The 71,816-nt window shown below is 35.3% G+C and overlaps 5 protein-coding genes and 1 long non-coding RNA gene across 11 annotated transcripts; 1 reads left to right on the top strand and 5 right to left on the bottom strand.

Moving 5' to 3' along the window:
- Positions 1–6,466: 6,466 nt before the first annotated feature.
- Positions 6,467–7,254, bottom strand: LOC104106596 (uncharacterized). The gene has a single exon (XM_009615174.4). The coding sequence runs from the start codon at positions 7,097–7,099 to the stop codon at positions 6,626–6,628; it is 474 nt and encodes a 157-aa protein (XP_009613469.1). The 5' UTR covers positions 7,100–7,254; the 3' UTR covers positions 6,467–6,625.
- Positions 7,255–12,969: 5,715 nt separating this feature from the next.
- LOC138904817 (uncharacterized) lies at positions 12,970–14,911 on the bottom strand. The gene is made up of 2 exons (XR_011413477.1): positions 14,062–14,911; positions 12,970–13,207 (listed from the first exon to the last, which is right to left on the bottom strand). It is a non-coding gene; the product is annotated as an uncharacterized lncRNA (long non-coding RNA).
- A 1,420-nt stretch (positions 14,912–16,331) lies between these two features.
- On the bottom strand, positions 16,332–23,250 carry LOC104106594 (uncharacterized). Of its 4 annotated transcripts, none has more exons than XM_009615169.4 (9): positions 22,971–23,247; positions 21,918–22,045; positions 20,940–20,975; positions 20,744–20,857; positions 20,145–20,213; positions 19,999–20,055; positions 19,710–19,865; positions 19,092–19,172; positions 16,332–17,942 (listed from the first exon to the last, which is right to left on the bottom strand). In XM_009615169.4, exons 1-9 carry the CDS (start codon positions 23,140–23,142, stop codon positions 17,265–17,267), a joined length of 1,491 nt encoding a protein of 496 aa, XP_009613464.1. In that variant the 5' UTR covers positions 23,143–23,247; the 3' UTR covers positions 16,332–17,264. The 4 variants fall into 4 exon arrangements, with proteins under 4 accessions (XP_009613464.1, XP_009613466.1, XP_009613465.1 ...); XM_009615171.4 differs by having other exon boundaries at positions 23,012–23,151; XM_009615172.4 differs by lacking the exon at positions 16,332–17,942 and adding an exon at positions 18,462–18,986 and having other exon boundaries at positions 22,971–23,235.
- An 11,677-nt stretch (positions 23,251–34,927) lies between these two features.
- On the bottom strand, positions 34,928–49,691 carry LOC104106593 (uncharacterized). Its single transcript, XM_009615168.4, has 22 exons — positions 48,860–49,691; positions 48,516–48,630; positions 48,219–48,319; positions 47,501–47,592; positions 46,919–47,054; positions 46,689–46,757; positions 46,491–46,592; positions 45,986–46,084; positions 45,359–45,469; positions 43,659–43,865; positions 43,105–43,212; positions 42,379–42,474; positions 40,978–41,034; positions 39,401–39,547; positions 39,252–39,311; positions 39,058–39,162; positions 38,104–38,265; positions 37,426–37,499; positions 36,992–37,115; positions 36,751–36,842; positions 35,427–35,547; positions 34,928–35,349 (listed from the first exon to the last, which is right to left on the bottom strand). Exons 1-22 carry the CDS (start codon positions 49,532–49,534, stop codon positions 35,197–35,199), a joined length of 3,006 nt encoding a protein of 1,001 aa, XP_009613463.1. The 5' UTR covers positions 49,535–49,691; the 3' UTR covers positions 34,928–35,196.
- Positions 49,692–52,366: 2,675 nt separating this feature from the next.
- LOC104106592 (uncharacterized) lies at positions 52,367–54,998 on the top strand. The gene is made up of 3 exons (XM_009615167.4): positions 52,367–52,667; positions 53,159–53,580; positions 54,341–54,998. The coding sequence occupies exons 1-3, from the start codon at positions 52,503–52,505 to the stop codon at positions 54,777–54,779; spliced, it is 1,026 nt and encodes a 341-aa protein (XP_009613462.1). The 5' UTR covers positions 52,367–52,502; the 3' UTR covers positions 54,780–54,998.
- A 1,020-nt stretch (positions 54,999–56,018) lies between these two features.
- Positions 56,019–68,820, bottom strand: LOC104106591 (homeobox-DDT domain protein RLT1). 3 transcript variants are annotated; one of them, XM_018774288.3, is made up of 19 exons: positions 68,416–68,820; positions 67,334–67,786; positions 66,353–66,459; positions 65,590–65,874; positions 65,380–65,472; positions 65,102–65,266; positions 64,774–64,996; positions 64,326–64,426; positions 63,466–63,552; positions 63,163–63,315; positions 62,831–62,983; positions 61,302–61,511; positions 60,786–61,197; positions 60,478–60,662; positions 59,878–60,402; positions 58,726–59,355; positions 58,421–58,525; positions 57,372–57,662; positions 56,019–57,136 (listed from the first exon to the last, which is right to left on the bottom strand). In XM_018774288.3, exons 1-19 carry the CDS (start codon positions 68,540–68,542, stop codon positions 56,375–56,377), a joined length of 5,067 nt encoding a protein of 1,688 aa, XP_018629804.1. In that variant the 5' UTR covers positions 68,543–68,820; the 3' UTR covers positions 56,019–56,374. The 3 variants fall into 3 exon arrangements, with proteins under 3 accessions (XP_018629804.1, XP_018629803.1, XP_009613460.1); XM_018774287.3 differs by having other exon boundaries at positions 60,478–61,197; XM_009615165.4 differs by having other exon boundaries at positions 57,399–57,662; positions 60,478–61,197.
- Between the last annotated feature and the right edge of the window lie 2,996 nt (positions 68,821–71,816).

Genomic DNA, 71,816 nt, shown 5'->3' with positions numbered 1-71,816 from the left:
GAAGGGCAGTAATATCCTGAAGACTCGAATATAGAATATTGGTCAAAAGGTAAAACAATAAATGAAGGAGGTGAGTATTTATAGAGGCTTCGCGCTATTTCATATCTAGGGATGACCTGTCGATGGATGACACGCGTTTGAAGTCATAAAAAGACACGGTTGACGGGACGTTTTAGATTCTTTGTCGTTTCTGTCACAGCGTATTGAAGAAGGAATCGAAGTGCACATGTCATTTCTCGCCGTTTCGGTAAACTTACTCTCCGAGAAACGAGGGGACTATCTATATAAGGGTGAAATCGAGCCCGTGGGACGCCTCGATTTTTGATGAAGTAAACGGAGCAAGAGACGTGACTGCAAGGAACCAGAATCAAGGCAAGGAGCCGTCGAGTCGGGGTCCGGGCAAAACACCTGCTCTCGGAAGCATCGGGGCACGACCCCCGGGTTCGATTCGAATCCCTAAAACCTCATAGAGCATTACTAGATAATCGAGCGTAACCAACAAAGGGCCGTGATATCTGTGACTAGCCGGATGTCACGGCGTGAATCTCGGCACGTATCGACAGAAAATCGGTGATTAATAAAACGGAAGATTTTTACTTTTTATGGAATTGTACTTAGGGTAAAACTTCCCTACTATATAAAGGGGGTATGATTATTCATTTGGGATATTGTAACATGCATATCAAGGCAATATATTCTTATTTTCTTTGTTATTCAAAGTTCTTACTTTTGTTCATAAGTTCATCATTAATGTGATCCCGGGATCGAAGGCAGGCACTTCATTAAAGCTGTCACTGAGTCCGGGAACGCTTCCCAAATTGGTTCGATAATTTATTACGTCATTTATCTGTTTAATCTAACGTAATTTATTATTTGTTTTGAATTAGTCCGCCTATCTTTAAAACAACTTATAAATTTAATTATTTTCTTTATTTTTATGGTAAATAGTATATTAGTTAGATCCACGTGAAGGTACATATCACTTCATCATACTTGAGTGATAAAAGTATATACGCAAGACATGTATTTTATATTTGCTTGTTTGATATAAACATCGAATATTTATTATATTACTCTTAAGCTTTTGCCATTCCTTCGTTTTTTTTTTTTTTTGGGTGCTTTTACAGGGACAATCTAGTATTGAGAAAAATGTATACGCACTAAATGTATGCACCAAACGAACAAATATGATATTTGGCATTCGTTTTTTTACTTACGCTTTTGTCACTTAATTACATTTGTTTAGCATGTTTATTTACCCACGATGCTATATAAAAATCTTAATAAATTTCTCCAATATCTCGATGCGTGTATCGAATACAAATAATGATTTCCCCCTCAATTAATTGGTATTGCAAGTTTAAGCTCCAACGGCCCCTACCTAAAATAATTCGTACTTGAAACACAACTAATAAAGGAAGAAAAATGGGAAGAGTTAAAGATCAATAATTTGAAGAGGACGGGCTACTCAATTGCACTGAGAGCAATCCCAAATTTAGGAGGAGAGACTAACTAATAAGGTCGGTTTAAATAGAATTGCTCAACTTATTAGCAATTAGAAAGTTTTTTTTCTTTCTTTTTCTGAGAAAATGGTTTTAGTCTTTGATCTCATCTTTTAGCAGCGAATAATTTGCTTGGTTCTTATGTGTTTCTCCAAGAGCTTACAGAAAAAAAGAAAAGAAAAACATACATGGAAATTAGAAGAAAAAAGAAGGGGGGCTTCTTATTAGATTTGAATGGGAGGGGAAGTAATTGACAGTTGAGTTGGTTGAAAATAATGGCACATCCCACTCCATATTTTTTCCTCTTCTGGCTCATTTTCTGCTTTTTACTACTTTGTATTTATTGATATTTATTTCAAAATGTATTGATAGGTGCCTCCATTCTTTATTTGGATTTATGATCAAGGCGACTACAACCTACAAATTGTTGGCGTATATATTTATAGTTGTATTAGAAATAAATATTTCTAACTATTTGTGAACCTTGGCTGAAAAGTTGATGAACTATTTGAAGAATTATAATCAATGCATCAAAATAATATCGACCCAAAAAATTAAAAAGAACTTAAATTTTGATTCAATTTTTCAAAGAAAGAACTATTAGGAAGTGTGCAGTTCAACCACTCATATTAAGCAAGATTTATGAATTGGTGTAAAAAGTCCAGTAGAGTTAGTTAGCGTTCTTAAATTGATGCATGTGCATACTTTATGAGAAATTAAGAATCCAAAAGTCTATAGTTCTGTTCTTAAGAGGGAACATTGTCTTCTAGAGCATAGACTAATTAGTAATGACCAAAAGAAGAGTCTTTTTTTATAAGTCAACATGCGTGCATCTAAGCTATTTCATCGGATATTTGATATTACTAACTAGAGCAGTAACTCTAACCACACGGCTTAGATATATACATATAAAAAAATAGTTTACATTTTTTTGTATTTATTGAAATTTAATTTGTACCTTGATCTTTCATGATTTTCACTTATCTTATTCATCGCTAAGTCGCTACAAATACAAAATGCAATATGATATAAGGTTTGTCTTAGTCATGGATGGAGTAATATAAGAGGTGTAGCATGGTAGGGTTGGACCTTTGTTGCAGGCTATGTCCTATAATGTCTTAGACCTACAATCAATTATGGCTTGATTGACTGTGTACTCCATGAATTGCACTAAAATATGGTAGGGGTAGTGGTAAACTCTGTTTTAAAAGGTGCATGTTTCTGGGGCGAGCCCGGGGGCGAGGCGTACCAAAAATGCCCCGAGACGATGGTGTGGGGTGAAAGTCTCAAGAGGCGTACGCCCCGCAATTTGGGACGTATGCCCGGGCGTTCGGGACGTACGCCCAGGCGTTCGGGGCGTATTTTTTTAGTAAGAGTAAGCCCCAGAGATTTTTTTAAATTAAAATAAAATTTGTTGAATTAGTCCTTCATATAATACCCAAATTCTCAAAAGTCAGTTTGGTAATTACTCAAAAGGTTTAAAAAGGAACTCAAAAGTATTAAATTTAAAAGTAAAGACCTTTTGTATTGATTTAAGCCCTAATTCATGGTTTTCCCAATTTTTATCTTATCCGCTAGTCTGCTAATATCTCCCAAAAGTAACGAATATTTATTTTTTTTACAAATAGAAAGAGAACTACATTTTTCTTCATAACAACAAATTCAAAGTTCAAATTATAGGTTAATCATCATTTTTATTCCTCCATATAGAAAACTTTATTCTTTTAGACTCAAATTACTTGTGCTTGTAAGTAACGTATAATAAATTGTTTTGATTAGTTTTTTGTGGGGATGGAGTACACACATATCTAGTTTTTTCTTCAATTTTTATGCAATTTTACTTGTTTATAAATATTAACTGTCATTATATTATTTATAAAATATTAAAAATTAAATACCTATGGGGCTTACGTCCCGCTGAGGCATATGTAAAACGCCACGCCTTACGCCCACGCCTTTTAAAACACTGGTACCACAAGAAAAAACCTAGAGCCACAATTAAACATGAGTTGTTAAACTAACTACTCCCCAAATTAAAATTGATTTAAAGGACATGTATCATACAATAATTTTTAATTTTGTTTTACCTGTTAATAGTGCGTGTAAATTTATATAGGCGTTTAATTTTCTTGGATGTTCTTCAGAAGTGCGTCCCATAAAAGCTTGTTCATTTCTACTTATAATCTATCAAGCAACAAATTCGATTATATGCAACAGTGTATTCACATTAATTAGGTTAACGCACGAGATAAGTAGACGCCCTAAATGCTTCACATTATTTGTAAAATTAACATATGCTCATTTCTATTTGTTCTAACAACAAACTTTTATTGATACTTACACCGTAAACTGTAGAAACACGGAGTGATTGTATTTTGTGAACAATATTTTTCAAAGTCAATAAAATTAATAAAAAGACCTTAGGAAACTCTTAATGCATGTTTAGTTTGAATCATGTGCTACGTATTTTTTTTCTTCTGATTTTAGATAAACAATTCTTGAATAATTAATTTAAAAATATACCGATTGTTGGAATTTTTCTTTTAAGAGATACAATTACAAATTACTCATTGTGCTTAAAAAGAATAATATTATCGGTCCCTCCCCTTCCACCACCCTCCCCCACCAAAAAATTAAAAAGAAAAAAGATTTTCTGTAGTCCTTGCCAAATAAAATGATATTTGAAGTTCTTCTGTTGATTTCAAAGCAATGATCTTTGACTGATCAAAAGGAAGAATAATTAAAATTTCGCCCTACTCAAGCTCCACTGTATTTCTATTAAATGGACAAATTAAGTAAGAAGCATATTCAAATGATTTGATAGAAATTAACGGAGTAATTATGCCAGATCTCTTGGGATAGACGACAGAAAAGGGACAATTAGTTCACTTAAACTAAGTAAACTTTACTATAACATATTGTCAACCTTGTAATATTTGATCGAGCAATCCATTCACAAGAAGAAAATTAAAAAGAAAAAGCCAAACAAAAGGACTATGAGTTTGACCAATCAACTCTCTCTCTATCTTTCTTTTTCACACTCTTTTTTCTCCTTTTGTCTTGGGTTTAGTAATCTGGTGCGTGATTAGCGGCCATGGAAATTGGAAGTCCAGTAGGTCTCTTTTTTTCGTCCATTAGGTTTTTTAATTACTAAAAAATTGAAATTATTATATCTCTGCTAAAATTAGAAATGTTAAATTATTCGGACAAAAGATCAATGGAGTTTCTACAGTCTTGTGGTCTTTAAATAATTCTAGAAAGAGTCAATCGAGGAGATAATATCGGAGTACTTAGAATATTTTCATTTTCAGGTATTTATATAAGCTCCACCTTCATATTTGGTAATTCTTCCTAGAAATAAAGAGAGGAGATATTATAGACAAGGAAAAGAAACAATCTTTTGGTAAAATACTCTAGCAAATCGATAACATATTAACATGGTTATATCTCAATCAACCTATCTTAACAGATATAACCTCTTTCTAAATATGAACTTAGTCGGCTTCCAAATTCAAATTTTAAATTAACTAAATAAATACATAATTGTGAGCTGAAAATAATTAATCAATTTCGGATTACCTTTTAGGTAAGTACCAACCGCATATTTTGTTTCAGTAAAATATAAGACTAAAAGTGGCCGTAGGTTGCGCAAGGATTAGGGAAAGAAACAGGACAGGAATATCATATTCGAAAAATGGCCGAAGGCCTCAAATACAAAAAATAGGTGCGTCAAAATTAGCAGAAGTTCCCTTCATTTAATAAAATAAAGATAAGAGCAGATGACAAATTGACAATGAAATGGAGGATTCGGTGTAGTTGCTTGGCAGCAGGCATGTCTATTTCACAATTTAAGAGCATGTGCATTTCTGTCATAATTCAACAAAAATCACATGCTACGGTCACTATTAGAGGTTCACATTTCCTTAACTGAAATGGAAAGTATGATATCCATACAAATTAAACAAGTTGGATGTTTGTTGAATTGTTTGGTTACCTTCAACTAATGTTCAGTTGTTGCACTTATAGTTGTCTCTTGTCTGCTACAATAGCATAGGGAAGAAAGCATGTTACAATTAATTGGATATAAGGATATTACTAATCTTTTTTTCCAGTAACTGTTATATTGTGTTTTCTTTGCTGGTACTACTAACCTCCAAATCTCTAATATTGGATTAACATGTGCAAGACGGTGTTAAGTTATATAAAGTCTCATGTAAATTGTATAAGCGCATCCAAAAGTGTGTATAAAAATTTAAAAAGTGTTGGTTTATTTCACTAATTATGTAGAGGTTTTGATTTGAATGTTCAAACTTCATGTACTTATCCAATCTTATCTTGTCTCAGCATGGCCTTAATAGAGACATGATGCTTGCTTGAGAAAGATAATATAACAAAATTTAATCTAATAATCTAACAAACATAATATTTGTATAGCATAATGAGAAATTAATGTGCGAAGATATACTCCAAACTTTTTTGACAACATTACTATCTCCAGTGACTCCATCTCAACAATCAAGCCATAGTCGAAACACCACTCTATTCCATGCAACAACCCAAAGCTTTAATCTTCATTGTTAGTTTGCTGTCCAAACCACACAAATTGCATTATATAACCTACCTCTCCAGTTTCATTCCTAAGTATAATCCCTCCACCACTTTCACCCAAGCTACCCAAATATGATCTATCCATTTTAGCTTCAACAGTGCATTGGGGCATTCTCCAGCATATTTTCTTGGCACTTCAAGTTCAAGGCGTGCTATAGTTCGCCAAAGTTCGACCCGAGTACACCCATGAGGTCCAAAATGCATTTTCAGTTTTGAAAATGAAATTTACATAGTCACAATTTGTTTTGTTATAAGTATTGTGTATCAACATTCATTACAATCCCAAACTTCATTTTACATAAAACAGCATTAATGATTACTTGGACATTTTCGCTGAAGTAAAAAAAGGATAAGCATTTAACAAATATATAAGGAATTCTTCTATGCAGATACTTCCAAATTTACTAACTTGATATAATTTGTTTACCAAATCTTTATCAGGAAAAAGAAAGCAATTAGGACTAAAGTAAATAAAACTGGGAACAACCAACCCTATCACAAACAAGCTCCAAAATTCAAGAATCTGACCCATCAATTGGAAATGGGTTCCAAAGCAGAAGAGAGAACAATAAGAGATTAGGCACAATAAATGGAATCAAAGGGTGAACATCACTTCCCAAATGTCTCCTTTTAAACCTTTTCCTTACATACAGTCTCCTCTGTTCATCTCCCCACTGAGCTTCCTCTAAACCCTTGGCCAGTATCAGTGGAGGGGGTTGTTGGTATGGGCATTTGGACCTCCAAGAAGTTTCAGGTGCCCCAAGTCTTGAAACCCTTTTCAGGAAAAGTGAGAAAGCCCATTTCAGATGCACAGAAGGGAAAGTGTTAGTGGAATATTTGGTGCACAGAATTGGTGGATAGTCCCAGTTAAGGTAACATGGAACTTGGCTAGAGATGAAGATTTGGGAATCCAAAGATGGTTTAGTTGTGGGATTGATTATGATGTGTGTTAATGCTTGGATTCTTTGATCCCATCTTGTGTCTTCCATCTTCTTGTTATCATTGTTTTCCTGTCGATGGTAAGTTCAGACTTCAGAGCAATTGGTTATCCTTAGCTGAGTTATCTGGCTAACTTGGATGAGAATTGGGAATGTGGGGAGAAGCTAGTGATGCTTTTGGCCAAATTTCAATTTGACCCCTGATAGGTTATGAATATTGCAATATTGGCCCTCCAGTCCTCAGTATCGAATGTGTAAAATTTGTTCCCTATAAAATACGGTAAAGGTCAAATATACTCCTATACTTTCGAAAATGGTCTAAGAATACCTCTCGTTATACTATTGGGATATATACATCCTTCTCGTCATACTTTGGAATAAATATACCCTTATTTTGGATGGAGTGCCACGTGTCAGCACCAGATGAAAACGACCTATTTCTTTTTTTTTACCCGATCCGTTTTAAAAAAATTACCCCCGACCCGTTTTAAAATTCAATTTTTTTTTTGTAAAAACTGGGAAGAAAAAAAAGGAATCTGCAAAATATATATTTTTAAGCCTTTTCAGTTTTTTTAAAGTATTTTTTTTTGTAAAAACTGGAAAAAAATATATATTTTTTTAAAATACTTTAAAAACTGAAAAATATATATTGTGTAAAAACTGGAAAAAAAAAAAAATTTGCAAAATATATATTTTTTAATTTTTTAAAGTATTTGTTTTTGTAAAGACTGGGAAAAAAAAAAGAGTTTGCAAAATATTTTCATTTTTTAAAAACTAATGCATATGTAGTCCACTGCTTTAGAAGTTTTTTTTTCAGTTTTTTAAAAAAAAAAAAATTTCTTCAGTTTTTACAAAAAAAAATATTTTAAAAAAACTAAATAGACTTAAAAATATATATTTTGCAAATTTCTTTTTTTTAGTTTTTACAAAATATATATTTTTCAGTTTTTATAGTTTTTTTTTTTCAGTTTTTACAAAAAAAATACTTTAAAAAAACTTAAAAGACTTAAAAATATATATTTTACAGATTTCTTTTCTTTCTTTTTTTAGTTTTTACAAAAATAAATTTCAGTTTTTACAAAATATATGCTTTAAAAACTGAATTTTAAAACGGGTCGGGTGGTGATTTTTTTAAAATGGATCGGGTAAAAAAAATGGGTCGTTTTCATCTGGTGCTGACACGTGGCACTCCATTCAAAATAAGGGTATATTTGTTCTTAAGTATGACGAGAAGGGTATATATATCCCAATAGTATAATGAGGGGTATTCTTAGACCATTTTCGAAAGTACAGGGTTATATTTGGCTCTTTACCGTTTAAAATAACATAGGGTCTTTAGGAATTTTAAATCAGGATTAGAACTAAACTAATCATATTAATCAAGATTTAAAATATAAGGAAAATAAAAAAGAAATACCATTAAAACGTTTCCTTAGAGGTGACTACATTTTTGTAAGAGAAAAAGCTAGGCTGTGGAAGAAAAAAAAGAAGAAGAAAGAAATAGGCTCCGAGCCTCTTAACAATTTTAGAGCGTGCGGTGTCATCTCCCATCAATAATTTTCGGCCAATATAAGATTCTTATACATTATTCGAAACCTTATTATGAAAAATATTTATGTATTGATATTTATCCGACCTAAATATATTTTAATTACAAAATATATACAATCCACCTTAAAAGGTCTCAATTCATTATTTGTGCTTTCAATCAAGAGATTTAGTTATACATTTTTTTCCCTTTTTTCTCTCCTCTTTCCCTTTTCTATCCGGATCTACCGTTATACCTTTTTCTCTCCTCAAGTTGAAGCTTCATCTGATTTCAATTAAACTCAAATGTTTGTGTTGAAAATCCTGACAAATTCAAATCCCTTCGAGTTCTTTTTGTGATGATAATTGAGAGATGTAGTCTATTTAATAATTATCAGTTTTTCAGTATGTTCATGTGTTTATGAAGTTATTCCGTTATTTATTCAATGGCACTCCTGCAATTTGAAAGCTTTGTGCGGTACAGTAGCTAATAGGGCTTCTAAATACGTAAACATGTAAATAATAGAGATAATAGCTGGAAAATATCCAACCATCCTTTAAATTAAGAATATTATATAAAAACGTGATTGAAAATTTAACTACATAATACCAATCTCTAATGTGATTTAGAGTTTAAAAATTACTATTCCTAACAATTAGAAAAACTGCACTTCTTAATCTAAGGAGGTTCTGTGTTTGTCCTATTGAAACAACTTTAGACTTCAGAGCATTAATTTGTGTAATCAAATCTTCTTTTAATGTAAACGGATGTGGCTTTACACTTTGGTCAGTTAAGTTATCCTTACATTTGGTAAATGCTTATATTTGCTCACGTAGTTAAGAGTATGCTTATACTTAAATACAATTTGTATACAAATTTTATACAATATGTATTTTGTATATTTTGTATCTGATTTATACATATTAAAAATAAATTTCATACAACTAATTATATATTATACAACTTATCTACAATTTATCTACAACTTATCTACAACTTTCATATATTATTTCTACTCAGTTATATACAACTACAATATCATACCACGTAAATATAATTTTTATACAAATTTTATACAATATGTCTTTTGTATATTTTGTATCTGATTTATACATAGTAAAAATAAATTTCATACAACTTATTATATATTATACAACGTATCTACGATTTTCATACATTATTTTTACTCGGTTATATACAACTACAATATCACACAACTTAAATACAATTTTTATACAATATTGTCCAACTTTCATACAATAGTTAAATAATATATATATATATATATATATATATATATATATATATATATATATATATATATATATATATATATATATATATATATATATATAAACAGAATACAATTTTACTACAATTTCGTAAGTATAATGTATGTCATGTCTTCTTCTTCTTCTTCTTCTTCTTCTTCTTCTTCTTCTTCTTCGAGTTTCAATCTGAAATTCAGCCAAAATCAAGTCTAATATTTACCAAAACACCCTCAAAATTGAGATATAAACTTCAAACCATATTCCCAATTGTTTGCAACAACACCCAATCCAAACAAATAATGATTTTTGAAAACCCAAATTCGAATTCAAAGCTTTTTAATGGCTGTCAATGGTGGAATTGATGCTCTCTTTTCCTTTGCTTTACATTACTGGAATTAGGGATTGAGAGATAGAGAGAGACGTAGAGAGAATTCTCAATTGTTTGCAACAACACCCAATTCAAACAAATAATATTTTTTGAAAACCCAAATTCGAATTCAAAGCTTCAAAACTTTTTAATGGCTGTCAATGGTGGAATTGCTGCTCTCTTTTCTTTTGTTCTACATTACTGGAATTAGGGATTGAGAGATAGAGATAGAGAGAGAGAGAGAGAGAGAGAGAGAGAGAGAGAGAGAGAGAGAGAGAGAGAGCATGAGGGAGAGAGAATAAGGATGGGAAATAATTGATTCCTAATATAAAGGGATACTCATTTAATTCCTAAAGTGTATATAATTGGTAAATTTATATATAGAATATAATTAAATTGAAACTTGAGTAGGGAGGGTAATAAAGTTTTCAATAGTGTATAGGTATGTAAAAATTCCTTTTCTAATTGTGTTCTCCAATTTAGGGAACAACAAAATTTAGAAAGTTTTCAGCTCACGTTATGGATAGTTATTCATAAGCAAAAAATTGAAATCTTTACACGGAAGAGCAAACGAAAAGAGCATCGGAAGATCTCTTGTAACAAACTAAGAGTAGACAACTCTCTTTTAATAGAACTGATCGATTGTATTGAATATTAAACTGTAATTATAAAGCCAAAACTAACTAGAGTAGGGAAGATTGCAACAGAACTAAGAAGAAAGTGATACGAACGCAGAAGCAAAAATAACAAGAACACAAATAAAAAGTATAGAAAGATAGAATTTAGCAAAGAACTAATTAGGGAATTGAAAGAACACTTGAAATCTATTTCAAACACCCATTCAATTAAAACCTAATTAACCCTAGACTATAGGATAACCCTCAAGAGGGAGAATCCCCATAAAAGCCACATTAACAAGTTTGTAATCAACTAAGGATTTCATCCTTACACTCACTCAAGGAGTTCAACATTTAATATCAAAATAAGCTAAGCTAAATTGAGAGCCTTAAGGGTTATTCATACTAGGGAGCTAAATATTACAATTATAGCCACCAAATATAATATTGTCTTTAATTGTTGGCGAAATTGCACATGTAGCCGTCCCATTATAGAAGTAGCCTCCAATTAGAATCCAAATTGCTCGATGGCTATCTAGATTGTATCAGAAAGAGGATGAGAAAGACTAATACAAAATTGGGGATGGGAAGATACCAGAAATGCCTTTGCACATAATTCACGATAGCCTACTGATAGTGTTACTATGCACTATTTAACAAATACGAAGTGCCTCAACCTGGATCCCAGAGTAACCTGTGTGAAGGCCTGGCCCAATTGCTTCTTCTCGGCCCAATATAAATTTGTGTGACATCTGTGTTGGTATCTATATTGGGCCAAACTAGATTCATAATAATACCCTCCTCCTCAATAAGAACCTTGTCCTCAAGGTTCGAGTACATCAACACTAATGAGGAAAGACAATTGACATATGTTTGGATTTCAAACAACAAAGAACATCTTGAGTTATCCCTCAAAAGAAATCCCAAGACTTTCATCAGGACTTCTAAAACTATCATAGGAATTGATGCAATCCTTTTGGAGATATCAACAAAGTCAAAAATAGGACTTGCATAATATGTAGTAGCAGTGGTCCATCCAAACCGATGAAATACCCTTAAGACCACTTCCACCACAAGATAACGTGCATATTTCATTTGGAATAATTCAAGTATCTTAGCCATGAAGAGTATTTGAGGGACTTCTCTGTATTTTATTATTGCAGCAACTTCCACACACATGTTGGCATTCTTCCCCCCGGAAGACGTTGGTATGAAAAATAGGCGCATAAGTTGCTTTATGAATGTATCATCTTTGTCTTCCTGGTCACTCCTTTGAAGGAAACATAGCAATACCTGCATGATAGTGGCAACATTGAACAAGGAATCCAAAGTGACATGAGAATTGCAGACAATCTCTTCCCTTGGTCTGCACGTAACGGGCTTGAATAAGTAGAAAACTTGCTGAAATTTCTGGTCTGCCACCAAGTAAACTCCCCCGCTAGCAAAAGGAACCAGAAAACCAATTGCAATATACACATCATTCCAACTTGCAGCTTCTAAAGCGTCAACAATAGTCACAACAGGTGCACGTAGCAGTTTGGATCGAGATAGTAACTCAAAATTATAGGTACAACCAGCACCACTACTCTGTAAGAAAAGCAAAACATTGACAGCAGTTTCATTCCTACATACAGGATAGTAGGCGGTAGGTAGCTGAACATGGGGTCCTGGATCGTAGGGGTAAAGGTCAAAGAATTGGCTTACAGCAACTTGCTTAAATAGTCATGTGCCCTTATACATTGCAAGAAAAAAAAGCAGAACATGATGTTGACTTCCCCTCACTATAAACTCAATCACCTCATAGTGTAGCTATTGGTTCATAAGTAGAAAAAACAACACTATTTGCAAACATATTCAGGTTGATAGCGATATCATGTATACCAGGATCAAAGGGAAGATTAGCAAACTTGACATAAACAACCAAGTCTGCTATGGAAGATGAGTAGCGTTGCAAAAAATATATGACGGTATGGAACCCTAGCTCGGCAAGCCCTCTAAATGGCTGTATGTTAACATCCAGTAAGTCCATATCTGTCACGACCCAATTTCACCTATAAGTCGTGATAGCGCCCAACACTACAACTAGGCAAGCCAACTAATAAATTAAACATATATCGATAAAATTTAAATCCAAGAAAAATAATAAGACACCAAATTCTACAAATGTGTGTGCCAAGACCTGGTGTCACAAGTGTATGAGCATTCTAGTAGATTATACAAAACCTCAAATACTGTCTGAAATAAAAATAGACAGAATGTAAATATAAGAAGAGACACTGGTAGCTGCAGAACGGCTCAGAAAGGCAGCTCACCACTATGCCTCTGGATAACGTGGGTGTAAGGAGATAGGTCCCCCACTAGTACTTGCCTCAGGTCCTGTACAAAAAGTGCAGCAAATATAGTATGAGTACGTAAACAACGTGTACCCAGTAAGTATCAAGCCTAATTTCGAAGTGGTAGAGACGAGATGGCCGACTTTGACACTCACTATGGGTCAATAATAATAATTGAAATAAAACTAGAATATCTAAATCAGCATGATTCACATAATATAACAATAATTTATTTAACCAGGAGAAATAATTAAATTCCTTCAATTCCAACAAATTTTTAAATTTATCAATTAGTCTCATTTACATGAATAACAATAATTCCTTAACAAGCACGAATAATAATTCTTTAAATTTCAAAGATTTTCAATTTATCAATTAGCTTCACAAGCTACAATAAACTATCAAAGTATCGTGTAATTATTATTATTAAGCACAATTTCTGCCGGGGTCGTACGGCCCGATCCAGAATATCGTGAACACTGCCGAGGGACGTGCGGCACGATCCATAGATGCATTTATCCTGCCGAGGCGTTCGGTCCGCTCCACAAGAAAGGAGGATATTTTCTTATGTACCTCCGGAAAGAGAGTATATTTATTATAAGATCAATTCGAGAATACGAATAATTTCTCTTAACAATTAATTAATTTAAACAGAAAATCAAGCATATGAGGTTTTCATCCTTTAATTTTTTATCTAACAATTCACAATATATATTAATTAAACAAAGAATACAATTATGTTTTGAATCCTAAACTACCCGGACTTTAGCATTAATAGTAGCTACGCACGGACTCTCGTCACCTCGTGCGTACGTAGCCCCCCACAATTAGCAACAATTATTACTTTAATTACCTATGGGATAATTTCTCCCTCACAAGATTAGACAAGAGACTTACCTCGTCTTACTCCAATTTAATCCACTAGTAGGCCTTTTCCTCGATTATCCAACTTCGATTGGCTCGAATCTAACAAAAAATAATTCGATACAATCACTAAAATTTATAGGAATCAATTCTATAAGAAAATACTACATTTTCAATAAAATTCCGAAATTAATTGAAAATTCATCTGTGGGGCCCACATCTCGGAATCCAACGAAAGTTATGAAATCCGACAACCCATTCAATTACGAGTCCAACCATATCAGTTTCACTCAAAATCCGACTCCGAATCGATACCGAAATCTCAAAAATTCATTTCTATGAGATTTCTAAAAAAATTCCAAATTCCAATCTCAAAACACTAATTAAATGGTGAAAATAATGATATATTTGTGTATATAGACTAAATCCGAGTTAGAATCACTTACCTCAATGTCTTTCCTTGAAAATCTATCCAAAATCGCCTCTGCTCAAGCTCCAATTTGTTAAAAATGGCGAATGGGACGAATGCCCTCTTTTTTTTATAAACTGCCCAAACAGCCTTCAAAACTGGGCCTCGATCGTGGCTTCGATCATGGCCCTCGATCCTAGGCCTCGATCGTGGCTTCGATCACAGGCTTGAGCTTGGACCTCGGTCATGGCCTCGATTATGGCATCGAGCCTGGTCCTACGATCATAGCCTCAACCATGGCATCGAGCCTGAGCCTTCGATTGTGACCCTCGATCTTGGGTTTCGATCCTGGCCCTCGAGCCTTGCCTTCGATCATGGCCCTTGAGCCTTACCTTCGATCATGGCCCTCGAGCTGGACCTTCGATCGTGGCTTCGATACTGAGCCTCGTTCCTGGGCTTGATATCTGGGCTCGATCTTGGGCTCGATCACAACCCAGAATATCTAGCACAAGGAAAAATTGCAGCAGCTTTTTAAGTCCAACTTTTAATCCGTTAGCCATCCGAAACTCACCCGAGCCCCTTGGGACCTCAACCAAATATCCCAACAAGTCCTAAAATATCATACGAACTTATTTGAAACCTCCAATCACATAAAACGACGCTAAAACCACGAATTATGTTCCAATTCAAGCTTAATGAAACTTAGAATTTCCAACTTCTACATTCGATGTCGAAACCTATCAAATCAAGTCCGATTGACCTCAAATTTTGCACACAAGTCATAAATGACATAACGAAGCTATGAAAATTTTTGAAACTGTATTCCGACTCCGGTATCAAAAAGTCAACTCCTTGGTCAAACTTCCAAACTTAAATTCTTGTTTTAGCCATTTCAAGCCTAATTGCACTACGGACTTTCAAATAAAATTTCGATCACGCTCCTAAGTCCAAAATCACCATACGGAGCTGTTGGAATCATCAAAATTCTATTCCGGGGTCGTTTGTATATAATTCGACATCCGGACACTATTTGAACTTAAACTTTTAATTTTTCATCAAAATTCCATATCTCGGGCTAGTGACCTTGGAATTTGATTCCGGGCATACGCCCAAGTCCCAAATCACGATACGGACCTACCGGAACTCTAAAAACACTGATCTGAATCCGTTTGCTCAAAATGTTGACCAAAGTCAACTCAGTTGAGTTTTAAACTTCTAATTCACATTTTAATCCATTTTTCACATAAAAACTTTCTGGAAAATTTTACGGACTGCGCACGCAAGTCGAGAAATGATAAATTGTGCTTTTCGAGGTCTTAGAATACAGAATTAATTATTAAATTCAAAGATGACATTTTGGGTCATCACATTCTCCACCTCTAAAATAAACGTTCGTCCTTGAACGGGTTTAGAATTATAACTGAAGTGCTGAATAAGTGTGGATATCTGCTCCGCATTGAGTTTTAAAGCTCTAATTCACATTTTAATCCATTTTTCACATAAAAACTTTTCAAAAAATTTTACGGACTGCGCACGCAAGTCGAGAAATAATAAATAGTGCTTTTCGAGGTCTTAGAACACAGAATTAATTATTAAATTTAAAGATGATATTTTGGATCATCACAATATCCATGAATTCTACTACTTCATATATATAGTTTCCACCATGAAATAATTGACTTGATCGACCAAGCATATCTACAATGATGACATATTGCACATTGTCATGTTCGAGCTTAAACTCTTCCATTAAGTTGACATAATGCAATCCTTTATCAAGCTTTAAGAAATTTGCTTGCATTATGCTCTTCCATCCTTCTTTATCAGCCAACATAGCCAAGACCTTACTAGGTTGATGCAAGTTTAGAACTGTAGAATTAGGAACTCTAACCCAGCAGGAAAACATCATTAAAATCTTATATACGGGGCTATAGCAAGTGATGTCTTCTTCATAATGAATGAGATCCATTAGTAGCCAATGCAACATAACAACTAGACACTCAATCTCACAGTGACACCACACCATACCACTTCTAAAATACCTCAACTGAGTAATCATGTATTACGCCTCAAGATGAGTTGGAGCACCATCAAAAGAATACAGAAATGAATGTGCTATCGACTCACCCAGTAGCTTGTATGATGCACACGAATTTCTAAAATTCCAACTACATTCAACACTCATTTCAACTCTACCTACATGCGCCCAGTCATACAACTTTACAAACAAACAACTCCCTTTTCTAACTTCTTCAAAAAGTGCACGTGCCTTCATGTTTTCTATCGAATCTATTAGAACCATGAACTCGGGACTAATTCCTGGATCCCATACACAAAGAACCGTTTCAGTTACGGGCATGGTGACATCAAGAAAATTAGAACCAAGATCAAATGGAAACCGGCTCAGTTTATGGTGATCATTGAATTCCACATTAGATTTCCCATGCTCATCACCATGCGTCATTTCATCTAGAAGAATTTCATTTGCTGGAATGCCATCCACATTCTCCATAAAATATTTATCGGGGCATAGTTCTGCAATAGTCTCAGGTTCCATGAAAAATTCAGCAACATATGTGTGTTCAAATGTCTTAAATTCAATTTGTTGTGTACTAGCGCCACAATCAAGAGAAAATTTAGTCATGCACCTATCTGGCCTATCTTTTGAGAACTTTCATCAAACAGTTGGACTTTGTTGCTTTCAGGACCCATAGCTTCTTCATCGGGCATGTTGATTGGATCATATGATTGCACCTATGCGAATACTTTGGCGCAGCCGCTATGTAACATTTCGTCGAACACCTTAGGTGAGTGATTATCATCCAAATCAACTGCAAAGTGAGAGACACATGTGTTTGCATTTGTGCTTTGGGTCACTGCTGTAACAGGAAAATTTTCCTCCATTGCTTTGGAAAGGACTAGTAGACATTTCATCGAACATTTGTTTGGCCTCTGAGTTTCTATGTTTAAATATGGCTTCAAACTCAAAGAAGTTGGAAACATGACTCATAGCAGTAAGAGGACTTCCCTGGGTCCTTGGTAGTTCTAAAGCTTCATAACAATTAGAACAAAATTGGAGATCAGCCGAACACCCTATCGAAGCAGGGGGGATCCATTTGTGATAATGTAGCTTCAGCTTCTCCGTAAAATGCTTCCGGTCGACGAATTTCTTGTTCCGATAAAGCCACTGGAACCAAGCTAAAGCCTCGCCATCCAAGTAAGATGATGCTAAAGAGAGCTTAATATTGTCAGCGATGGAGTAAAACTCAAAATACCTCTCCGCCTGTAAAATCCAAGACTCCGGATTTCCACCGCGTAACCGCTCTAATTCCACTGGACCTCGGGGTGGAATGGACGTTGTAGACTTTTTCCCCACTAGCTTCATTAACATCGAACAAATATCGGCGAAATCCTTAGAAAGCGAATCCTTCATTTCTTGTAGTGAATCACAAATTGAGTCATCAACGAAAGCCTTGAGTAACTTTTGGTCCTCCATTAGAGACCTCTGGATAAAAGCACCAATGTAACAAATTAAGAGCAGACGACTCTTTCAATAGAACTGATCGATTATATTAAACAATTAATTGGAATTACAAAGCAAACACTAACTAGAGTAGGGAAGATTGCAACAGAACTAAGAAGAAAGGGGATGAGAAAGACTGATACAGAATTGGGGATGGGAAGATACCAGAAATGCCTTTGCACATAATTCACGATAGCCTACTGCACATAATTCACGATAGCCTACTGATAGTGTTACTATGCACTATTTAACAATACGAAGTGCCTCAACCTGGATCCCAGAGTAACCTGTGTGAAGGCCTGGTCCAATTGTTTCTTCTCGGCCCAATATCAATTTGTGTGACATCTATGTTGGTATCTATATTAGGTTGGGCTAGATTCATAACATCTGTACTCTTACACTTATTATTTTTTGTTCATTAAGATTTTGTGATGGTTTTACTATATGAGCTAACAATTTAGTTTAAGGTTATGTTAATAAAGAAAATGACAAAGGGGTTAATTGGGGCCAAACAAGAAGAGGAGTAATGCATTTGATTGATAACAAAAGCAGCAGTGACATTCACAGTACCTGTCAGTAGCTGACAGTTAAGCTATGATCACTTTCCACATCCATAGTGTAACAACTACCAAGAACCATAAGGTGAATTTCCTCAAATAGAGAAATGGCATTTGTTGAGGAGAATATCTACAAAGTGTACAAGAGATCAACAATTTCACGTGGTCATGATTTGCTTCTTTTTGTGTAATAATTCTTGGTTGTCATGTGCTAATTGTTTGGTAAACCAATCATCGTCTTTGAGGCGAATCCTACCCAATCTCGTCCTACTTATAACTAAAACCTGACAAAACACTACCTCAACTTCATTCTTGGCGTAATACACCAGTATCTTTCCATCAATAAATATGCCTGTATCGCCTATACTGTTACCTTTCTCAAAAAAAGTATGTTTGTATCCGCCTAGCTAAGGTGTGAGAAGAGAAGCATGAATACACTTAAAATGGGAAAGACGATCAGAGCTGAGGCCTGCCAAAAGTCGAGAACTCCATTAACAAGCACATTAGTTGGGGGAAATTATTGACAGACGAAGATAAATAAAGTTCAGAAACTGAGTAGCATCAAAGTTCTTACCACTAAGAACACCACTTCTTCATTAGCTAAAGCCACAGGGAATCCATTCCTCTCTATTTCATGTTTTACAAACTTCTGCAACTGCATAATAATAAGCTGTCAGAAATTCATATACTGTAGGATGTCCATCCAACAGCAACTAGATATTCAGGGACAGAAATTTTCACATTTCCAGTTACTAACTTAAATATGACATCAATACACACACAAAAACTTAAATATGGCATTAACACACACACACACATACACATCCTTAAATCAATATTTCATCAATAATACACCAAGAAACAGAAGTGGTCTATCCATATACACTAAGCTCCAGAAAGTCTAGACCAACTATGCAAGTATGCATGCCCATTTTTCCCCAAAAGTACAGAAGAAATAACAGATTGTTTTTGACCCTAGAAACTGGGATTTGAACTCCTTCATATGTACTACGGTTACCAACTTAAATATCAAACATAAATATTTATCCTGAGATTGCTCATTAAAGAGGAAGATCAAAAGCTAAACATAATACGGCATGAAAAAACAAATGTAGATCACCCCATAAACTGATTAAGCAGAAATAATACCACTTATTAATTCCTACCCTCCTAATTAAGAAAATTTGAGTACCTCATAATGGTATTGTCTTGCAGATGCAAAGGTCCTCTGTATGGGATGCAAAGCTTGATCCCAGTAGGAATTAGGATCAGCCTTACTGTATGATCCATATGGATGTAGAATCCCCTTCAACGTTTCGAGGTGGTGGCCAAAAACGTTTTTGATGAACTGGAGATCACAAGAGTGTTAGTTCTCTTCAAAGACTTGAATGCCTAAGAAAACATCGAGAGTAATCATGTCTCTATACGATGTTCCAAAGGAGTTGGCAAGCTAGGAAAAATTTATGAGCATCTTTCAGTACCTTGACAAACGGACATTTACTGGACCTTAGTTGCCTTTTGACCTTCAGTGTTCTCATCTGACATATAAAGTTATGATTCAGCTTTGGCCGCAGTTCTAGTATAGTTTTAATGGTAAATACAACCCAAGGCATAAACAAGAAGATACCTCTGCCATTTGAACAGCTTGCTCAAGTTGTTGTATCTGAATCCATTGTTCAGACACAATTTCAGCCATCTGCGATCCCAAATTAAATAGTTTATCAATGAAAGATTACAGAGTATCATAATACTCATACAGAGAACTTTTGCCAAATCTCTTGCCTGAGAAGAAAATGCATAGCAGGTTATTAACTTTTCCATTTCCTCGGACACAAGGTGGTGAAGGAAAACCATTTAAGTGGAAAAAAGTTATCTTATTCTCTTCTACCATTTCTTTTTCTTTGAATGCTACCAATTTTTCCTAAACGAAGAAATATGTTATCGTGTGGACATCTTGTTACCATTTAGGTCCTATTCCTATCTCCTGTGCATGAAATAAGATGATTTCTTCAACTGAAGAGAAATCTTAAGCGTCCAAGCCTGCAATAACTGTCATGTTTACCCTAGTATACAGTAAAGATGTTTCAACACACTTCTACAGAATCTATTCTCAGGATGATGAAAGAATAAATCAACATCTTAAAAGAAATTATTTTCTTCCACTTGACCTGCACTATAGAAATATTATTTACTGAAGTTGTTTACTCATGGCTTTAGCAAACCTACCTTTTCAACTTGAGACGCAAGAACTTCTAATCTTTTTTGACCATCTTGTGCTTTGAACTCCAATGTATGAATTTCAAAGTTGTTTTTTCTCGCCACATCCCAAAGCAGTCGTACCTATTCAATTGCCTCATTTATCAACCTATAAGATGAGAAATTGTATGGAGAAAAGAAAGCAGTGATCACGTGGTAACCATACCTTTTCTTCTAGAGTATTAATCCTTGACGAGTGATGCTGAAGAAAGAGAAAAAGACAGCATTCATAAGGAATGGATGTGTATCATTTATTCCATTTTCTCATATTGACACGAATTTCACTCAGGTTGCATGAATTATAGATGCTCTAGTAATATTAGCACAACTCCCATGAAGGCATGCCTCATTTACCTACTTAAGATCAGACGAGATCAGGTCACAAAATGAAAGATCAACCAAGAAATCAGAATCATCAGAACCGAGAATCTATTTTTGAAATCATATTCAATAAAATGACAGAGAATTGAAGACCACCTATTTTATGTACGAACAGGTGAACCAGAAATGTACCTGGGGTTCACAAACTGATTACCAGCAACAAAGCTGCACTTACACAGCCTTAATATTCACAGAACTAGCCATTTTTTACAATCAAAGGATCATAATCAGACAGGGAATTTAGGGCATACTGTTTAGCTTTTTGCATGAGCATCATCAAGATATGTAAGGCATTAGTTTTTATCAAAACAACTATCTGGCATTTGAACGAACATATTCCCTTATACATAGACAGGATTCTGCTCCCTACTCCAAATGGAAGAAGACATTGATGATGTGGGTTGGAGGAATAACTTCTCTTATGATATGCCATAATAACTGTTTCCTACACCAAATTTATTTGGAAAAAAGAAAACCTTAAATCACAAGTGCCCCGTTCAATCCCTTCCATTATTGTCACTAACTGTCAACCTATTGAACCTCAACGAATTCAGATCCTACTCGTAATAACAGAAGATCAATAAATTCATTTTGACTACTTTAGCATATTTCCTCATACTAATTTCTACTCTGCTTTTCCATGCAGTACCAGACACGGCATAGAATCTTGCAAAGGACAAGGCCTTTTCCGAATAAGCCAATTCATTTGGAATAAGTCAGATAGTAGCACACATGAAAAACTGTAAACTGGCCAAAAACAAACCTGCAATTTGGACAAAGCAGTTGTAAGATTGTCAATTTCTACACTAATGTCCTCGATTTTCTTCTCAGCTTCTCTGATGTATTGGATTTTAGCATTTAAACTTGGCATGCTTTCGTCAAGGATGGATTCTGCAATCAAATGCACCAATGTTAAAATTTTACAGAACTAGCAGAATAAGCAGGCGAAGACATAGTATACTTCTCGTGAGAAAATGCTATTGACAAGATACCTTTATCTAAGGCATAAGAAGACCAAAAACTGCATGGTTAAAGGGAAATCATTGTATTTATATGGCAGAATTATGAAAAGCACATATTAAGAAGTGGATAGATAGGACCATCAGGACACTAGCACAAGAAAGAACACTGTCTCTGCATTTGTGCGGGAAACTCAATTAAGGAAAATTAGAAGTCCCACTTTGCAATGCAATGCACATTTATATAGAAAAAGGATAAACAGAAAGAAAAAGAATAACACTTTCCAATGCACTTTTTCAATATAATGTATCAATAAGGCTTCTTAGCATGAAGCAAAATTTTAAGGTAAAGGTACATAATATCTTACCCTAGTCCAATTGAGAGATCACTAGCATCAAGTGATTCACGCGTATATGCACTACCATCATGCTGGTTTCCTATCTATTGTAATGAGTAATCACATATTCCAATCATAGTCAAATCTTTCCTGACTATCGATAGTTAAGAATAAAGAGGGGATACACGAGCCTGGCAATGAAATGAAGTACTCATATCAAGCAGCTTATAATGAAACATTTACTGAAACCCTCATAATCAGTGAGTAGAATGATTCTTTTGAACTATTCTTACTTCTAACAATAAACCGGAACATAAAAAGTAGTAATTACATGTAAATGCACTTTTGTGTGTGTGCACCTCTTTTGTTTATATTTGTAATTACATGTCAATGCACTCGTATTTGTGAGTATAAATATATCTTTAAATATGTATTTCATAAACCACAAGAGAAACATAAGCATTGAGCCATGTGGAGTTCGAATTTCAACGGTGAAAGTGATGAGTCGTGAGAAATAACCTAATCGGGCGATTTTAAGCTTCGCTTCTTGCAATTCGTACCTCACTGAATTCTGATTCTGTTGACCGGACGATGGCGGAATCTGAGATTCGACCGGCGGAACGAGAGCTGCCAGAGAGAAGAGAGCAGAAAATATGGCGGCAACCAAAATTAAGGAGATTGCCATCTCCATCTTCGTTATTCTATTGAATGCTGAGTTGCTGCTGCTAAAATACGAATACCGTTTACTCTTGCTCTATCTTCACAAAAGGACAAAGATGACTGAAGAAAAGAGACGGAAGATAAACCGAGCTACATTCTGTTAAAAGAAAAAAGAAGAATAAACGGAGTAAAAATAGATAATTTTAAAAATGAGCTATGTGTTATCAAAATATTATATTGTAGATGTCCATTCATTACTTCGCTATAGATTATCCATTTAGTACTCTGTTGAAGTTTATCTACAAGCACCTGATGCAGGCAACTTGCAAGCAACTCAATGAAATGATTTGCAACAGCTTCTTATTAAACAGACAGGTTGCAAGCAGTTCATGCAGACAGCTTACAAGCAGCTGATGCAGGCAGGTTGCAAGCAACTCAATGAAATGATTTGCAGCAGCTTCTTATTAAACAGACAGGTTGCAAGCAGTTCATGCAGACAGCTTACAAGCAGCTAAAGAAAAGCCTTGCAGCTGCTTCCTGAAAAGTCTCGTTGTTGCTTCCTTTCTTCTATAAATAGAGTAGTTTTCAGTTCATTATGAACATAAGTTTGAAAATTGAATAAAATATTAATCTCCCTCTATACTTGTCTTCAGTTTATTTCTTTTATAGTCTTTATTTTATAACATGTTATCAGCACGAGACTCTGTCATTTTGAGCACTTACATCGAATTTAATTTCTATTTCAGTGTTCATCTCCGATGTAAGGCGACACTCTTATGTCCGTGGTCAGATCTTGTTCATTCCGAGCATCATAAGGCAGATTATATACTTGAGGTGGTAAGTTTTTCTTCTTGGCAGTAGTGATGTAGATATCACTTACATATGGAGTGGCCAAATTTGTGTAATTTAATTTGAGCATTTTGCTTATATTTTAATATCTTTATCATCGCTTGCTTGGTTATATGTTACGTATACAGTACCTATTTTGGTATTTGTTTTTATCCTTATTTTCTTAATAAAGGATTACAAAGTGGATAACATTGTTAGATCCACTTAAACTCCAGCAGAGTTTGCAAGAAATATACAACCACCAGAAGTGGTTATATTTCGTATATCTCATTGTAACTAAATTTTGTTAACCACCAGAAGTGGTATATGCCTATGACCACTAAAAGTGATAATTTTGGCTTTCTATGAGTTACAATTAAAGATAAGCTAGAGAAATATTCTCTATATTACATGCACGCCTCGATTTGCTCCTGAAGTAATAAATATTTTAAAAGAGGTTGAAGCATCACAATTTGATGTGATTAATGCGCGTTCAGATAATTATGTTCGATTTCCTGAAGGATGAGAATTTTTTATAAATATTAATCTATTCCCTTAAGTGAATGTGATAATATTAATAAAGTCGTAAATATGAATGCACTCTTGTTGTAAATATATTACAATTCACCTCTAGAAGAGTTAATATGATTGAGAGAATATATACTCAATATTTCGTATTTTAAATTTGCTCCTGAAGAAGTAACACAATTGAAATTTCCTCCTGAAGTAGCAAAATATTTTGAAGCAATGTCTTTCTGTGCTTAAACAAAATAATGAGCTATTCAAAGTTATTTTTGAAGCATATTTTCATTCCCTGGAGTGAATGAAGAAATACCACAACTCACCTCCTGAAGAGGTAGAATAATAGAGGATATAAATATTATTTTTGTGGCATAAAGATCATTGCCCCACGTACTTGTTATACGTAAAACATCTTGAATAATTTTATTAAGTATCATTCTAAGGCAAAAGCATTCTTATAGAATGATTTCTACTACAACCATATTAATATATTATGGTTAGTTATTGAGTTCCCCGAAGGAAATAACAACTCGTGTATCTTTCCTTAAAAGATGCAATGACTATGTGGTTGCCGTATTGATACAAAATATTCAGATGATAATGATATTTCTCCTTGAAAGAGATATTTGTCACAAAGTTAGTGGTAGAAATATTAAAATTCTTAATTTTCGTCATTTATTAATTTAGAATTAGCTTTTTATTGTTCATTTGATTATGATTTTCTCTCATGACACCAAAAGTGTCTGAGCAAATATTTGGTAGTACAACAAAAGCTTCCGGAAGAGCTAACAGTTTGTCTAGAATACACATGATACAAGTAGTATCTGAATAATATTTGATTGTGGACAATAAATGAAAGGCTCCCGAAGAGCTTATTTGTCATTATTGTGGTCAAAACATATGTTATAATAAACCGAAGTTTACTAATACATATGACTATCATATTGAGACTACAAATGATTGAAAAATTAAAAATCTTCATGTTTCCACAATCATATGGGGTAAATATGTATGTGAGAAGTTATCCGCCTTATTCTTCAAATTTGTACTATATCATGTATCACAGTATACCAGAAGTTTACTAATGTAAAAGCAGTCACAGTAAATCAGAAATTTACTGATATAAAAGTAGCCTCAGTAAATCAGAAGTTTACTGATGCAAAAGTTTATGCCATAGTAAACCAGAAGTTTACTTAGAGATAGCACATGCCATGACAAACTTGAAGTTTTCATCTGCCATTTTTAAATGAGCTATTTGAGAATTCAGATAAGCATATACTGAAGAACTAAAAGATTTTTCAAGAATTCTCTTGTGTTGCTTGTTCTCATAATAACTTGATTATACCAGCTAAAGTTGGGACTAAAATTCCCGAATTCTGGAATATATAAAAGGTGAATATGGGCATATTCACCTATCATGTGAACCACTTATAGATGCATATATAAGATGGTTACATGTATGTTTATTGTCAACCTGCAGTTTGGCATTTGAAATTGTCTTTCTCAATTAAGAGCATAATTTTCAGATTATATAATCAAGATAGTTCATCTTGATGATGCTGGTTTATATCCAAGCTAGTTTAGCATTGAATACCTCCTATTAATGGCTAAACTATTGCTTATGAGAACAAAGCCTCATGTGTTGGTCTAAGATTTTCTAAATTACATACAGCAACACTTGTATGCATCAGACCAACAAAATATGATAAGTCATCCCCTCATAATTGGTTTAGGATTAGAAACCAAATATTTTTACTATCTAATAACTTTTGATGTGTGGTATATGATTAATTTATCTACCACAATGCACAAAGATATGTTTCCTAAAGAAGATTGGGGATATGAGTTAGCCTTTCTAATATTTGGGTGATGGAATAAAACAGCTGGAAAATATGATATATGAATCGAATTATCATTAATATGATCCTCGCTTAGAAGATAATTCAAGTCAAATGCCAGAAGCATTTGCTGATCCAAAATTAAATATCATATTCCAGTTGCAAATGCTCCTATTAAAATTAAAGTCCCCGAAGGATAAAGTTTATTGTACACATAAAGCGTGGTAGACCAATCGGTTCCAAAGGTAACAATCCTTGAAAAGAATAGGAGCAAATGATCAAAATGATCATAATAAGGAGGAAATAAGCTCTGGAAGAGCCCACGACATAATATTTCATGAAACTCCAGAAGAAGTTCAGGTACCTGAAAATAAAGAAAGTGATGAGATCTCAACAAGTTATGTTGCTTGCGAACTGATACGAAATGATCGTCGACGATATATTTGATACAATATAATGTACAATATTATAAAAGATTGTGAGGATCGGACAAGTAGTCCAGACACCTGAAGATATCATACCATTTAAATATAATTCATAACCTATATGACTCATTTGATTAATTCTATATGAAGATCCCTGAAGGATTTAAAATGCCTGAAGCAAAATCAAAATCTCGGGAAATGTATTCAATCAGATTACAAAGATCTTTGTACGGTTTAAAGCAATCTGGGCGCATGTGATATAATCGCCTTAGTAAATATTTGTTGAAAGAAGGTTACATAAATAATGTTATTTGTCCATATATTTTTATAAAGAAAATGGCATCAAAATTTGTTATACTTGTTGTTTATGTTGATGACATAAATATTGTTGGAACTCGAGAAGAGCTCCAAAAGGCAATTGAATATCTTAAGAAAGAATTTGAGATGAAAGATCTTGGAAAGACAAAACTTTGTCTTGGTCTGCAAATTCAATATTTAGCAGACGAGATCTTTATCCATCAATCTTCCATATATAAAGAGTCTTAAAACGCTTTTACATGGATAAAGCGCACCGATTGAGTACACCAATGATTGTTCGATCACTTGAAGTGAATAAGGACCCGTTCCGACCTCCAGAAGAGGATGAGGAACTCCTTGGTCCTGAAACACCCTATCTCAGTACAATTGGTACACTTATGTATCTTGTTAATGCTACAAGGCCTGACATAGAATTTTCTATTAATTTACTAGCAAGATATAGCTCTTCTCCTACACGGAGATATTGGAATGGGATTAAGCATATATTGCGATATTTAAAGGGAACTCTTGATATGGGTTTGTTTTACGCTAACAAAGGTAGTGCAGATCTTGTTGGTTATGTAGATGCAAGTTATTTATCTGATCCTCATAAAGTTCGATCTCAAACCGGGTACGTGTTTACATGTGGAGGTACTATCTTATCATGGCGCTCCACAAAGCAATCTATTGTTGCTACTTCTTTAAATCATGCTGAGATAGTAGCTATTCATGAAGCAAGCAGGGAATGCGTATGGTTGAGATCAGTGATTCATTTCATTCGAGAAAAATATGGTTTGGAATGTGATAAAAGATCCACAATGTTATACGAAGACAATGTTGCATGCATAGCCCAATGAAAGGGTGGATTTATAAAAGGAGATAGAACGAAGCACATTTCACCAAAATTATTCTACACACATGATCTTCAGAAAAATGGTGACATTGATGTGCAACAAATCCGTTCAAGTGACAATCCGGCAGATTTGTTCACTAAGTCTTTGCCAACTTCAACTTTTGAGAAGATGGTATACAAGATTGGAAGCAGAGACTCAAATATTTGAAATAAGGTTTTCATCAGGGGGAGTGAAATACGCACTGTACTCTTTTTTCCTTACTAAGGTTTTTTTTCATGGGGTTTTTTTTGTAAGGCTTTTAATGAGGCAGCTAGAAATGAGTATTATTAAATATGTGTACTCTTTTTTCTTCACTAGATTTTTTTCCACTGGGTTTTTTCTAGTAAGGTTTTAATGAGGCACATTATCTTTTAATGAACATCCAAGGGGGAGTGTTATGAAAATATTATATTGTGGATGTCCATTCATTACTCCGCTATAGATAATCTTCCTGAAGAAGATTATCCATTTAGTACTCTGTTGAAGTTTATCTACAAGCAGCTGATAAAGGCAGGTTGCAAGCAACTCAATGAAATGATTTGCAGCAGCTTCTTATTAAACAGACAGGTTACAAGCAGCTCATGCAGACAACTTACAAGCAGCTAAAGAAAAGCCTTGCAGCTGCTTCCTGAAAAGCCTCGCAGCTGCTTCCTTTCTTCTATAAATAGAGGAGTTTTCAGTTCATTATGAACATAAGTTTGAAAGTTGAATAAAATATCAATCTCCCTCTATACTTGTCTTCAGTTTATTTCTTTTATAGTCTTTATTTTATAACACTATGTAAATTATCTCCCACTATTCATGAGTTTATCCGCAAATTAAAAAAGAAGAAGAATGAGAACAGTATTATAAGAAATATCAAATTATGGTGCTACTCTTCCTCTATAATATTTATCTCAAATACTTAATGACATATTCAATGACATATTTTCTTCACTTTTTATGCCAATGTAAATGCCTTGTAATGGATTGGAAAACACACCCAATTGAATAAGAAATAAGAATCTCTTCTCCCTTTCTCTCTATATCTCTTAGCTTGTTTTTTTCTTGTTCTATATTGTTAATTTGAGTTATATTTCATAACACGTTATAAGCACAAGACTCTATCGTCTCAAGAAGCTTTTTGAGAAGACTAAGGTATAACTTTTCTCCTTTTTTAATTATGACTGATATTATGAAAAGAAAGTTCGTTGCCCTTGAAATTTCGGGTAAGAACTATATGACATGGGTGTTGGATGCTGAAATCCATTTAGATGCAATGGGTCTTAGAGACGCCATTAAAGACAAAATAAAACATCTACCCAAGACTGTGCTAAGGCCTTGATTTTCTTGCGCCATCATCTTGATGAAAGGTTGAAGATAGAATATCTCGCAGTCAAAGATCCACTGGTTTTGTGGAATGGCTTAAAGGAAAGATATGGCAACTTAAAGTCGGTCACTCTTCCACAAGCACAATATGATTAGGCTCATCTGAGGCTCCAAGACTTTAAGTCTATTTCTGAATATAATTCTGTGATGTTCAGAATTACTTCTAAATTGAAACTCTGTGGATATACTATCATTGATTATGATATGCTTGAAAAAACGTTCACAACGTTGCATGCCTCCAATATGGTCTTGCAACATCAGTACCGAGAGAAAGGTTTCAAGAAGTATTCTGAGTTGATTTCTCTTCTCCTTGTGGTTGAATGAAATAATGACTTGCTCATGAGAAATCACGAAAATCGACTCACTAGGTCTACACCATTGCCTGAAGTGAATGAGGTGTATTCCCATTATTCTAAGCGTGGAAAAGGGCGTGGCCCTGTTCGTGGTCGTGGTCGTGGCCGTGGCCAAGGAAGAAATTTTTCTGGTGTTAATCACCCCCCAAAGAAAAATAACCACCAAAAGTGGAAAGGGCCAAGGGCAAATGGTTCAGAAACTGAATGTTATCGTTGCGGTGAAAAAGGGCATTGGGCAAATATTTGTCGCATACCAAAATATTTGGTTGAGCTTTATCAAACATCTCTAAAGAATAAAGCTCCTGAAACTAATTTTGTCTATGACAATAAATTTGACATCACCCACTTGGATGTGGCAGATTTTTTTGAGTACCCTGATGGAAAAATAAACCACTCGATCGGTGATGGATCTATGATTAAAGATGATTGAGCAGTTTGATTTTTATGTTTTCCTATTCGTAGTATCTAATGAATAAATATCTTGTAATTTTTATTGCACTTAATAATACTTCTTGTGTAATTTTTAAAAATATATGTATTTCCTAAATTTCATAAATTTCACAAACAAGGAGTAATATCTAAGTAATTAGTGTCCTAGTCTCACTGATCTTTTAATGCCTTTTGATTTTTCTTTACGTTACTTTAATTCTCTTTAAGAAGAAGTTTACAAGCACCCTGGAATAACTTTTGTTACTTCACCCTTAATTGTTTTCATGTACATGGATGAAATATTATGAATAAAGAAAAGAGAAGCAGCTAAGTATGTTCTTTTCTTACACAGATCAATTGTTTTTCACACAATGTATAGGAAAATGCAAATAACTTATACATGTAAATAAATTTGTTGTAGTTGTATTAGTCATATGTGTAATGTACTTATAATTGTATTATTTTTGCTGCGTAATTATTTGTATAATAATTAAAATTTGCTAGAAAATGCATTAAAAGGTCACTATTGAATTATTGGTTTAGCTTTATTTATTTTCCTTTTTCTCTAAAAATACTAATATTTATTCATATACTTTTTTTGTATGTCAAACCATGGGAAGAAAATATGGATATCTTTCAAAGCAAACTTGGATCAAAGTTCAATTGTAAAAATATTTGCTTAATTGATTCATGTACAACACATACAATATTCAAAGAGAAGAAATATTTCTCTCATTTAAGTATGTGTAAGGCAGATGTTACTACAATTTTCGGTAGTAGTAATCTAATTGAAGGCTCTGGAAGAGCTAATATAACTCTGCCTAAGGGAACAATACTTATCATAGAGAATGCAATGTTCTCCTCCAAGTCCAAGAGGAACTTGTTGAGTTTTAAAGATATCCGTCGAAATGAATTTCATATTGAGACAATAGATGAGAATAATCTCGAATATCTCATCGTTAACAAGAATGTCTCTGGCCAGAAAGGGTTATTAAGAAATTCCCATCTTTATCTTGTGGCATATATTGGACAAGAATTAGTGCAATTGAGGTACATTCTATCGTAAACCAAAAGGTTTCTAATTCCAATACTTTTGTACTTTGGCATGATCGATTGGGATATCCTCGATCAATTATGATGAGACGAATTATAGAGAACTCAAATGGGCATCCATTAAAGAATTTAAAGATTCTTTTAAATAATGAGTTTTCTTGCACTTCTTGTTATCAAGGCAAGTTGATTATTAGACCATCACCAACAAAGGTTGGGATTGAGTCCCCTGCATTTTTGGAACGTATACAAGGGGATATTTGTGGATCTATTCACCCACCTAGTGGGTCATTTAGATATTTTATGGTCTTAATAGATGCATCTTCTAGATGGTCTCATGTGTTCCTATTTTCATCTCGCAACCTGGCATTTGCAAAATTAATTGCACAAATAATTCGATTACGGGCACAGTTTTCCAATAATCCAATTAAGTCTATTCGACTTGATAATGCTGCTGAGTTTTCATCCCAAGCATTTAATGATTATTACTTATCAATTGGGATTAAAGTGGAATATCCTGTAGCTCATGTTCACACTCAAAATGGCCTTGCAGAGTCTTTGATTAAATGTCTGCAATTGATAGCAAGACTGTTACTCATGAAAACGAAATTACCCACTTCAATTTGGGGTCATGCCATTTTGCATGCAACAAGGCTAATTCGTCTCAGACCGACAAATTATCATAAATATTCCCCGTTGTAATTAGTTTTGGGTCATGAACCTAATATATCTCATCTAAGAATTTTTGGATGCGTTGTATATGTGCCTGTAGTACCGCCATATCGCACCAAGATGGATCCCCAAAGAAGGTTAGGAATATATGTTGGGTTTGAATCGCCCTCCATTATTCGCTACCTCGAAACATTAATGGAAGATTTGTTCACTGCTTGATTTACAGATTGTCGATTCGATGAGGCACTTTTTCCAAAATTAGGAGGAGAAATTGGTGAAATCAAACGGAAAATTTTGTGGAAAAATCCATCATTGTCTTATCTTGATCCACGTGCCTCTATTTATAAAAAAAGGTACAAAAGATTATCCAATTGCAGAAAATAGCAAATCAAATGCCGGATACATTTACGGATCTGAAAAGGATAACGAAATCACATATCCCTGTAGAAAATGTTCCAATCCGTATTGATGTCCCTGCTGGACAATCTTCTAGTGTCATAGCTAATGAGTCAAAAGCACGCCTAAAGCGTGGCAGACCATTGGGTTCTAAGGATCGAAATCCTAGAAAAAAGAAAATAAATGATCAAGATGACACTACGAAAGAGTCTCATAAAAAAAACCCATGATTTAACCAATCCCGAGATACATGAGGATATCGATGAGTCTGAGACTCAAGAAAATAAGGAACTATCAATAAATCCAATCGATATTAAGACAAATTTGAATCGATTGAATATAGTGATGGATTATGTCTTTGCATACAATGTTGCATCTAGCATTATGCAAGATAATGAGGATCTTGAACCTCAATCTGTTGGAGAATGTCGACAAAGACGTGATTGGCCAAAATGGCAAGAAACAATCCAATCTGAGTTAGATTCACTTGCGAAACGTGAAGTATTTGGGTCTGTAGTCCAAACACCTAATGTTATTAAACCTGTTGGCTATAAATGGGTCTTTGTACGTAAAAGGAATGAGAAAAATGAGGTACAAAGATATAAGGCACGCCTTATTGCACAAGGATTTTCACAAAGGCCTGGTGTCGATTATGAAGAGATGTATTCTCCTGTTATGGATGCTATAACGTTCTGTTATCTCATTAGTCTTGCTGTCTATGAAAAGCTTGACATGCATTTAATGGATGTGGTTACATCCTACCTATACGGCTCACTTGATAATGAGTTATACATGAAAATTCTCGAGGGATTTAAAATGCTTGACGTACATAATTCAAATTCCATGAAAATGTTTTCAATCAAATTGCAAAGATCTTTGTATGGTCTAAAACAATCAGGAAGAATGTGGTATAACCGCCTTAGTGAAAATTTATTAAAGGAATGTTATATAAATGATTCCATTTGTCCATGTGTTTTTATAAAGAAAACAACATCGGAGTTTATTTTACTTGCTGTATATGTTGATGACATAAACCTTATTGGAACTCCTACAGAACTCCAAAAGGCAATTGATTATTTAAAGAAGGAATTTGAGATGAAAGATCTCGGAAGGACAAAATTATGTCTCGGTTTGCAAATTGAACATTTGGCAAACGGAATTTTTGTTCATCAATATGCCTACATAGAAAAGGTATTGAAACGGTTTTACATGGATGGAGCACATCCATTAAGTACTCTGATGGTTGTTCGATCACTTGATGTGAATAAGGACCTGTTCCGACCTCAAGAAAAGAATGAAGAGCTTCTTGGTCCTGATGTATCATATCTTAGTGCAATTGGTGCACTAATGTATCTTTCTAACACTACAAGGACTGACATAACATTTTCAGTTAATGTCTTAGCAAGATATAGCTCAGCTCCTACAAGGAGACATTGGAATGAAATCAAACACATATTGCGGTATCTAAAAGGGACTATCGATATGGGCTTATTTTATGACAATGATTGCAGTCCCTATCTTGTTGGTTATGCCGATGCTGGGTATTTATTTGACCCACACAAGGCTCGATCTCAAACAGGCTATGTGTTTACATGTGGAGGCACTGCAATATCTTGGCGATCGACTAAGCAATCAATCGTGGCTACTTCATCTAATCATGCTGAGATAATAGCTATTCATGAAATAAGTTGAGAATGTGTATGGTTGAGGTCTGTAATACACCTTATTCGAGACAAATGTGGTTTGAAGTGTAACAAACTACCCACAATTTTGTATGAAGACAATGCAGCATGCATAGCTCAATTGAAGGGAGGATTCATAAAAGGAGATAGAACAAAGCACATTTCACCAAAGTTATTTTTCACACATGATCTTCAAAAGAATGGTGATATCAATGTGCAACAGATCCGTTCAAGTGATAATATGGCTGATTTATTCACCAAATCTATACCGACGTCAACCTTCAAGAAACTAGTGTACAAGATTGGGATGCGAAGGCTCAAGGATGTGAATTGATGCTCTCATCAGGGGGAGTTAATACGCGGTGTACTTTTTTTCCCTTACAAGGTTTTGTCCCACTGGGTTTTCCTTGCAAGGTTTTTAATGAGGCAACCAAAAAGCGTATTTCTAAACATGTATACTCTTTTTCCTTCACTAGGATTTTTTTTTTTTCTCTAATTAGGTTTTGACGATGCACATTATCTATGGACATCCAAGGGGGAGTGTTATAAGAAATATCAAATTATGGTGGATGTCTACTCTTCCTCCATGATATTCATCTAAAATGCTTAATGACATATTTTCTTCACTTTTCATGCCTATATAAAGGTCTTGTAATAGATAGGAAAACACACACAATTGAAGAACAAATAAGAATCTCTTCTCCCTTTCTCTCTATATCTCTTAGCTTGTTTTTTCTTGTTCTATATTGTTAATTTGAGTTATATTTCATAACAAACATCAAAATATTTTTCTTTTGTTTACGTAAATTACAGTATAACTTTGAACTGCTATGTCGACTAAATTCATGCAATAATATTCACTACATAACTATTCTTTCATTAATAATAATAATAATAATAATTGCATAGACTAAACCAAATGCCCCCTTAATTAGAGGTTTTGCTCACTTTGTTTGGTCCATCAGAGCAGAAATTCCAGTCCACAAGATGAAGCATTTTTTTAGCGTAAAATAAACACATAGAAACTACAGGGAATAAATTACTTCCAAAAGAACAATCAAAATATCAAATACTGGTAAGTAACTTGTATTGAAAAGATTGAGAATCTCTTACATATTCTAGTTCAAGGAAATAAAAGGAAGACTTGTATGTACATCCCATGTTCGCTACTTGCATACCATAGTTGATTCGACTAACCCCCTCAGTCAAAATAACCATGTTGCATGTTTCATTCATTTTATCTGCAACTATAAGAGCTGCTTTCTGTATCGTCAAATTAGGATACACGGTTACAAACCATGTTTGTTCCTACAGGAAGCATAGTTTTGCAAATCAAAAGGGGCATTTGCATGGTTCGATGCCCCAACTCTGTTCTGCATATTCTTCTATTGTTCTATCGCTGCTGAATTTCCCAGAACCAGCTGTAGAAAGTATGCTCATTTGGGTCCACTTTTCTTGATCAACAAATGCTCTATCAGCGGTCGCCTGTTTGTCATATTCTGTCAGTTCCCAACTGAGCATTCTAACAAAAATAACAGATTGGTTGAAAGTTGAAACATTACCTGAGCCTCTAAATAACTAGCAAAATCATATCCCAGGAGATAAAAGTCTTTACCCTCCTCTACAGTCTCACATAGCGACTTGAAGTAGTCTTTGAACCCAAAGTGACCATCCCGGACCATCCTACAATAAGATGAGCAAAAAGCTGAAAACTCCCAAAGTTATTCTCATGAACCTATGCAGTGCATTTCACTCAGTAAGCTTCATCCTATAACTAAAAATTCTTGCAGAGTAAGCTGTGATCAAGGCAATCACATTCTAGCTGGCAATTGGAACTTGGAAGCAGCTTTTATTCTTTTCGCTTTTCATGAGTTACTTTCCAGTTTCTAAAGGAAAATGTGACTTTTTTTAAAAAAAATTCCCTCCCAATTTAGGACCCAAAAATGTGAGTTCACTTCAATAAATTCTTTATGCCTGTCAGCAGAAAAGCTTCAACCACAGAGCGGATATTACTATGATCATAGTACTTTCCTTCTGACTTCTTTATGTTGTTGGCTTATATTAATTATCTACGACATTTCCTATAAACAAGGTTGCAAAGGGAAAAAGTTATGGCACTATGTCCATTTGAATTCTGTTTAATCTGACCAGGAATTACCCAAAAACTTAGGAAAACCTTGCTGCACCACATCATACATACGTTAGCTTTATTCGAGAGAGGAAAAATGTAACTGCCACACAGAGATAAAGAAAATGGAACAGAGAACAAAGTAAACGGTCTTAGTATGCAACATTATTCACATAGAAAGCTTTAACTAATTCACAATAGACGTAGTTCTAACTAAGGCTGCCTGTCAACAATGAACAATCATGCTCACAGCTGCGGGCAGCCACATAACCCTGAACTGCATCGCAATTGCAAACAGGATAGGAAATACTTCAGATACAACACGAATTCTATGGTCAGCACAAACCTCCAAGAACCTTGGCGGCAAAACAATGACTTTAGTGGTGGTTTGTTCTCCCAACTCATTTATGATAATAAAAGGTAGAGAAATTATCAGTGGGGACGAGTGATACCATGTCATAAAGATCATTTATGTGACAACGATATGTCCATCAGCTTTGACAATCACGCTAGTGAATGAGACATGGTATAGACGATCTTGAAGGTTATAAAACAAAAGTTAATGTGTGTGACTGTGACAGAGAGAGGGATAGAAAAGACCGTATTCAATAATTCTCTAGACTACTGTCAATTTTCCCTGGCAGCCAACAGAAAGGAAACACCTAGACATGGCAGATTGTTCACTGGGGAGAGTTGGATAGATACAGAGAGTAGGAAGTAAAACTCAAGGGAAAGATTGCTCAAACTACACTGCATACCTTACAACTCGTGCAAATTGAAGTGAACCTTTAAGGCTGGTTCCTTTTTCTCGCAACGCTGGGACTTCATCCACCTTTGCACCAAAAAGAAACTGAAGAAGAAAAAGAAGAATAAGGAACAAAAGAAAGTTATCAAACAAGAAAATGGGGTCAATTAAGGGGACCATATCCTACAACACTTGTTCTCTCTTTTCTTCAGTTCTTTTATCATCATTTACACGTGTCTACTGTCACTACTTACCATGTTTGTTGCCCCTATTTTTTCAGCAATTTCAACAGCTGAGCCATCTGCAGTAGCTAATAATAAAGAACCGTTCATCAAAAATTTCATACATCCAGTTCCAGATGCTTCATGTCCAGCAGTACTGCAAAAATACAAATGATTTCTATCCGTTGTTAGCACACATCTGTACATGAAAGATTCCTGTTACATCAAGTTTTGCAGGAAACTGCTCATACTGGAGTTATAGGTACCAGTTGAAGCAAACAATGACTTTCACAGTGAAACAAAGAAGCAGTCAACGCGAACTTTGACCATCCAAAGAGGAAATAAGTGATTTTAATTCTACTTAGGGAGAAACAGAAGACGTTATCAGGTAAGACAGTGTGCTGTAATTGTAAATTGCACGTGTTAGAAGATAAAAACAGAAGAGAGGGCACAAGATAAACACTGACCTTAGGTGCTGTGAAAGATCAGTTCCCGGAATTACTAGCTCGGCAACAGAGACATTATAATCAGGGATGAAAACCTAAAATATCAGAAGACGAGTTCATTTCTGCTAAGTTTTAGCTATCTATAATGACATCAGAAAATGGAAGCATAAAAATTCTGAGTAGTAACATTCATATCAACAGTCCAGGAAAAAAAGTACACATGAACATTTAATAGTAGGGGATGGGGAAAAGAAAGCAAGGATCACATATACAGTAAACCCTGAGAATGTTTTAGATCAATGACATGCCAGATCAATATGTAGGCACAGTGAAGTTTTGTAAGACAACAATTTCATAATTCTGCAGCAAAATGGTAGAAGTGTTTTCATTAACTTTCCTCAAAAGTTTCCAATTACGGCTGACTCTAGAATGAATGCATCATTCAGGAGAAGACTTTATGGGACAGATTGTTAGGGACTAACAAAGTAATGCTTCGAACCTGCTTGCTATTCTCTTCCCTTCCTTGTTCTTTCATAATTATCTTTGCTCATTCCATGTTGTATTTTTCAGAAGCAGATCAAGTTTCTGAATGGACATTCTCATTTTCATAGAGAAAAGAATGGACTATGGTTTCATTTAAACATGATGAGACTGAACATAATTGAGGTTACAAACAAATAAATCAAATTCTTGTCCTACCACTTTCAGGAGATCCCCAACATCAGGATCAATGTTAACTTTATCAGCCACCGCATGACAAAGTTTGATGATCTTCTTTGCAACTTCATAGCCAGGGGCAGCTTTCCCACCAATTATACATACACGAGGTACAACTCTCCGCTTGTCACTCTCATCCATATTCTTCAAAAAGTATTGACAGTATAATGTATCAGAGAGATGATTCATCAAGTACAGTTCGACCGATAATAATAGTTGTGAAAGACAATAAGGAACTAATAGAACTTCTAGAAAATAGACTGATACTTATAGGCATATCCATATTCTGAATAAACCAGGTAAGTTAGATACTTTTTGTGTCAGTAAAAGTGATTTTGGAGCAACCATGAGTATTCTATTGAAGAAATGACCCAAAAAAAAAAAAGAGATAAGCTCCCAAATATCAGGCCACTGGACAGAAACAAAGATTCAATGGGCAACAAGAAGAAATTTTTTAGTTGAGACATGCGCTTCTGTTGGTCTTGATATTTCCGCAGCTGGTAGTGAGCTCATGTAGTCTGTTCTATTTTCAAAAATGAATTCTACAACAAGAATTCAACCAAACATAGTTTCTGTGGCTTCATATTTGGCCTTGCGCATAAGCGCGTAAGTCCATGGCAAAATGCCCAAAGCTTGATCAGATACAACATCTGAACCAGAATTGGCAAAAGTAGATGTCTTTAGACTCAAAAATTCAGAGTTTGACTACCAAAAGAAAACAAAATGTTGGTGATCCATAATGAGGTAGAAAGTTTTTTCAGGCACCTTCTAAGCCACTTCCCATTACCTAAGCTGACCTGCCTGAAGTTTGAACAAGGTGATTATTGCATTACCAACTAGTTCAGGGAGTACGTTCGTAAGTGGTTATATCTCCACTCGACAGTCAGGTTTTGCTCAGGAATATTATTCTAAGAAGAAGAGGAATGTAGAGGATACCTTAATGCAATCATATCTGTGGATGATGCCTAATATGTTGAGCAGTTGTCTTTTGTATTCATGTATTCGTTTTATCTGCACGTCAAACATTGCATCCAAGCTGACCTGCAATATAAGGTATATAGCTTGGTCAATTGACAACATACATGTAGGAAACCAGCAGAGAAGGAAGTGCAATGGATATGTGCAGAAACCTTCACGCTTGTAAGTGTTTCAATGTACTCAGCCAGCCTCATTTTGTTAACCTTCTTCATCTACAAGTCAGAAATAAAAAATGTATTAGACTGAAAAGCAACAAGCAGGTACTCCTTTCAGATTGAGATTGCAAAGAAAGATCTCATACATTCTTCCATTCGGCGTGTAGATCTGGATCTTCTGCATATTCTCGTAAACCTGCTATGAGGTCCACATTACGGATCCATGCTTCTGTCCCAAGCCATTTTGAAATAATTGAACACAAGCTAGGATTGCTCACCACTATCCAACGGCGCTGACAAATAGCAATTCAAAGTGTGAAGAACACAGCACAGTGCTTCAAATCAGTGTTTTAAAAGGCATTTCTGGGACTCGCCCGGGCTCGCCCTTGGGCGGGGCACTTGCAAAACGCCCTAGGGCTCATGTATGGGGCTTAGTTCTGTGAGGCTTACGCCCCAAGCGCCCGACCGTGCGCCCTAAACACGCCTAACGCCCAATGCCTGAGGCTCGCCTAACAGTTCTAACGCAAATCACATGTCGAATTTCCTAATTAATATCGTTGACCTTCAAAATTCTTTAACAAATTAATGATAAAAGTTCTATTCATCAATAGAAATATGAAGATTGAGCATAACTCTAATAATGAGACATAGTATTGCGAATTTATATCTTCACTTGTTATTGGTTGTGTCTTAGTTCATTTGTCCCTCCTTGTTATACACTTTTATTAATTTGATATCTTAAACTAATTTGTATTTATTCATGAAGGAGTAATATTTTAATTAGCATACTAATAAGATTTTATTAATTATTTACTTTTAGGAAGGTAAAATGTGGAGTTTGATCATTTTTTAAAGAAATTGTAAGTTTTTAATTATTTGAAAGTTAAAGACGTTATACGTGATTTGTATGCATTAGTTATACTTAAGAATCATGCTAGATATTTTTTTTCTATGAGTTCATTTAATTTTCTTTTAATTTTTAACTTTTAATTTATTTTTTTGTGTTATTGTGTTATTTTATTAATTTATAAATTAAAATTTTTAAAGATCCATGGGGCTTACCCCCTTCCTCCAGGCTTACGCCTCGCCCCACCTCAAGCCCCCGTCTTTTAAAACATTGCTTGTAAGTAGCGTATAATAGATTGTTTGACTAGTTTTTTGTGGGGATGAAGCGTGCGCGCGCGCGCGCACACACACAATGGTGAAGAGAGTATGTTTTCCTTCAAATGGTTGTTGTATATATATATATATATATTCACATATTTATAGTTTTCTTCAATTTTTATGCAATTTTACCTGTTTATAAATATTTACTATCATTATATTATTTTATAAAATATTAAAAATTAAATACCTATGGGGCTTACGCCTCGTTGAGGCATATGTAAAACGCCCCGCCTTACGCCTTTTAAAACACTGCTTCAAATTTAATTCATATCATCTTTTTGCATGCCCATTTTAAATTCCAACAAAAGGCCCCCAATTCCCAAATAAAACTTATTTATGATAACAGAAGGAAGATACAGAAACTTCGAGATTGGATATGAAGCTTGCTATTATGTAAGTACACTGCCTACAAAAGGCAGTAAAGGAAAATCAGAAGTTTCTGAACTCAAACTAAGAATGTCAGGAAGTTTTGAAGAATAACTGCCAAGTCAAAGCCTGAGGCAGAAATCTTGAAATTGATAAAGTCAAATCACAACTAGCAGTCACAATTATGCACCTGAGTTACTCCATTAGTCTTGAACTGAAATTTCTGAGGCCACAGCTCATAAAAGTCCTGCAAGACACAGCAATTACAAAAATGATCTCCTTTTGAAATATTCTCTTTGCTAGCTAACTCTTAGGTTATGAGAAAAAATTATGATGAATAACAGACGTATCCTACAGAGTTTTTTGGTTCCATTCAAATGAGATATCATATAAAACTTTGCACAGATTGGACGACTGGTTGCCAGTTTCGCTTCCCGTATCTATGATCCCACGTACTTATGTGATGATATATATATTACTATTTTGTGCCAAATATAATGTGGAACAACACTACCTGCATTAGCAATACCTGGATAATAACACCTAAAATAACAAAATGCCCTCAAAATAAGTTCCTTACTTTAGAAAATGAAAAGAAATTTATCATAGTGTTATTTAAAAATACATAATAATTTTGAATTTGAAGCGTCTTACTAAAACTTGTACATCTATTGTAAATACTAAACCAATTTTTGGCTTTGGTGTTACAAAAGTGTAATTGTTAAATACTTGTTCAAAAAAAAGTGTAATTGTTAAATTTATAGAAAACCAAAAATGGGAACCCTAGGTTAAAGCGGTGATCACCAAATCAGTCTTCAGGCTTTAAGTAGAAACTTCAAGAAGGGCGAGTCTATCATCTTCCATCTTCAAAACCTTAATGGACGTTCTTTTCATTTGCCAAAAAGAAAAAAGGAAATGAATCTTACATAAATGTTTACTGGGACATACTTAGTTGAACCAGACTTCTACCAAATAAAAGTTCTGAAAGTTCAGAAGAAATAATGAATAGGCCAAAGGTGTCATTGGAAACAAATTTTTATTCACTTTAAACCAAAACATGTTTTAATTTACACATTGCACATCTAACTTTTAATACGATGAACCAAACATCAAACAATAAATGAATATGCATTTAAAATCCATTGGATGTTATTCATAGCATTATATCTCTATATAACTTGTCCATCAATCAAACTACACCTTGTAGCATAATTCACTGTGGTCACTTAGCATGGAGGGAAGAAATTAATGGGATACAAGTGTTCAGGCTGATCAGTTAATTCTCTAATTTAGATAATTATGTTTTCTCTATCAATCTCTGAAATGAGGCTGAACAAATAACAACAGAAAAGCTATCTCAAGGGGATAAACACACACACACACATATATTCTTTAACACAAAATAAAAAAAAATTAAAAAAAATAAAGTGAATTGGATAGAAATCCTGGGAAAACACCCTCTGAAACAGGCCTTACAGAGTGACATTTATTTAGTGAAGGTAAAAGGATACATTGCTGCAGGCTTGAAATCAAGTGCTCATGAAATAATGGGGAAAAGAGAAAAATCAGAATAATGCAGAATCCAAATTACCTTGAACACTCTTGTTTTAAGCGTCTCAAGATGCAGTCTGGAAACGCCATTCACAGTGTGGCAACATGCAAGTGACAGGTTTGCCATCCTAATACACTGTCCATATGAGGAGCAAAATCAAAATTGGCAATTGCATAAAAAAAAAAAAAAAAGAACCAATATTCGAGCCCGCACCCATTTTTTCAATAAATGAAAGTGGCATAATTCAAGTAATGCATTGTGGGTTATCAAAAGAATGTGTATCACATAAAATCAAGCTGAAAATAAAAAGTAACAAGCCATAAACATCGCAAACCTTTCCTTTCTTCACTGATATTACTTACTATATTTTTGGTTTTGGCCTCTCTCCCTCCTGCCCTCGCTCTGTCCTCTTTGTTTGAGTGATACAAACATGAGTGATGTAACACAAGCATCACAGAGTTAAAAAAGATAATTGCTGACCCTAGTTATGAATGTGGAAATTTGCGGTCTTAGTATTATGGGACATCATAATATTGGATTGCTACGGGTTTAAATGAAGCGATATTGTAACTGAGGATTCTATCACCGACCTCAACGAGCTTGGGATTGAGAAATAGTTGTTGTTGTAGTACATTATTGGGATATTTACACGTTACTAGTACAGATTACTTTTTGTGTTCTATGTTGGAAAACATCATAGTTATTCTTGGGATATCAAGAAGTAGTGTTATCTAAAATAGAACACAAAAGGGTTGTCTTCTATACCTTCACAGCACCTTCCTCAATAATTGACATTCGGGAAAGTTTATCATAGTCCTGTCCAAATATCTTTTTTAACTCCTCCATGAGACAATAGTTTATCTCATATATAATCTGGAAAAAAAAGTGAATCATTAAATCAGGATGAAGAAATTTTTCACAAAATAAATTGAAAATCACTCTCCAATTAATAAACACATTAAACAAGATAGCTTTGGTGCAAAAAGGACGACACACTTTACGGCTGCAAGAAAACTGCAACAGGTCTGTGATTTAACCAAAAAAAATATGGTGTAGGTTCTCTACCTTTTGGTATACGGTTTGTGCACAGGTTTCCCCATTATTAATAAAATTACTTACCCTATAGTAAAACCAAAAGAACAAGTAATTTGAGAAGAAACTCAATTAAAAGACTGAAGTTACAGAGACGTGGAAATTTTGACAAATGAACCAAAAACGATGTTCATGCTCTGACGAAATGGTATGAAGCATTAAGATATACAAGCACAGACCAAAAGATTCCTATGGAAAAATACAAAATCATCTGAAAGAAAACAAACCTCTAAATGCCGAGGAAGAACACTACCCAGGAGATCTATGGGAACTTTCTCAAGTGCTTCAGGTTGTACCGCGTGAATGGTGACTGAGAAAATCTTGCAAGCAATACCCCATGCTTTGCTCCAATCCAAGTGTTCTTCATCAACAAGCACTCTCATTACCTCAGCAATGGCAATTGACGGATGTGTATCATTTATCTGAAGAGCAACCTGAAGGAAAAAACTCAAAGAATAAATTAGCAGATAGTCCATGAGTATTTGGATGTAAAATAAAACCAAGCTTAATTTTCCCTGTTCCTTTGGAGATCTTAATCTCTTGCATAAATCATCAAAATATGGCATTTTTATGAATCACAGAGAGTAGGCCAACTCAGATTAAGTGTGGCCAACCCAATGTAAACATTCTTTTGCACTGTATCGACTTTGTTTTGGATTTCTAGAACGTGAAACATGCAACTGTTTTAGCGATCATGCCCTAATAAATGACGCTTATTGTCACGGGCCGACTTCCTTACGCTCGCCAGCGGCACAAACTCGCCCGTGCGGCGCCTGCAGTTCCCCTCGCTGCAGGCCAGCCTATTTCCTTTCCCAGGTTTCCAAGCACGATTCTGTGCCTGTTGGTGGGACTCGCCCGTAGGCTCGCCCCAACTTGTGCCGCTCGTAAGATGTCTAGGCTCTTGGCCCTAGACATGTCGTGGCGCTTCATCTTAGGATCATAATCCATGCGCGCCCTGGGGGATTGGGTTAGGACATGTCTTGTCCCTCGCCCAAGACTGAGCATCGCTCTCGCGTGCACAGCCCAATCCTCAAGCTTGACACTCGCCTAGTGCATCCGCAACTAGCTCGTGCTTCGCCCGAGTAAGGCAACCTTTAGTCCTTGGCCATTGTCATGCGCGTCTTTCGTGCCATGCCCATACATAGCCCTCGCGACTCGCTTCCATCCCGAATAGTGCAGTGTCACCCCACAACTGCACGTTTAGGCCAACGGACCCTTGCTTGCATGGTTGAACCCAAGCCATGCTCACAAGTCGACACATGATGCCCCTAAGACAGGTGCGTTAAGTATCCAATCGGCACAGAGGTCTCCTTCCAACATTCGGCAGCCCGCGGGGCTGGTCGTCCCACACATCGAGCCTCCAGCGCCACTTTGGTGCCAACGCTAGCCCGAAGGCGTCGCGCCGTCCATAGAGCTCCCAAACTCGTATGGATACCTAGGACACTCCTTTGAGTCATCCAGGCAAGGCCCTTGAGGTCGCCACCAAGGTAGCTCGTTCGATACGGCTTGGTGGCAGCACGTATGGGGGAGGCAGGTCGGAGCTTTCATCACCTATACCCCCTTATATATGCTTAAAATTAAAAAGCCCAAGTTGCCTGAGTAGACAGATCTACGTCAGACAATCAGAAGAGCCTTTTCTCACCAGTTCTTGGCCGAAGTCACAACCCCAAAGTGCGGGTTGTGACATTATGCTTCATGCTACTCCTTTCATATTGACACAAAGTAACCGAAGTCTGTTAACAAACTTTGCTAAGTCTGCTGAATAACTTATTTGATTAATAGCATTTCAGGCCAAAATTATCAGTAGTGCAATGAGGAAACAAATATTTGTTAATCTATGATAAGAAAACAAATGCAAGGAGCACGTGACTTGAGCCCATTGTCTGATAAATGCATGAGTTACAGACCCCAAAAATGCCCATAATACCTTCTCTGGAAACTCATCAAAGTTATTATGTAAATCCTTAAACCTCCTTATTATGTCTTGTAGTGATGCTGAAACAAAGAAATACTGTTGCTTCAACCGCAGTTCCTTACCCTGAAGAAAGAACATCAAAGAAAGTTATGGAATATGCAAATCAAAATGGTCAGAGTACACATAAGGAAGACAAAAAAGGAAGAAAACCCAAAAGTAGTATCCTGCAGAACATATAATTTGATAAAGAAGGATACCAATTAGCATCTAAAAGACTAAAACCAATTACGAGTAAACTTCAATTCACTATCTCTGTTGATAATTATCTGTTCTATTTGCATCTATAAACGGCATCTTCCTCATCATCATCTCGTACTGTTCTTACTTCATTCAATATCATTTGTAGGCGTAAAGTTGTTCTTACTTCATTCAATATCATTTGTAGGCGTAAAGTTATGGTACTGTTATACTGTACAGTATACCCATTATTAATTGAGATTATATGAAATACTAGCCACTCTTAATGCTTGGGAATGAAATGGCTTCTCCCAGTAAATGAGGCCCCTTCCCAACCTCCAAGAAACTAAAGGAACTCTACATTTACGCACTTTTTCAAGACATTATATAGAATGGAAATACCTGGTAAGAACGGTCATCAGGATACAGCACATTACTTATGGTTTCAGCCTTCTGTCTGTTAACAATAGCATTAATATAGTCTCCAGTGGTGTAAGACTCCTGCAAGTGATGAAATGATACTATGTAGAAGTTAAGAGGTAGTCAGATGTCAAAGTACACATTAAGACATATTCTTAAGAAACTAAAAGGGTTCTGATCTGTGCAACACTAGGTGCGATATTCACATTTGACAAAAGAAGAAAGTGACTAACTACCACAATCCAGTCAGAGAAAAGAAACTGGAATAAATTGATTATGAAGTCTATCCCTTTCTCAGCCCCTCCCACAGAAAAACATATAATAAGAAGAAAAAGCCGTATGATGAAAGAGAGACCACTGGTACAGAAAAAGAAGTCCATAGATTCTTAAAATGCCCATATTATTTAAGAGTATACAGATAGACCTCTGCTCCATCCCAACAAGACCTCGTCAGAAACATTTACTAGCCAACATTGTCAAAGGTTACCATATCATATTGATCACTTGGTTTAGCAGCCCAAAGTCGTAGGTTGATGGCATTTCGCGTTCCATAACCAGGTATTGGATTATCATAAGCCACTGCTTCGACCTACAAGTAAACGAACACGTTAGTCATTCGGCAATATTACATGCAATAAGTCTAAATTTCTAGAAAAAATGACTAATTAAATACAGAAGCACTTACTGATTCTGCAGGTATCCAAACTCTAAATGTCTTTCCATTTAAAACTTCCTCTTCAACAGTCCCATAGAACTTGCAAACAAAGCAAATTGCCAGTTAGCAACACGTAGAAGTTTCACTCAAGAAAATTGAAGAAGATATAACATCATATGCACCCCAAACTAAAACAACAAAAGAAAACATCTCATTTGGATAAATTACTGACAAAGACGGAAAATTAAATACTTTCAAACCTTGACTGGATAAGACACATGAACACGTTCAATCTCCCAGGGGTTCCCAAAGTTCAACCAAAAATCAGGTTGTTCATGTTGAAAACCATCCACTATGATCTGACGAAATAATCCATATTGATAGCGTAGTCCATAACTGTAGACAAAGAAATGTAGAGGATCCAACTCAGTTGACTTTCTTTAGATAAACTTCACAATGATAAAGGGCAAAATCTTTGAAGAAAAGCGAGACACCATTTTTTCAGATCGTAGAATTTCAATTTCAGATAGGGAACTCAGTAAATCCAAATCAAAGATCATTTTGGGTTCGAAATCATAACATCATTTTGATTGAAAAGAAAAGGAGTGAAAGAACAATACAGAAAATCTGATCTTAGTATTACAAGGGTGACTATCATCTCGATGCAAAAATGCAGCCATGAAGCAGGATGTTATTCATATATAGGGAAAAACCCAATTCTTCTTGACTGTTCCTACTGTTTAGTATGTTCAGGAAAAAGCGAGGGGATTCAAAACCTAATAAGCGAACAATATCAGGAGCAAATGATGTTTAGACAATGAAAAAAGGAGCCTAAACAATACCCCCAAGCTGGGTAGTCCAATGTCGCTAGGGAATCCATTTGGCAAGCTGCAAGGCGAGCTAGGCCACCATTACCAAGGGCAGCATCTCCTTCCTAGAAATGAATGAACGTTAGAAACAAAATCACCAAGGATAACTTATTTAGGGGAGCAACAGAACAGCTAATTGTGAGTAAAGATGAAGATCGAGAAGAAGTTACTCAATTGTAAATGCAAGTGTTCTTCAAAATTAGATCGATTGCCAGAATAATTACCAGTGCTTAAGGATGAATGAGCATCAACAATATTTCAATAATTGTGCAAGGCCGCGTCTATCAATAAACTTGTCCTATGAATTCGGAATTATTGCATCTTCATTTGCAAGCATTAGCCTATCAAGTCCTTTAAATGTTACTCCCTCTCTTCCATTTTAGGTGACACTCTTAGTTAAATTTCACATTTTACCTTGATGACATCATTTTACAGATATGTCATGACATGCTTAAGACCACAACGTATACAAGTTTTTAGGTCCTTCTTAATCTCCGTGCCCAATGAAACACCTTAAAAAAAATGAAATGGATGGAGTAGTAAATATTCTAGATTAACTTAAATTAGTATGGAAGTTCAAATGATCCAATGTAACCACTAAAACACTCATTATTTTTTAGTTTGAGAAATGATATAGGCAAAAAGGAAGAAGCTAAAGAGAACCCGAGACAGCCATCAAGAATTGTCCAACCTGCTCTGCCAAGACTTCATAGTCAAACCCAAGCTGACTTAAAGCATCGGCATATTGGTCCTGGATGCCAAGGTTTGTGACACTGTTAGTTAGAGAACGACCTGACAGATCAAGTAAAAAAGGAAAACTTAATTAGACAAAATTAAGAGCACTTCACCTTCAGGAAAACCATAAAGACTTCTCTTAACGAGTACTTGTTTCAGGAAGGAAAAATATCCACCAAAAAAAAAAGGCTAGCTGTGCCCCAATTAGATGCAGCAAAGAAAAGGACTCTATGAGCATGTGAATGTCAAGTACCCATAAGAAACTCAAGCGAAAGGAAGTATAGTCGCTTGGGGTCTTTCTTCTTAAAATACTGGTGAGTATCATGCCATCGTTCAATAAGCCGATCCCTGACACTATGCGCTAATGCCTGCATTGTGCAAACTTCATTAGTAACATGCTAAAAGCTACTCCTCCCTCTGTCCCATTTTATGTGGAACGCTTTCTTTTTTAATTTTTCCCTAAAATAATAGCACCTTTCTATATTTAGAAACAATAATGTACGAGGCTCGTCTAAATAACAAGTTTCAAAGTCTAACTTCTTTCTTAAACTACATGCACAGTCAAATAATGCCAAATAAATCAGGAAATGGGAGTACCTGGTAAGCTTCAAAATCATCAAAATTGAATCTTGATCGAGCAACAGTATATTCAACATGATCAAGAATATCTTTTTGTAAACTAACTGCATCATTCTTCAAGAACCCATCCATTAACCCAAACATTTTCTCTGCTTTCGCCTTCCTCTCTCCTAATTTCAACCCAGCTTTCCTCACAACCACTCCTCTCCCACTAACCACCGCCACAGAAGGTGTTACTCCGCCAGTATCAATGGCTTCCATCAATGCCGTCTGAATCTTCTCCAAATGTTCCGCTTTCTCAATCTTCTTGCCGTTAGAATCACTGACGAAAAACTTCTTAACGAAAAACTCGCCTTCGAATTCAACAATGGCCTTTTGAATTGTGAGCCCGAGAACTTTGAATACCCGGGTGATGATTTGGAGAAGGCCAATTCGGTTCTTGGCCCGAATAACGAAAAGGGTGGTGTCTAAAGCGTCGTCGTTTTGGACATTGATGGTAGAGTAATCAGAGGTTGTTGTTTCAGTGATGGCTTGGTTAGAAGAAGTACTGCTGTTTAAGACTGTTAAATGGTTGAAGCTGCCATTGGAGGAGAGTGAAGTTGAAAGGGGACGGTTGAGATTAAAGAATGAAGGGAATGGCCGGTTGGTTTGAGGTGATCGAAAGGTGAGGAGAGGAACTGAAATGGTAGCCATTGCTGAAAAGTTAGAAGAAGGTTATGGAACTCAACTGCAGTAGTAGTACATCACGGAAAAAGAATCACGAGAAAAGGTGGACAACTTTCTATAATTGGTTTACTGAATATGGTTTGACTCTCAAGTCTGGAGTCTGAACTTCGATATCTGAATATAAAAAAATGGGATACGGCTTAGGGAGTGCGCTTGGCAAAATACCACAGAATTACGACCTTTTTTCCTTAAATAATTAATTTCTCTTCCCAATTTCTCAATGGATGTGATATATTTTTTCTTTTAGTATATCTTTAAAAAAATATTTTTATATTTAAAATTTAAAATTAAACTTTTACCTTTAATGAGATAATTTACAAGTTACAATTATAGAAATATTCACGGCTTCTTTTATATCATAAATTTTAAAAATCTTCCCTTTTTTAAATTTTAAACTTTGTATTTAATTAAATGGTGCCACATAAATTTCCATGAATAGAGTGACATGGAGTGGAAGAGATAATTGAACACTGCAAATACTGTAATTCAACTTGTTACCTATAGGACAATGGCGAAGATTTAATCGAACAAAAATGTTGTTATATAAATTATATCAATACTAAATATCAGTACTAAAAGTAATTCAGAAGATAATTAAAAAAAAAAATATATATATATATATATATATATATATATATATATATATATATTCATGATGGGACGTTTACAGATCCCGAGGGTTTATGCGGATTTAGGCCTATCTCCAACTCTTACCTCCACTTTCTCCTCCAAAATGGAGTAAAGTTACTCCAACCATTACTCTATTTTTTACTCTAAAAAAGAATATTCCATTTTATATTTTTCTCTCTCTTCAATATTATATTATTATCTTTTATTTAAATTTTAATTTCTTATTTCTATTAAAGAAATTCTATCTTTTTTTCTTTTTTACATATTCATCACATATAATTATGGTATAAAATTATTTTATACCATAAATTTTTAAATAATATAATTTGTAAGCAAATATTATAGATTATATAGATTAACGGATAATTCAAATAAAAGTGAAATCATTGAGATACAAGATAATTAAATACATATTACATTATGGTAAAATTCATTTAAATATTACATAAATATTCAACTTCCACCTCTAGTATGCTCCCATAAATGATCTATTAATGCATTACGAAGTGCAAAATGAGTATCTTTGCACCACCATTCATTTTTTGAGATGATTATATATTTTTTATACAATTATAACTTATAATAAAATTAACTTACAACTTTACATAAAAATAATAAATACAAGAAAATTAATTTATCAAAATTATACGCTAAAGTTATGATGTAAAATTAATATTATAAAGATATTACATTACATAATTAGGTATATATAAAGAGATAAATTAAATAAATTAAATAATAAAAATAATAATAAAATAATGATGAATAGTAATGGAGGATATGAATAGTGTCACTCCATATTTGAGGTAATACTATTCATCCCCATTTTGGGGGCAAAAATGGGGGAGCATTGGAGCCTCGTTATGGCAAAAATTGCCCCCATTATGAAGAAATGGGGAGGGTTGGAGATGCCCTTATAAATACTACTCTGACCAATTTAATATTGCCAAAAAGTGATGGCCTTTATGCGGAGATGAGTAGCAGAGACGCGAATCCAGGATTTAAATTATATGGATTCAATTTTTAAAATATTTAGCATTGAATCCATTATAATTTTAAATTTATTAATTCATATCTACTATTTATTTTAATTTTAATAAATCATACATAAATTTAAAAAATCATGGGTTCAATTGAACCCGTATTTATAATGCTAAATTCGCCTCTGAGTTGAGCAGTAGTCATGCAAGGGGTTCTTGAGATCTTGAATGAAAGTGAGAAACAGTAACTATAATTTATGTGAGAAACGATTACATAATTTAATCAGCTCCAAAGACTACATGGACATGGTAGAAGTTGGTTGGTTCCCAATATGTTTTTGAAAAACGAAATATCACATGTTCATCAAAACTAAGAAGATACATTTATTGGCACTTTATTTACACAACTTCCATAATTTCTTAGATTTTTTCCATTTTTATGCATAAGATTTTTCGAATTCCTACTGGTCAATTCAAACTAACCTTTTCATTATATTTCAATGAGAATAGAATCAATCAAAGGTGTGAATAATTTTTTACAAAAATATTTATTCTTTTTTTTAAAAAAAATCAAAAAGTTTTAAATACATAGAAAGTTTCTATTTGTACTACTACATTAATTTAACCTTTAGTTCTTCTATTTCAGCATATTTAATGATGGTAAAATGAAAATGTTATTCAAACTACTACATTCGATCCATTTTAATTAATTTTTTGGCCTTTTTGTGATTCATAATATTTGATTTTTTCAGATATCAAGAAGGAATTAAATTTTTTTTTTTTCAAAGTTGATGTTGGAATAAAGAGCCTACGAGAATTTATTATATTTCTAATGAATAAATTAAGGTTAATATGGTCAATTTAATTATTAATTAATGATATAAGGTGGATTCCTTAATATGTGTGAAAACAACCAAAAAAATCAATTAAAGTGGACCAGCGGAATATGATTTTATGAAATAATATCCATTGTGTAAGAAAGTTATATATATAATTTTGAAATCAATTATTTTCTAAGGTTAAAATGCTTTCTGAAAATACCGAATTTTGTTTCCACGTCAGAATAACGGCGGGGGCAGTACTCAACTGAAATCTGGAAACTTCCACATTCTTCCCTTTCTACGACCTCTGTTTTCCAGACCCATCTCTCTCCTTCTCTTTAATAAATAAATATAACACACACCCCCTTAAATCCTTCTAACATATATCCCACAATCAAATTCCAAACACAAACTTCAATTATTCTACATACAACACAAATATTAGCCTGTTTATCTTTCTAACTCATCAAATTTAAGCTCAATTACTGGTAAAAGAGTTAGAAGATGGGTGCAGATTATTATAAGGTATTGCAGGTTGATAAGAATGCTAAAGATGATGATTTAAAGAAAGCTTATAGGAAGTTGGCTATGAAATGGCACCCTGATAAGAACCCCAATAACAAGAAAGAAGCTGAGGCTAAATTCAAACAAATCTCTGAAGCGTATGAGGTATTATATATAATTCTTGCTTCTTATTCTTCATTCTATTTATTGTTTTAAGCTACTAATCTCTGTTTCCAATACTTTGTTTCTTGAATTTGCTTATGTTATTTAGTATATTGAAATAGAGGAGGTCCATCATGTAATTAAAACTAGCTAGAATGGGGTTTCAATTGTCTATTCAAGCAGAGAAGTTTATGGGTTCGGGATTTTTTATCCTTTTACATATTGAGTTCTAAATTAATAATTTATTCATATTCAATAAATTTCTTAAGACCAATACAAAGTTTGGTCGAACCGTAGGCGAAGAGCTAGCTCCACCCCTGTATTCAAGACGGTATTTTCATAAGACTTATTCAAGATTGTTCTCCACTGGTTGGAACACTTTGGAATATTTTTTTTGTTTATGGAAAACTATATGATCACGTGTATGCAGGTTGAACTTAGTTTGGATTATGATTATTTGTTTAATTTGGTGTTAATTTGTAATTATCGTGCAGGTATTAAGTGATCCACAGAAGAGGGCAATATATGATCAGTATGGGGAAGAAGGGCTTAAAGGTCAAGTGCCACCACCTGATGCTGGTGGACCTGGTGGGCAAACATTTTTCCAGACAGGAGATGGACCAAATGTATTTAGATTCAATCCTAGAAATGCCAATGATATTTTCACAGAATTTTTCGGATTTTCGAGCCCATTTGGTGGGGGTATGGGTGGTGGTAGTGGGATGAGAGGTTCAAGGTTTTCTAGTTCAATGTTTGGTGATGATATCTTTAGTTCATTTGGAGAAGGCAGACCAATGAGTTCAGGTCCCCGAAAGGCGCCACCGATTGAAAGAACATTGCCTTGTAGTTTAGAAGAGCTTTATAAGGGGACAACGAAGAAGATGAAAATCTCTAGGGAGATAGCTGATGCAAGTGGGTAAGTAAACTAATCACTTTTTCAGATATGATATGCTTGTTCTTGATTGTTTGGCTTGTATAGTTATGTAGTCATGTTTGTCCTTTCTCTTAGTTCAGTAGTTGTTGTCCCTGCTTGTTCAACTTGCAAATTAGTATCTGCTGAATTCATTACGCTTCCATGAATGGATCGATTTCTTTTGTTGTTACATTCTTATTTTGATGATCCTTCTTGTCGTCTCATATGATTTTTCACTGTTGGGAGCCAACCTGATTGCAGACCAATGTCCATCAGGTAGTCTGAAACTTGTACTTGCTGCATATTTCGGGTGAAAGTTTTTACTTCCAAACTATGCTTCAATGTCAATAGCAAGCGTATTATAAAGGAATTAATAAGTAGGATATAAGGAGTAATCGATTAAATGAATAATCGGGCTTTGCTGAACATTCATGTGTCCGTAGACCAAAATTGAGCTTGTGGCTATAATTTCTCAATTGTTCAGTTGTGTAGAAATACTCGAAACAACTAAGTGATGTCCAAATCTTTTCATCTGGTCGAATTAGAGAAAGTTGTTACTATTGTTGTTGAAACTTCATCACTATTCTCCGTCTTTAATCTGGTCCTACTGTCTATGATTCAAATCATTACCATTTCTGTTGTAACAGCCTTATGTTATAGTTATGTTTAATCACCTTTTAGGTTATCTGACAGTGAAAAAACTTTTTACACCCGAAGTAAAACTCATCAATCGATATGCTGACGACTAATTTTTTCTGTGCAGGAAGACTTTACCAGTAGAAGAAATTTTGACCATTGACATCAAACCTGGCTGGAAAAAGGGAACGAAGATTACATTCCCGGAAAAAGGAAATGAAGAGCCAAATGTTGTAGCTGCAGATCTTATGTTCATAATTGATGAGAAACCACACAGTGTGTTTACGAGGGACGGGAATGACCTTGTGACCACTCAGAAAATCTCACTGGCTGAAGCATTAACAGGCTACACGGTCCATCTAACGACACTAGATGGAAGAAAACTGACTGTTCCTATTAGCAATGTAATACATCCAAACTATGAAGAGGTTGTTCCAAGGGAAGGAATGCCAATAGCGAAAGAGCCTTCAAAGAGAGGGAATTTGAGGATCAAGTTCAATATCAAGTTCCCAACAAGGTTAACAGCAGACCAGAAGACTGGAATCAAGAAGTTGCTTGCTTCTTAGGCCAAATTGTTAACAAGTACTCATAGTTAGTCTGCGCAATCTCTGTGTTCTGCTTTTCACTTTTCTTTGTTCTTTTTCTGTAGTCCTTTTTTCCTTTGTATCTTAGGTAATTGGTTCGAGTTGTAGTCTTCCTGTATTTAGCTACAAATTGTGAGTGTAAGACAATAAATGAATGATGTGACAGTAATCAAGGATTTGACATTTTAAGCTCTTCAAGAATTCTTTTCTAAGCTAAAGCTGGAGATGTCATAACAAATCTATTGTAGTAATCACTTCGCAGAGGCGGTTGGATTTAACAAAAAGCTTGTTGAAAAAAGTTGTATTAATGTACTTAAATTGCTATTCTATTCATTGATATGATTCGAATGTGTATTCTTAGTTAATATTTGTTATGTGACGTCGCTTATCAAGAATTCTGCGTACGCTAATACTGCTGCACGTGATCTTTTTCATCATTTGGTAGTAATAGTTCCCCAAAAATTAGGGACTATCAGTGGAAAACTCAAAGATGAATTTGGATAATAAAAGGTGAATAGCACGAGCAGTTTTTGAAAGTTCACATGTGATTTCCTCTTTTGAGATCCGAGGGTGTTTACTGTTTAGATAAGTTTATATATGCTGGTTAGAAGCATTTTTTGGTTTATTTACGCATTGGTTAATAATAAAAGTGTTTAAAGTGCTTACAAGTTAAGATCGATTAAAAGCTATAAATTGGTTGCTACTGGCATAGGAGTGCTTGAATAAACTTGTTAGTACTAGTTTGCTCCTGATGTCTTAGTAACCAGAGTCCAGAAACACCATTTCCCAAACACACCCTTTGAGTACATCGCCATACCATTAACGTCTTTTCATGTCTTTTGGGAAAAGCTTCAAGTGCATCTCAGTCATCTTAACTGAATCAAACACACCGATTTACTTATAATTCAAACACATAATACTTTTTATCTGTTATCCGAGATACAACAGATAAAAAGAAAGAAACAGTGTTCACGAGTCAAACATCTTCGCACTTCTTTTTTCTAAAATTTTGAGAACAAGCCTCATGATTGATTGCAAAAGGTGATTAAGTTTTAATGATAGGCAATTACTCTCTGACCTCTATCGTTTTTGATATTTACAAACGCCACTATTCTATGTTTTGCATGATAATTGGAGTTCTAACATGAATGAAGGGATCTATTCTTTGGAATCAAGTGACCACAAAATAGCAGAGAAGAACAAGTTGGTTTAACATTGCAGTAAACGATAAGGCCACTAATCATTAACATAGAAGTAAAAATGATCAGAAATGTGCAGCTGTGGAATTTGAAAGAGCGGTTGTATCAGCCCCCATATTACACAATTGCGCTACGATATTGGAAGTCGGACTAACCAATTTTATACTACTCTGACATCTATTATGAAGGTAAAATGCTAACAAAAATTGCTCCTTTTAAGACTATACACAAAGACAAGCCAACTCTCGGGCTTCATCTCAAAAGAATACCAAAGTTTCCCAAAAAGAAAAAAAAGAATGCAATCACACCAGACCTATGTGTGCTCGGGAGATCGACCATCAGAGCTATATTACGGTTGTCAAGAAAATCTTGGCAACCTCAATCACTATAATCTCTGGAGACTGAAGAGTCCGACTCTTGATCCTCATTGACGTCCTCATCCCTATCTGAGTCGTCCTCAACCATGTTACCATATCTTGCCATATTTTGGCCATGGCTTCCGTATCTTTCATCGTCATCGTCATCGTCATCGTCATCATCATTGTCATCGTCATTGCCATCACCAGCAAAACCATCCTGATCCTCATCTGACATTTCCATTAAATCACTCCTGTTAAACTCGTATGTATTTTCGGGAGCACAGTCATCAGAATCAGCAGCTTCCATACTATTACTATCATCATTTGTGGCTTCTATTCCTTCAACATTCATATCAAACTCTTCTCTCCCATGCTTTCTAGGTGGTACTACAAAAGTTAGTCGCCTGCCTTTATCACCCAAATAATCTGGTTGAATCTCTTCAACAATTTTCTTCTCTATTCTCCGCTTCCTAACAGTTCGGCGACCTCGTACATGTCTCTGTCCATGTGTTTCTCCCTGCTTAATAAGAACTTGAGTTAACGTCTCAATAGGCCTTACACCAGCCCTGCCAGATTCTGGTATTTTGCTAGCAGATCCTTTCTGCAGCCTTCCACGCGGACGACCACCTCCTCGCCCACGAACAACTTGCCTACTTCTTGAGCTGCTAGGCATACTGCTGAGGTAATCCCAGTTCTCTTCTCTCAACGGTCCATCTCGATCTACTTCTGTTGGTTCTACCTTTTGCAGATCTTTCATAGAAGCATACCCCAAAGATGGATTCTGTTCGCAAGAAAAAATAAGTCACCAATATAATACAGAAGAAAAGCATCATTAGCCAAAATATGGTATCAATTTTATAATGACAAGTATTATCCACAGTCCTAGATGCGATTCAATGTCACACCACATGCAAGTTGACAAATTGTATTTCACCAAATAAATCAACGACAGTATCATGCAGTACAGACAGACATGGATAAATAGTAAAACCCAACGTAATTAATAACAAAATTACTTGAACTAGAGGGGAAGACAACTCAACTGGAAGGCTATCTACTTTATTTTTTAACTCAGCCTCAGTTTTCTGCTGAGGATCATAGGATATCGAGGCATCAAGCTCCAAAAGTCTGAGAGCCACTGCACCAGTGGTCTGAGGTATCCAAGGGAGTTGTGGTACAGATCCAGGGTAAGTAGATTCACAAGCCGCATTTATCGATAAAGCACATAGACCCATCAATTCTTCTGCAGTCTCATAGTCGGCAGACAAGTAATCACGCATGATGACGCCCTCCAACTGAGTCAGAATCTGCAAAAAAAAATCCAGACAATCAAGAACATTTTTTTCTTGCATCTTCCAAGTTTGGAGGGGGTGTATAGAAACAGGTTCAGCAACATATCAAATCAGCCGAACTATTATACTGGAGGTTATTATGCATGTGGCACAGTGACATGCTTTCTACAAAGTACAGTCTTTAGATGATCCTAGCATCATTAACACAAATAATTTGAGGAACAACCAAGGTGTGAAACCAATTCCCAGATAAATGCATAACCTTTGCTTTTCTATTCAACTCTTTCTTTTCCATTTTCAACAAGTATAAGAAAGAGAACTCGCTAGGAAGAAATCTTGCCAACTCCTTATCATGCATAATAGCATATTCTTATTTCACTGAACTCACAACACCATAAAATAAATTGCAACTTGACAAGACACTTCAATCATTAAGCCTAAATCAGACTCTGACTCAAAAAGAAATTGATAAAGATGCAATTACTCTGTCCAAAAATTGATATAAGGGTACAGATGAGGCCCAATGCATCAATTTTCAGAGAAAACTCGTACATTGAATCCTCAATTTTTTCTTGTAATTGTCAAGAAAAAAGAACCTTCGATCTTTTGGAAATTCGAAAATACAGGAACTACATAAAAGAACTACAAATCGTATTTGCCCATAAACTAAATAAATCTAAAAATCATTTGAAAAAACTCGTAAGAAAAGATAAATTTGTTCAACTTCCCAATAATAATGCCATATAACATGAGCCAAAGGGAGTGAGATAAACCTGGAGAAGATCCTCAGGAGACAACGAATTTTGCAGCTTCATGCCCCATGTCTTTCTACAGTCTTCTGTCCAAGATGATTGAAGTGCCTCACATGGCACATAAACCTGTCAATTCCAGAGCAAAAAAATTAAATACTAAAAATCACACTGGAAGAAACTAAAAGCTGTCAACAGGGTGTGCCTCATATGTACTTGATTTTCACGTCTGTCCAGACATTAGAAAGATAAACACATAAGGAGTAAAGTGAAAGTGAACAGCCTAACAGAAAACCAGATTCTCGGTGATAGATCTCAAAGAATCTCACCTCAAGGAAACTCAATAGGGCCTTCATCAATCTGACTCTTAGAGGACAAGCATTTGAAACCGCCAATTTATTGTAATCAATTTTCAGATTGTCCATAGAATCCATTGCCTGCTCTGGGAAGTCAGTATTCATGTCAACTTTGCCACTCATCCTGTTGCAAGAAGGGCAGTTGCCCTCTTCTGAAGGATAAGAATCTAAACAATGGCCACAAATGCCCAAAAGCGGCAAGCACCTTTTCTTCCCATATCGCATGGCACATAATATTGATGAGCTGAGACATTCTTTCCACATCCAGCTCTGAAAGCCTTGGTATCTCTTGAAGGCATTCTTTCTCTCTTCCTCATTCTTCCCGAGCTCAATTTTAAACGACGAAGATGTTTCCCAGCTATCAGAACCCATACCATAAATGGTACTGCTAGGACTGTCAGCACCTGCACCAGAGGCTGGGCTTGAACTAGCTGCAGAAGATTCATTTTTACATTTGTTTCCATGTTGAACTATGATATCATCATAAGACATGTTTCGTCGCACACGTTCCTTGAAAGGACCCTCAATCTTTTGCAACATAATATGCAAATGTGATTCCCTGACCCCTCGAGTATCCAAAGAAGCCAAAAGACAATCAAATGCCTGCAGGTAAAATAACAGATTAGTAGATAAACAGATAATAGCTAGGTCTGGTATACAAGACCTTGCTAAGATCTATCTAACTATACAGGGTGTTTCCTTAACCCCAATAACTTTCCTTAGTCAAGAAACGCAACAAGTCCACAACACTTGTTACCCAGCATTTAATTCTTTTTAAACTTTGAATTCATCTAGTTCTTCATTTCTTTAGTGAGTCATCTCATTGTTCTTTGTATTATCTTCTTCAGTCATAAATTACTTTCCATTTCTTACACCTAAACACAGAAACAACCTCTTTGCAGAAATGCAAGGTCAGGTTGCATACAATAGAACTAACTTGATCAGTCCCATTCTCGGACCCGCCCATAGCGCAAGCTTAGTGCACCGGGCTGGGCTCCTTTTTGTTCCTAACCAAATAGTGCAAACGTCTTCCCTTCCGTAGAACATATATTCAACCATACTGAACCTGCTATAATGATTTGTTCACAGCGAAGTGTATTCTGAAACAAGAAGGAAGGAACATACCTCTTCAGTGTCAATAAGTCTCCAGCAGCCATGAGGTGATTCAACAAATACCCTACCAGAACCAGGATCTTCACTAGAACCAGAGGCAACAAGTAGCCAGTAGCGATTACGTCTGCGGTCTTGACCTAAAGGCAATGACCTGTATGCATACATTTCTTCTGCTTTGTGGCCAATAAAAGACTTTAACTGCATGCGTGACCTTTCTGCTGTATTCCCACTTGGCTGTATGGCCAATTCACCCATGAACGTTTCTTGTGCCACTGAACTCTTTTCAGCAGAGATGCTTTCAAAGTGGTTCTGAACATTGTCTACAATAACAGCAGATTCATCCTTAACCAATGTGGTTGGTGCTGTCCCTTGATTTTTACTGTTTGGAAATCCCAATGGGCTTTGGCTGCCCTCTACCACAGCATTGAAGGAACTATCATTAAATTTATTGATTGTCTCCTCCTTCAATCGTCTTTTATCCAACTGGGCTTCAGCCCACATTTGTTTTTTCAAAGCATTTGCGGCATCCAGGCGATCCTGCAAAACCATCTTTCTTAAATAGCTGAAAGAGACAGTAATGGTCACTACTGATGAATTTGCCAGATTTATTACCTCAAGAATTACACGGATAGAATTCCCTTCATTTGCTATGCCAATCAAGGCAACAAGAGCTTTTAGACGCTCTTCAACACATAGGTCAGAGTATTCACCTTCAGTGAGTCCTTGAACCCATGGCTGACCTGCTTTGCTCTCATCAATTTCTGAACATTCTTGGCTAGGATTACTTCCCTCAATACCTATATATAGATCATCAACAGCTAATGAAAAATAGTGTTTTCGACAATTACTACACAGTGCTTTCACATTAAAAAGGGCAAATAAAGCGTAAAATAAATCAGTAGTTAAAACTATGTCCTTACCAGCAACATCAACTCCAATTTGTTGTGCAACCTCATCAGAGGGCTTACTTTTTCCATTCACCAAGCAGGTGTCAAGTATGCTGCATTTCTCGCTATTCTTGTTTGCACCATATGGAGTACCCAGGTCATCGACTTCTGGGCCTTCAGCAACATCACCTTCACCTTCAGAATCATCATCTCTTTCCTCATCTTCAGCATTTTGTCCAGAGAGAAATCCATTAGCATATCTTTGTATTTTCTCCTTGGCTGCTGAAATAATTGCATCAGCATCAGCAGGATCCTTCCTGAAAGCAAGTCGCACATTGTACGTTGAAGGAGCAATTCTTTCAAAAAGTATTGGATCCCTTGATAAAGCAACAGATATAGAGGCTTCTGGAGTCTTGCTTGTTGAAAGGTCACGTAGGCCAGATTTCTGGGAACAAAAAGCAGAGAAGTAAATTAACAAGAAAAATCTTCAGACATATTGAACCAATTAACATAAGAGACAGCGACAATGTGCATTAAGAGAACAGTTACTTGAATCCTTTCCGCAATATCTAGAACATTCAAGCCCTTGTCTCCCACGAGAGCGAGAACATGGTAAGCAGCAAATTTAACAGTCCCTGGTGTCAACCGATGCCTGGATTTGCGCTGCGACATAAATCCTTTTTCTTGCATAATTGCAACAGCTTTTTCAGCTGCCGAACCACTTCGCAGAGTGGATACAACATCTTCGCAGCCTTTAGTCTGCATAATAGGGAAACAATACCATAATTAGACATAGTGCACTATCTATTTGACATAGAATGTCAAAGACCGGATGCAGGTACCATTCTAGGATAAGAGGGAGCTCTCTGATGATCACCATGGAATTATCATTTAACAGCAAACGACAGCATCCCATGAAACAACAACAGTTAAGCCTCAATTCCAAGCAACTTAGAGTCGACTATATGAATCCACAGTAACCACGTCGTTCCATTTAAAGACAGCATCTCACCACATAGGTCCAAAAGGTAAAGCTTCCAATCAACGCAGGAACTATACAATATCAGCTAATCGAGATAGTTGGGAGAGCAAATGACTTGGGATGATCTACTAAAAGGTGATATAATTTATGGCTAGGAAGCTAGTTTCCATAATCAATCCATCAGAAGCAGATTGACTTTGACTTCCCCACTCTCTCATCCAATTCTGTACCACAATTCCAATTCGTAGACCTACATAGCCACATACATACCAACATTTTCTTTTTGTAACGGTGGTGTCTAGACCAACTTAAACTCACATCGACTATTTCCACCAGGTAACCGCTAGCAAAAAGACCAGGTACCTCTGCTTAACCAGGCTCAGACAAATGGGTAGAAATCACCTAGTGCGTTTTTGTCTCTACTGGGATTTGAACCCTGGTCTCCCATGTTTTCACCCACTGCATAGACCGCTAGGCCACACCCTTTGGTGCGACACATATATCCCAACATAACATGCATGTACATGAAAGAAACAATGGTTGGAAACGACAATTGAACGACGAAACAGTCTGGCTCCTAGTGGTCCAAGATGATTTCAAGACACAAGTCTTGACAAAAAATACTGTGATAGCAGCTGAATAAGCTATGATCAAAACTAGGCAGATTAGCAAATGGACCATGAACTTGAGCTAATATTAATCAGACCACTTATCTGGTAAAGACATAGAAATAGCACTACCACCAGAATGAAACATAAGATAACGACTTGACACAACACAAAAACAACTGGAAGAAAGCATATATTCAAATTGCAACTACTGTCAGTCCTAGGGCTATAGCAGAGAGCAAGCACAGAATTTGGAAACATTCAAGGAAAAGGAACTATGCGGTTTTTGCATTATGCATCTCCATAAGCTTTGATCAACTTCAAAATAACCAATTATTAAAAAAAATGCTATATCTCCGTCTGCAGCAACCAACATCAAAATATCCCACTACATAGATTATTACCAAATACTAGATCTTAAACCACATATAAAAATAGAAGCCACGATATATTAGCTAAGATGAAAATGAGGACAGAAAATGTAGCACCTCATCAGAATCATTCAAACAAGCCCTTTCTCTCTTTTTCTTCAATGGAGGTCCAAATCCAGCAGAGAGCGCAAATTGACGCAGTACTTCAGGCCATGTCAAAGGAGTTAAGTGTTTCTGCCAATTGCGTATGTCAAAACCCCAAAGATATGCCTGTCAATGAAGTCCACAAACTGGTAAGCTTTGATCATTCTACAAGAGAGTACATTATGGCCTACCACCAATGTAGTATCGTGGAAAAACACCCAACATGGGTGTGTTATCCATGAACTTGATAGAAAAAGGAGAGTACATTACGGACTAAAGAGGAAGTATGCACAGGCAGTGATTACCCCTTCAACTATTTGAGGATGTCCACCTTCAGGATTGACAGCACTATACTGATTTGTTCCAGGCCCACCAGAAGGAGTTCGAGCAACATCTTCAATATCTTTTATAATCAGTTTCAGAAGAGCAATATGTATCTCAGCCAACAATCTGGAATCCTGAAAAGATAAAGCAAGTAAACTAAGGCAATCAGTGGCCCATCATCCAGCCTTTTTAAAGAGATAGGACAACTTGGAAGCCCACAGGAACATGCCGAAAAAGCAACTCAGACCCTGAGTTCACAGTTAATTTCAGCCAAAGGTACTCACATAGTCATGGAAAGCTTGAAGAAATTCATCAAGAGTGAAAGGCCAAAGCCCCAGAATATCTGCAAAATTTAAGCAGAATCTCCAAGCCTGTAAAAAATCAGAAGGTTTGATGTTTAGTTCAAAGGCACTAAAGAGACCTGACTCAACTGAAAAGAGCAAAATCAATATAGAATTACCATCCCTCCGTCCAAGTAAAGATGACCTACTTTACACTTTGGTCTACCCCAGAAAACACTCACCTGTTTCTTTAATATCTAAATTTCAGTCCCTCCTAAAAGTCAAACTAATATAAACCAAATACTACTCTACATCATTTCAAACTTAATGTGTAACATCCTTTCAAGTATTAGCATTCTCTCCCACACAATTTAAAAATCAAATGAAAAAAGATTAAATCCACAGGTGTCATTTCAGAGAGAAAGGCACATGACACTACCAGTTTGCTTGTAACATTACAAAAGACCCTTTAATATAGATGTTCAAGTAAGACAAACTTCTAAAAAAAAGTAAGATAAACTTGAAACTTGCGAAAGATAGAAATTCCTATGTTAAACTGACTAAAAGCATTCACTTTCGATTTTATATAACCCGGATGAAAAAGGAAGTCTCTCCACCATACTTAACCTATTTCAATCTGAAACATAAACAGGCTTTGCAATGATTGGTTTAAATCCTTGCACCAACCCATGATGAAGTACAGATTAAAAAAATAGGAGTAAATCTGCGGCTTATATAATCATCAAAATTGAAGTGATCATCGTCTCGATGTGTACTTGATAAGTTGAAGGATAAGAAAAACATCAGCCAACTAGTGACATAGACAAATATAAATGAGCCATTTAAATGATTAAGCAGCATACCATAAGAAGATTCCCAACATTGTCATCTGAGGCATTCCAGGGTTGGATGGAGAACGGCTTTTTCAATTGGACAGACTTGGGAGGGAATTCACACAAAGATTCTGGATCACATAAGATGCATTTCAGCAACAAACCAAAAACTTCATCACCTTTGCAGATAAGCAGCTTAAATAAAAGAAGAGAGAAGAGAAAAGAATGAATTACATGTAGAATTTACTACTTCAAACTGGATTACAGTATAAAACTTATACCAGCAAATGCAGGTAATCACTGGCTTTTATGGAAGCCCTACCATCTAGCATGCACTTTGTAAGAGATACAGGTCAAAAATGCGACAAAAATGAGGTTCCAACATATGTTATTAACTAATCTGGAACTAAAGCCTTAAAACTAAAACATGCATGCAGATTTAATTTTCATTGCGACAGTCAAGTTAACAAACTCCTACCTCGAAATGACTCAAGGTTCTGCAAAGTATCATAATCAAGAGACGCAATTGATAGTAACCCTTTGCTAGAAGCAGCCAGATCCATGAGTTCCAAGCGCTCATCCTCAATCAGCTCCATCGATTCTTTAGCAATTCTGCGCGCCATTGCCCTCTCCATAGCAACCTTCTGTTTTGCAGCTTCCCTTTCTTTTCGAAGCTCTTCTTTTTGCTTCTTCCTCTCCACCTATGGATTACAAAACCAACAGTACCGGGAAGAATTAAATTAACAGATTTTGAAAGAAAAAATTAAACGCGCCGGGAAAATAAAATTCTCATTCTGAATACCTACCCTCAAGAGCTCTTTCTGCAAAAACCTCTCCCTCCTCTCCATTTCACGCTTTTCCTCGCGCTGAAATCGCTCCTCCTTCCTCTGCTGTTCCCGCATCAGCCTTTGTTCTTCCTTTCTTCTTTCACGATCCTGTCTCTCCATTTCCTTTTTCATTTGTTCTTCCCTCTTAAAAGCAAATAGTAGTGTGTCAGTTGTAACAAGAAAAATAGTTTTTCATTGTTTACACTTTTCCAAGGAGATGCAGAAGGTACATATCCAGAAATGTAAATATTCCATACTTTCCGTCGTAGTAGATCTTGCTTCTCAAGTTCTTTCCTGATCCTTTTTTCATTGGCTTGAACTTCCTTCCCAATTCGAGCTTCTTCACTCAGCTAGAAACAAAAAAGAAAAAGGCTATTGCAAAAGACGAAGAGACGGAAACAGAGTGGGGGAAAGGAAGTGGCTTCTATGGCAGCATAAAGATAAAGAATTCTGAAGGTTCAAGGTACCTTGCGCTTCCGATCCAATTGCAACATGTCCTCATTACTAGGGACAAATTCATTATCCATCGGAGGTGATGGAAAGCGTCCCTGCCTGCTCTGTTGAGACATTACATTAATGCTTTGACCTTCAACGCCACACTCCCTAACAAAATGCCCATTCCCTTGCATGATTGGCAAGTTTTTAGAAGGACCGTCAACAGGTGAATCATAAAGGTAAGGGGCTGCAATTTGTCCATATTTATCAGATACAATCTTGGGCTCAGCAGGTTCACGATGGCCACTTGTCAGAGCCTGAATATCAAGTAGAACAAAGCTTCAATATCAAATTGACATGCTAATAGATCTCACTTTCAAGTTTTTCCATTGATAGGTTATTATCCACAGCAAGCCTATCATGAGGTATCTTTTACACTACGTCCTAGATAATAAAAATTAATATTAGCAGCATTGCAGCAATCACGCAAACTGAAAGTGAAAATACTGGTCTCATATGCAATGACTACACGAAAATATATAAAAAATATCACAGGACTCGGGGGCTAAATTACGATGGAAATAAGCGAGGCAATTATTCTAAGGCTAGGAGCATCAAACGAAATAAATGACTTGCGAAGCTATCAAACAGGGGTTTAGGAAAATCCAGTGGACAATAGCAGAAGAGAGTAGCTCCTCCAGAAGACAGAAAGGATACAAAACAGTACATGTCCTATAACCGCTCAAAGGCTTTTTGCAATGTGAAATACCAAGAAACTGATCTCTTTATACATACCGGAGATAGAGAGAGAGCTGACCCAACATTAATTTGTTTAGCATCATATGATCCATATAATTTGCTGTCATAAGAGTGCCTGTAATGGTCCCGGCGTTCTTCCATCTCTGTGCCATACATGACAAACAAAAGATAAAAAAAGTCAGGAAACAATCCGAAAAAATTGCTTTTGATCCAAAATGAAAAGGTCTGAACGAAACATTGGGAGGCGATAGGTTAATAGCAGACAACACATTAGAAGTAATCTGAATTGATAAGAGGGTCCTATAAAAACAAGTGTGTATGAATAGTCTACGCTGTTTAAACATCCAGCGGCCTATGATGGATGTAACACAACTGCAGGGGAAATGAGTAGAATCCCTTGGTCATGTTTCCAGATTAGGTAGGCAAGCTTAAGGAGTGCAACTCACAATGCAATGTTTTGATATATACTGAATGATCTTGATCTCATTTGAAATTCACATACAGGCAAGGATATTCATTACTTCACTTCCACCATTCACATCAAGTTATTACTGCTCTACGTCCCAAAGGCAAATTAACAGGAATCCAAAAGTACTCCAAAGAGCAATTTACAAACATATATGATGCTAGAATCTCATAAAATTGGGGAAGAAAACAACAAACAATAATAAAAAGCACTCAATAATGCAGTGTTCTGGTTGAAAATAATCTTCTGCCTGAAAAGATAATCAAATCATGTTCGTCAAATCAAGTTTGGACTTATATGACACCGAACTTTATGCCACAGAGCTAATGCTCTTTCAAATATAATCATTATTAAGAAAACAAATATGCATTCACAAGCATATGAGATAACATCATGAACTACACCTACAAAGACATGGAAAGATGGGAACCCAAAGGAAAAAACAAATTGTCAAATTCTTTCATTTCAATACCAATATCCAAATCTAGAAGACCGATATTGTACATGCATTAATATTATAATATCTCTAATAACATAAAAAATTAATTTACCAATAGGTGTTCCAAATGCACCAGGTGGCAGCTCATCAAACTCTACCCCAAGAATAGGACCATCTTCACGTAAAGGTTCTCCTAATTGTGCCTCTATACAAGCTATCACCCTGCGCTCCATTGTCCTCCTAGGTGATTCATAATATCTTATAGGCGGTGTTGGCATACCATCCCCATTATCAAACCGACTTGACCCTGACCCTGACCCGGACCTTGAAGCTGATCCTGAGCCATGATCACTAGCAGCTTCAGCAACCATTAAATCCTCCCTAGGTGACACTGTCAAATTCCTCCTCCCACCTGACTCACCAGCACGTGGCTTCTTTTCTGTCCCCCCTGATGTGTTTTTATCCTTTAACCTCCTGTGACAAAACCACATCTGTAATTGCCGGTCCGTTAGACCTAATTTTTCTGATAGCTCAGCTCGAGTGGCCTCAGATGGATACGTCTCCACTGCATAAATCACAAAACAAAACAAAAGAATTAATGAACCAAATATCACAAGTATAAAACCACAAACACATAAAAAATTTGATAACTAAAGGTTCACATCAGTCCATGCATGGTAATGGCAGAAACTTCTATAAAGACCAAATATTTGTCTACCAGATCTCTAAATCTATAATATCATTCAAACCCATGACTGGTTCAAACACATATATAAGCAGAGTAGATAAATAAGCAAGAATTGCATATTCCACAGAAACATTACTTCGAAAAACTCCTTCAACACACAGAGCATAATCAAAAGGCAGAAGTACAAAACATACACCATAACAATAACACTACTAAAGAACCTAACCATATAAGAGTACAAACATGGAATGATAAGAATCCACAGAAAGACCCAAAATTTCACCTATATCCTAAAATCAAGCATAGTATCCCCATCCCAGCTGTTTCCTAGTACATAAATATGCAAACTAGACAAAATCATCTACTAATCTCATTACATATAGCAAATAGACACATGTGAACAGCATAATACACCAAAATCTCCAAGATTTCCACATCTAGAAGCAATTTAAACAAACCCCAGATCAAAAAATGAAGTTCAAAAGTGAAAGATAAAGAAGGCATACTAGCATAGACTCTTTCTAGGGTTTCTAATTGAAAGGGAGTCTTCATCTGCCGTTTTGGTTTCTTGGGTCCTTCGGATGAACTCTGATTAACGTTCCTATTGCCTTCCCCTTCTGACCCACCATCCATTTTTCAGATCTTTCTTTCAAGAAAACCCTAAAAATCCAATCTTTATTGAAAATAAAACAACCTCTTTTTACAGATGGGTAACCATATATTCTTCCCGTGACAGCCAAGAACACATGAATGAAAAATGATGAGGTAAATAATAAGAATAAATAGAAAAGAGAAAAAAAAAAATAAACCCAATACAGAAGGGAGGCGAAAGAGGAAGAATAAGATGAAGAAATTGAATAAAAAGGAACAGTATAGTAGAACAAGTCCCTCTTGTTGGTTCCAAATTCCATGTTCTTTCGGTGTGTAATTGTTGTAATTTTTAATTTTTTCCAAATTTCGTTCGTTTTTAAAAAAGGAATTTCCGAAACACGTTACAAGGGTACATGTACTAACTTCTTTTCTTGTTGTTTAAAACAAAACACTTTGAGTTTTGAGTCTTTTTCTTTTTTTTGACAACGAAATCAAATGGAAATTTTTATGTGCGAGTTTCATTGATTGAGAGGCACTTTTGTTTCTCTGTTTATATTATTTTTTTTACTTTATTTTTTTATTTCTATTTAAAGTTGGACTTTCTGGGTTTTTCGGTACTTTCAGGTTTATCTTCGCTTGTAATCTTTTGTTTCACATCTTGCTTGAAGAATCTTCTCTTTTTCGTGTGACTAATCCGATTTGTGAGGCTCAGGAATTTGTTTAAGTGGGCTCCACCACTTTTTGGGCCTAATAGCATCTTCATCATTGGGCTCACCATATCAAACACTCTGATTGAAATGGGCTTGCATTAATGAAAGAGTATTTTCAAGAGAAAGGTATATTTTGGTCGCTCTCAAAAATAATAACCTATAAAATTTAGGAAATTTTATCTCCTATAATAAATTATTACACTTTATTTATTATAAACCAAAATTATTTCAAAATATTATTACTTATAGTTACTTTTTATATTTTATAGCAAAGTAGGTATTTATTTGATACCCTACCATTGAGGCATGAAATACAACAATTATATTCTTTCTCTCTCTCTTCCTTGTCTCTCTATCATCAAGATTCTCAATCATCTCTCTTCTCCCTCAAACATAACACGGCCCTTTTGACATCTTAGATTCGGTTTGTTGTTAAACTTACCCAACTTTTAGACTAGAAGAAAAAGTGATATTAGCGATGTTACTTTCTTTTTACGTTCTCATATCAACATTCTCCATCAACTCGCATCCAGGCGGCTCGTTGACTGCTAGCGAACATATTTATCTATGGCTACATCGGAGAAGATTTGAGGACCAGATTTTTGTTCGTCTCCATTTTTTGTTTTAGTACAAAGTATACAGTGTTTTACTTGGCGAAAAATGCCATCTCCGGCAAACTTTCTTCTCTTCTTTGTTATTTAGTCACATACAATGATATAAATATATTTTATTCTATATAAATACACTCAAATACATTATATTTTTGTATAAATACATTATTTTTTGCATGTATTTATATATTTTGAAGATCTGTATTTTTTAATACAGCTAAATATCGTTGTATTTTGTGATTTTTTGTTGTTTGAATACAGTTAAATTGAACATGGTGGATTGAATACAATGTATAATAGTTAATAATGAATATTTTTTAATTGAATATAATGTATACAATCGAATTGAATTGAATGGTATACACCCTATTTCTTAATTACCTCACTGTATTTATAAATACAGTCGCGTGAAACACCACAAAAAAAATTAGAATTAGCTACGAACGTCGTCGCTAATCTGTCACTAAATTGCCCGTAGCTAGCAGAATTTCTTGATAATATGTCGCTAATCCGTCACTGAATGAGATTAGCGACTGATTTTTCTGTTTGGCTACAGAATTTGTCTAGCACTAAAACCAATTTTTTTAGTAATACATGGAATACAGCACAGTAGCAACGAAATTTATGTAGAATTAATTTTGTTGAGTTAAATTATGAGTGATACATGTTAACTGATCCTCTTCTGTTATTAAACAACTAGACTCCCATATTTTTAAGATGAATTCTGCTACTGTATTCACGAATACAATAGCACGAATACAACGAATACAGTCGCATAACAACTAAATAGTAGCTATAGGAAGTAATTATGTATATGACAAATTTTTAAAAATTATATATATATATATATATATATGTGTGTGTGTGTGTGTGTGTGTGTGTGTGTGTGTGCGCGCGCGCGCAATTAATTTGGGAGACCATCTGATCGTGTCCAATTGTACACCTCAAAAGAGGTATGAAACGGTCGTTTGCAATAATAAAACCTAACTAAGAGTCGGAGTCGAATCCACATGGAGCTAAGATGAGAGTTAGGGGTATATATTCTAATGCGCGTAATTAAATTATCTTGATTTGCACTTTCACAAAAAGGTTTTATTTCTATTTCTAGTTTTACACTAAAGATTGTAGAATAAAGAAAGAATACTGGGAGTAGTTATTTTTGAGGTTTTTCAAATTGGTAAAAAGCCTAGGATTGTGACCATTGTCTAGGTATTTGTCTAATGTGATAAAGACCTTAATGCTTGTTTTGTTGATCGGGGTGTATTTTAGCTATCAATTCTCAATTACCCACTCAATACCTCTTGGTCAGAGATTGATTTTGCCCAATTTGGTTTTCTCAAGACCAAATGAGTATCCCACAAAACAGTTGATAAAAGCTCAAGTCGGGTTATTACTATCTCTATGTTGAACCCTTTAATTGGGTTAATCAATCTCTCGATTGATCCAATTCCTTGTTAGCCAAGTTTTTCTATACTAAGTTTCTCTTTCTCAAGTAGAGACTTATAGCCCCTTTGGCCAAGCTACAAAAATCAGCTTATTTTGAGAAATGTTTTTTCTCAAAAGTACTATTCTCAAAAGTACTTTTGGTGAGAAACAGTTTGTGTTTGGCTAATTAATTTGAAAAGCACTTCTGAGCAGCAATTAGTGTTTGGTCAAGCTTTAAAAAACAGCTTCTAAGTGTATTTTTCTCAAAAGTGTTTTTCAAAAAAGTGCTTTTGAAGAGAAGCTATTTTTTTTTACTTCTCCAAAACTGTTTATGTTTCTCCTCAAAAGCATTTTTTTTCCTTTTAAAAGTCTGGCCAAATACCTTAATTTTAGAAAAAAATACTTTTGACAACAAAAAAAAAATGCTTTTGCCTCAAAAAAAAGCTTGGCCAAACAGGTTATAAGTCAATTAGGCATGAACTAATATTTGCGACCATTAATTTCACAAATTAAAGCATGAACTAGGCTAAATAGTAAACATCAATCATAAAAAAAGCACTAAATTAGATA

Source organism: Nicotiana tomentosiformis, chromosome 2 (genome assembly GCF_000390325.3).
Source record: "Nicotiana tomentosiformis chromosome 2, ASM39032v3, whole genome shotgun sequence".
NCBI lineage: Eukaryota > Viridiplantae > Streptophyta > Magnoliopsida > Solanales > Solanaceae > Nicotiana > Nicotiana tomentosiformis.
The sequence above is the reverse complement of the archived record's forward strand: the minus strand, read 5'-3'. Positions and strand labels throughout refer to the sequence as shown.

Bases quoted from the DNA above. Each gene is read 5' to 3' on its own strand.
- LOC104106591 (XM_018774287.3), bottom strand. From the start codon at position 68,542: ATGGATGGTGGGTCAGAAGGGGAAGGCAATAGGAACGTTAATCAGAGT. The intron at 66,460-67,333 runs GTAAATTAATTT...TGTATGGCACAG, and splicing joins TGCATTTGGAACACCTATTG to AGATGGAAGAACGCCGGGAC. The intron at 65,875-66,352 runs GTATGTATAAAG...CTTGATATTCAG, and splicing joins CAGCTCTCTCTCTATCTCCG to GCTCTGACAAGTGGCCATCG.
- LOC104106596 (XM_009615174.4), bottom strand. From the start codon at position 7,099: ATGGAAGACACAAGATGGGATCAAAGAATCCAAGCATTAACACACATC.
- LOC104106594 (XM_009615169.4), bottom strand. From the start codon at position 23,142: ATGGAGATGGCAATCTCCTTAATTTTGGTTGCCGCCATATTTTCTGCT. The intron at 20,214-20,743 runs GTAGGTTTGCTA...TTGGGATCGCAG, and splicing joins TTGCGTCTCAAGTTGAAAAG to ATGGCTGAAATTGTGTCTGA. The intron at 19,866-19,998 runs GTACTGAAAGAT...TGTGATCTCCAG, and splicing joins GTAAATGTCCGTTTGTCAAG to TTCATCAAAAACGTTTTTGG.
- LOC104106592 (XM_009615167.4), top strand. From the start codon at position 52,503: ATGGGTGCAGATTATTATAAGGTATTGCAGGTTGATAAGAATGCTAAA. The intron at 52,668-53,158 runs GTATTATATATA...ATTATCGTGCAG, and splicing joins AAATCTCTGAAGCGTATGAG to GTATTAAGTGATCCACAGAA. The intron at 53,581-54,340 runs GTAAGTAAACTA...TTTTCTGTGCAG, and splicing joins GAGATAGCTGATGCAAGTGG to GAAGACTTTACCAGTAGAAG.
- LOC104106593 (XM_009615168.4), bottom strand. From the start codon at position 49,534: ATGGCTACCATTTCAGTTCCTCTCCTCACCTTTCGATCACCTCAAACC. The intron at 48,631-48,859 runs GTACTCCCATTT...TGCACAATGCAG, and splicing joins ATGATTTTGAAGCTTACCAG to GCATTAGCGCATAGTGTCAG. The intron at 35,548-36,750 runs GTATGCAGTGTA...ATCTTATTGTAG, and splicing joins CAATTTGCACGAGTTGTAAG to GATGGTCCGGGATGGTCACT.